Raw genomic sequence first — 72,089 nt, 5'->3', positions numbered from 1 at the left:
TAAAGTCAACCACGCAAGGTAAACGTGCATATATCAGACATCACGTGTCCGATATATCCCTAACTTCTCGGACACGCAGCGCGAACGTGCGGATTCAAACACCCACGACTGGGTTAGGCCGTGCGGCCCATTATCTCCTTACCTATTGATTTGACCACACTTACGTGTCAGGTTTAGGAATTAATCATGAATGTCACATAGTTGACATGATAGGTAAGAAGGTCACGAGATGACCTTCTTACTAACTCCCAGGTGCCTTCTCCTATAAATATGGAGACCTTGGGAGTTACAAAGGGTTGGACTCAACTGTGTAAGAAATACCCTGTAAAAGATTATCCAGCATTTTGCAATAATATTGACTAGTGGAGTAGAAGGATTTTAACCTTTGAACCACTTAAAAAACGTATTTTGTGTCACCATCTCATTTCCCAGATCATTCATCTATTTCGGTTCAACATAAGCACTAATCCCTTTCTCTTCTTTTCTTAATTACCTGTTGGCGAAGAGCCACGTCAACAATTTTAATTATAATAGTAGTTTAAGAAACTATTTATTATAAAGAAAAATAATTATGAATTATTTTTCCCCAAAATTTGAAAATAGTTTTGGAAACTATTAGTTATTAATTAATAATTTATGAAATTATTATTTAATAAATGGTAACCACTTTCCATTAGTTATTAATTAATAATTTATGAAATTATTATTTTAATAACAAAAGTTTACAAACTTTTGATAAAATCCTAATTTTGGAAATTAGGTCATCTCATTTAGAATATAGGGTTAGGTTTTGAGTGTGCAATTCTCAAAGCCCACAACAAAGGACGAAGCCTATGGAGATTACAAAACGTTTTGAAGCTCAATAAATGCCTTGGTGTATTTTTGTAATTTCGTTTAACAAAGAGAACCCGATCAATACCCTAATGTTTAATTATATTGTATGATTGGTAACATGTTGATATGATTGCTTCACATGCCATATAGAATAGGAATCACCCACTCACTGCATCCTTAAAATGGCATGCTATGTATGAATGTTAATTTTATAATTAACTTATCTCCTAGGATAGAAAAGTAGTATAGTTCTTTTTCTACCATAAGACACAAATAATGTGAATTAGATTTAAGTAGTTAAATTTAGTAATGTCATATTAATAGTATGTCTTGATGACCTTAATATGTTTTAAGGTTATTAATGAGTTTAATACCTAGGAAAAATATAGTTTAGAATTAATTTGTAATTGTTAGTAATTATTCTAAATTTGACAATCTTAGAATTTTAAGAGTTAAAATTTGGATATACATAAGTGATTTATAAGATAGTGAGTGGGAGAAGGTTATAAGGCATTATAACCTACGGTCTCTACTATTGGTTGAAAAACATTGGTTCTAGTCAGGGCCTCGAGATGACTTTTCTTTCGTCCTCCCTATCGGAAGGTGTTTTGGCTAGGACTTTAATAGGTGGACCTCTTTCCGATAGATTTTTAAGATGTATTCCATGTTTGACCTATCCTATCGACGACAATCATGAATTAAGTCAAGAAACCTGAAATAGTAGGATACACTCATGAAAAATATATCTACCCTAACTGGATATATTTTTAACCCAAATAACAGTAATTGTTTATTATAAAGATATCATATATTTTGATATAATAACAATTGAGAGTGCCTCATTTTAACTAGCAAGTATTTGACCTATTCTATCGAAGACACTTACTTGTGTTGGTTATCTCATCGGTGTACTTATATGAATAGGTTTTTGTAAGCATGCATCATGTTGATTTATTTTTATTTCATTGTACGAATACTATAATTTATGGTGTATGAGTGTATGATTGTATTTATTATTTTTCTTTTGTTTAATTACAGTAATAAATGATTGTAGGAAACTCACATGTGTCCATTTTTACTAATGACAAATTAACTGGTAATATTAAAAGGTGGAAAAGTAACAAGAATCTATTGCCAATGACAGAGCACACAACTCAGAAGCCTAGTATTAACAAAGGAAAAGGAAAAGAAGTTGCCACTCCAGCTACAATGGGAATTGTTCACACTATCATATAGATGGGTATTGTAAGAGGAACTATTAAAGGAACCACGAGGAGTTAAAGAACAAAAAAGATAGTAAATCTGATTTGTTGGACACTGAGGCTTGTTTAGTGGAAAATAATTTTTATACCTGGATAGTTGATTCAGGAGCCACTAATCATGTTTGTTTTGATTTGCAAATGCTTAGCTCTTGTAAAGATCTCCAAGAAGGGGAGTTCACACTGAGAGTGGGAACAGGAGCTTTTGTTTCAGCAAGAGCAGTGGGAGAAGCAAAAATTTATTTTACTGAAAATAAATTTTATCTCTAAAAGACATCTATTTTATTCTTGATTTTAAAAGGAATTTAATTTCAGTTTCAAAATGTTTAGAACAATGATATTCTATTTACTTTAATAATAAATATGATATTATTTCAAGAAATGGTTCACATGTTTGTAACGGAAACCTAGAGAAAGTCTATATGTGATAAGATCTAAAATGTCTTCACTACTCATTACTGAAATGTTCAAATCTGAACAACCAAAGACAAAACGAAAAAAAAAAGTACCTCAAGAAAATACATATCTTTGGCATTTAAGACTAGGTCATATTAACTTAGATAGGATTCAAAGACTAGTTAAGGACGGGCCTCTAAGTGAGTTAAAGGTCGGAACTCTACCGGTTTACGAATCTTGTTTAGAAGGAAAAATGACCAAAAGACCTTTCTCCTCTAAAGGTGTTAGAGCCAAAGAACCTCTCGAGTTAATTCACTTAGACATTTGCAGTCCAATGAATGTACAAGCTTGAGGTAGTTATGAGTATTATGTCACCTTCATTGATGACTACTCAAGATACGGTTAGGTATACCTGATGCAAGGGAAATCAGAAACTTTTGAAAAGATCAAAGAGTTCCGAGCCAAAGTTGAAAATTAGTTAGGCAAAACCCTTAAAATGCTACGATCAAATCGAGGCGGGGAATACCTTGACATGGAATTCGAAGATTTCTTGATAGAGTATGGAATTGTTTCACATCTCACTGCACCAGGTACTTTGCAACAAAATAATGTTGCAGAAAGGTGGAATAGGACTTTGCTGGATATGATGAGATCAATGTTCAGTTACTCATCGATGCCCCCTGTCATTTTGGGAATATGATTTACAAACAGCTACATACATCTTAAACTTAGTTCCATCTAAGTATGTAGCTAAGACACCCTCAGAAATATGGACAGGTCAAAAACCTAGTCTGAGGCATGTGCGTATATGGGAATGTACTGTACATGTGCTAAAAGGTAAGACAAGGAAGTTGGAACCTATATCTGAAGTATGTTTATTTGTTGGATACCCAAAAGGCACTAAAGGAGGTTACTTCTATAGTCTGACAAAAAAGAAAATATTTGTATCGAAAAATGCTACTTTTCTGGAAGAAGCCTATATGAAGGACTTCAAACCCTGAAGTAAGGTTGTACTCGCGGAGTTACTTGGTGATAAAATCACACCACAACTGACTTTAGAAGTTGGAATAGAAGAGACCACAATGCCAAACCAGGATACTACAGTAGTCCGTCATAGTGGGAGAGTTGTTAGACAACCTGTTTGTTATATAGGATTCGAAGAAGCCAAGTTGCAATATCTGATGACAATGTTGATGACCCATTGACATTCCGTCAAGCGATGAATGATCCTGATAAGGAAGAATGGCTTGAAGCTATGAAGCTTGAGATGGAGTCGATGTACTCCAACTCAGTCTGGGAACTTGTAGATCCACCTCAAGATATGAAACCCATTGGGTGCAAGTGGATATACAAGAGAAATAGTGGAGTTGATGGGAAAGTAGAGACTTTCAAAGCGAGGATAGCAGCTAAAGGCTTGTAGAGTCCAAGAACTTTACTTAGCTAGTTAGATAGTACTATAATAGTAATAGTAGTATTATTGTTATGACTGTGGATTTATTGGTTCAGACCGGGATTTATTTGGACACTCATAGTAACACTTGTAGATTTTCTAAGTTTAACCTATAGTCTAGGAATATTAATTTTAACCTAAGGTTTGATTAATATGACTGATATTGAGGGTAATATTTATTATATTATAAGGTTTAGATAAGACCCAATAAGATAATAGCACATGTCATGTGTATGTTTAATAATGATTAAGTATTTTGAGGATTAAATTTATTAAGGTTAAAATTTGAATATCCTAGGGTCAATCAGCAGCTTTGAAAACGTTAGTGGGCTTAGTCAAGGCTGTTTACTCAATTCAAATTAAGCTAAAAATGTGTAATTTCGTGTTAAATATTCAGCGTATGCCGATATATCGCAGCTATAGGGGGCGATATATCGCAGCACGGAAAAAAAAAAAAAACGTCGCACGTTTGCCTCAGGCATACTAGCCCAGGCGATATATCGCCTAAAAGGGGCGATATATCGCCTCCTTCAGGGCATTTTGAAACTTTTTGAAAATGTTCTCCATTCAAATCTTCAACCTCTTGATAAGTCTAGCATCTTTCTGAACGAGTCTTCAGCCTCTGCTGAACGATAATTCAAATATTTTTCACTTAAAAAGCCATTATTTTTATTCAAGTTAAATGAAGATCTTTTCATTCCTAAACTCTATAAATAGGACCTAGTACCCAGCCATTTATTCATCTATTAAGCTAAGTTCAGAGGCTGCAAGTTGTTAGGTTAGTGTGAGAGTGTAAACACTTGGGTTGGGAATTATAAGCTTACCAAACACTTGGGAAGTAAGGTTTTATAGCATTTCGGTTCAAGGTTTAGATTGGGCATATAAGTCATCAAGGTATTCCAAAAACTCTAGTCCATTTCTGTATTGTTTTCCTTGAAATTCTTATAGTTTTCTACTCAGCCCTAACTTCATTCTTTATTCTTGGATAGGAAATCTAAGTTCTTGAGCACAAGGTTTTTGGTAAGTATATTTTGATAGTATAGTTCCTTCATCACTTTCATCCCTTTTCTTCAATATACTCACCCTATTATAAATGGTTTTTAGGAGTGTTCCAAGGTCCCAAATCAGTTCTCATATCCCGGTTATTTTGGTAAGGAAAATAGGATAAGATTTATGTGTTATATGATTTTATATGTTATCTTATGATTATGTGTTATGAAATATGCTATGTTTGTAGACTTGGGCATATGACCCGTACAACTAACAAGCCCCAAATAGATTATGGGCATATGACTTGCTTAGCTAGCAAGCCCCACTAATCTAATGGGCATATGACTTGTTTAGTTTATGGGACCCCAAGTAATAATGGCCATTATAGTATGTATGCGACATAAGTGTTATGATATGTTTTATGTTACCTTATGAATTTTATGTATATGGTTATGTGTTAGATTTTCCTTGCTGGGCATTAGGCTCACTCCTTTTTGTTTATATGTGCAGGAAAATAGCTTTAGTGGTGGGAAAGGTTCTTGGAAGCTTGGGGAATGTGTATTGAGGCAGAATGGATTCAAATAGTCGTGAGTTTCGATTCGAGGATGAAGTCTTTACTTATGGTTGTATGTGTATTTTTCCGCACTTATTTATGTCATCTCTTTTAATTACAAGTATGTTATGTTTTGATTTTAAAACAATGGGATCCCATATCCTACTTTAAATTTTATGTAAGTTAACATTTATTTTTAAAGTTTTTAATAAAGTTATGATCTTTTCACTTGTAAGTTCTATTAAGGATTAGGGTCTATGTATAGTTTTTATTAATGGTACAAAGTCTAGAGTAGTTGGGTCATTACAAGGCTACACACAGAAAGAAGGTGTGGATTATGAAGAAATATTTTCTCCTGTGCCCATGCTAAAATCCATACAGATCCTCTTATCCATTGCCAATCATTTTGACTGAGATTTGGTAAATGGACGTCAAAACGACTTTTCTGAATGGCCACCTTGGTGAAAGTATATTTATGGTACAACCAGAGGGTTTGATAGATTAAGGAAAAGAGAAAGAGGTTTGCAAACTACAAAGGTCCATTTATGGACTTAAGCAAGCGCCCAGATCAAGGAACATAAGATTTGACCAAGCTGTTAAATCTTATGGTTTTGATCAAAATGTCGATGAGCCTTGTGTATACAAGAAAATTGATAAGGACAAAGTGGTCTTTCTAGTTTTATATGTAGATGATATATTACTCATTGGGAATGATGTGAATAAATTATCTGACGTAAAAGTCTGGCTAGCCAACCAATTCCAAATGAAAGATTTGGGAGAGGCAAGCTGCGTTCTTGGTATACGATTAATTTGTGACTGCAAGAAGAAGTTGTTGGCACTGTCTCAAGTATCTTATATAGATAAAATACTTGCGATGTATGCGATGCATAACTCCAAGAAGGGAAACCTCCCATCTTGTCATGGTGTTCACCTCTCCAAGAACCAATGTCCTAAGACACCCCAAGAGGAAGAGGAAATGAGATGGATACCCTATGCCTCCGCAATAGGAAGCTTAATGTATGCAATGTTATGTACCAGACTTGACATTTGCTATGTTGTGGGTATAGTCAGTAAGTACTAGTAAAATCTAAGATTCGATCACTGGACAATAGTCAAACACATTATCAAGTATCTTAGGAGAACGAAAGACTATATGCTAGTATATTCCGGAGAGAATTTGATTCCAATCGGATATACAGATTATGACTTCCAACCCGACAAAGATTCTAGGAAATCTACGTCTGGATATGTTTTCACACTTGGGGGTGGAACAATTATATGGAGTATAATGCAAGCTTGCATTGCTGAATCCACCATGGAAGCAGAATACGTTGCTGCACGCGAAGCAACTAAGGAGGTTGTATGGCTTAGGAAGTTTTTGGGTGATTTGGAAATTGTTTCAAATATGGATAAACCAATCATACTCTACCGTGACAACAGCGGAGCGATTGCCAACTCAAGAGAACATAGAAGCCATAAGAGAGCCAAGCATATAGAGTGTAAGTACCACCTCATAAGAGAGATAGTACAAAGAGGGGATGTAAATGTTCATACGATTGAATCAGCAAACAACCATGCTGACCCCTTTACAAAGACGCTGCCTTCTACTAGTTTTGATAGTCATTTCTTAGATTTAGGATTACATGACATGTCTCATCTACTTTAGGGAAAGTGGGAGATTATTGGAATTTGTGCCCTTAAAGAGTATTTATGTATGAATGATTACTGTTAATTAAATAAAGTTAATATTTTGCACTCATAATTGTATTTAATTATACATGCCATTTATCATGAAGATCCAATATTATTGATATAGTCTTGAAATAAGTGTATGTATGATGATATATATACAAGATGATTCAATTCAAGATAATAATATAAAAATTGTTCGTAATCGCTAAACAAAGTGGGAGCTTTATTTAATAAAGATTATGAGTACGGTCTATCTTCTGTTTAAGACATAACAATTTATCGAGACTGTTAAGTGTAGGGACACAAAGACATAGAGGTATCGTATACAATATAGATTGTATTAGACTGGGGCACGATGAAAGAAAGAACTTCTGATAATCTACATTAAAATATAGAAAGTCAACATTCATCAATCGATGGTCGTTTGAGACTTGACCTCAATCCTGAAGTGAGTAATGCACTCCAATTTGTGCTTTTATGACTTTTAACTTATCGGGTAAGGTTCAATATTCCTACAACTGAATTCCTGATATCTTGGAGTCATAGAACTACAAGTGGCCGAGAACATACTTCACAGATATGGAATTTGCTCCTTACTTAAATAAAAACAGATTAGTTGTTCCTTTTAGTGTTGATTCAAGACTTGAACATAGAGCGCTCAATTTTTGTTAGAGAACAGAAATTTCATTCTATAATTAAATTTATATAATAATGTTCATTAGAGGATCAATAGAACTAATTGATAAAGACATAATTAGAGAGGTTAATGAATATTAAGAGATATATTTAATTATGAACAAATAGCAAAGGGTCATAACTCATGCAATGACTAAATCAATGGACTGTTAGGAACAAGTTTCCTAATACGCAGCGGAGTGGTGGTGGGTTGGCCCAGTGTACTACAAATTTTTTGTAACATATTTAAACTACTTTTAAATATGCAGATCCATTAATATACATACATCAATCATAAGCAAGAAAAGAATAGAAAACATACCTCTTGATGCCTATCAAGTGTGCTATCTTTTCGTAAAATGAACGAACTTCCTATCCAAGCTGCTCCCAGGTACTCACACCAAGATCTTCCACAACGTTCTCTACACCTCAAGAAGTGTGTGGGCACTTAGAGAATGAATGATGGTATATTTCTGATTCAACTTTATGTACTCAACACATGAGATCAAGAGAATAGCCTGAGATTGGTTCTGTATCTTTTTCAGGGAGAGATAGAAAAGTATCGTTCTTTTCTTAGAGCGAATAAATTCTGTCTTCTTTAGTATATTTTTATTTTCTGATAAGTCTAACTTAAATAGAAAATATTCAAAATTAAAAAAAAAAACCAATTTACAATTTATCTTTTAACTAATTAATTATCTTATTAATGAAAATATAAAAAAACTAACTTTTGAATTTTCCATTAATTAATTAATTAATTAAATAAAAGTGAAAAATCTATCCCTGATTTTTTATACTGCTTATGCCATGGTGTGTGTGTCGTGTGGCACCCTATAAATTAGGGATATTTAATTTTTCCACAATTATTTAGTTATTTATTTAAACTACCTTATCAGATAAAATCCAACAACCTGATAATTAATTCAAATTTGAATCTATTATATTTTTTACTAATTATCGAAAATAATTAATTATTTGAATAAATATCAATCTTTTAAATTCAAATCTAATTTGAACTTATCAGATTATTATCTCCACTCAAATAAAGATATTTAACTAATTCTACCAATTAATTAAAACCAATTTTAATTAATAATAATTTCAAAAATTAAATATTATTTTTTATTATAATTTCAAAAATTATAATAATTTAATTATTTATAAAATTTAAAAAAATTACATAATAATTAATTTTGTTAATTACAACTAATTTGTAATTAATTAATTAATCACTATTATCACATAATTGCATATTTGGCCCGAAGAACAAATTTCTTCTTAAATATGTCTTTTAACCATTTTTCCCTTTATATCAACTCTTGCATTGAACAGTGTCGATAGAGCCGTTGTGGGGATCTATAGACCTATAATTCCAAGCTCCAATAAATTTGAGATTATTAAATAAACTCTTCAATTAAATAATCTTAATTTATTAATCTCATTATTATTCCACTATAAATATGAGACTACACTCATGTAATTATTGACATTTCATTTACTGAGTACTTTATAATAATAAAGTGTCCATTGATATAATCATTACATACAAATTAACTCTCTAATAATGGTTCATAATTGATGGGGAATAAAATTACCGTTTTACCCTTTTAATTATATCTTGTTTCCTTAAGTACAATTGACTTTACTAGTGAAGGTTAATTCATAACTAAATTATGAATTTGAGCTCAATAACCTTTCAGTCCCAAAAGTCAACCCTTAAGAGAACCATTATTCAATCTCTTACGAGAAAGTATAGATTCCATATCTGTATACTATGTTCCCAGCCATTTACATTAATGAGTTCCCAAAACAAAAGTTTCTAACCTGATCATTCTGACAGACCCTAATGAGTGAATCAAAGAACTCATATAACATAAACAAAAGTTCATAGTAACTTCATGATTAATATCTATTTGTATATGATCATCACTTGATATATTTAATTAATCATTCGAAATAGTATTTAACTAAGTATTAATAAACATATCTGGTCAAGTTCTATATATTCTCTAATATATAAAGTACCTCCACTAAAGTGTCCTACTACACTAGTAATCCAGATCTAGATCACATGTGTTGACGCCACTTTTCGTCAACTTAAATAGTAGAGCAATTAAACAATAAAATACTGGAGCAAATGAATATAGAGGAAAACAAGAGGATTTTTACGTGGTTCAGCAGTTAGCTCTACCTAGTCCACGAGTCTATATTATTAAGACTTGGAAGTTTTCTGGAAACTTTTCAAGAATAAGTTACCCAGAGTTTTCTCCCAAGAAATCAGAAATTGGTCCTTTACAAATGGTGATTCCTTCTCTATTTATAGAGAAGGTTGCAGAATTCATTCCCACATATTTCGGGAAGATATTCTGTAAATCAATCAAGATAATGCTATTTAATGCATTATTTCCTTTATACACAGAAATGTCCCATGAAGATCGGGAACAGATAACAGATTAAATGATATCCCTTAAATATTGGGATTGTACAGTAATAAACATGTTAACACATAACTGATTATCCCGAATGATTTATCAAATCTTCGAGATTAGAAATTGGCATTAAACTTGACGAGGCCATGAGTCAACCATGAGCTCGTCACCTACCTTCGCGCTATGCTCGGAACAAGTAGATGCTGGCGAAGCTGTTACATCCGAGCTTGTACTTCCCGAGCTCGATCCATCTCGCCTGAAGCAATCATGGAAAAGTGTATTCATGTGTCATGCCATGACTATTGCGAGCTCAGACCACCCTCGAGGCTACACACCCTCAAGGTTGTTGTTTACTTCAAAGGGGTTCGATGGTGGAATCATATAATGACCGTATATGTTTCGAACTCACACCTGACGAGCCCAACTTTCGGGGTCATAACTTCTTATCTCGAAATCTGGGTGTAACAACATGTATTCATAATACTAGTGGACCATTGTGACAGTCAGAATCCCATGATCCGTAAGGGGAAAGACCGGGTAAGCTGTGCAATCCCACACCGCCTGGGGAAGGTCAAGTGTGATGATTCTAAGACTGTGTAGGTATGGGACTACACAGTTGAAGAGGGCTTAAATGGATTGATGGGTACTACCTATATCAGGAAGGTGCGTCTTCTTTTCGGTAGCCCATCACTTGAGAACTCCATGGTTAAGCGTGCTTGGCCTGGAGTAATCTAGGGATGGGTGACCTCCTGGGAAGTTTTCCCAGGAAGTGTGCGAGTGAGGACAAAGCACGCTGGAAAGACTTGTCTTGGTTTGTAGGGCCAGTCATCATTCCAGAAAGCAGCCATAGTGACGTGGGACGTCACATAATGGTATCAGAGCCTTGACCCAGCCGGAAGTGTGGCTGACGGGGACGTCGGGCCCGTAAGGGGGGGTGATTGTGACAGTCAGAATCCCGTGATCCGTAAGGGGAAAGACCGGGTAAGCTGTGCAATCCCACACCGCCGGGGAAGGTCAAGTGTGATGATTCTAAGACTGTGTAGGTATGGGACTACACAGTTGAAGAGGGCTTAAATGGATTGATGGGTACTACCTATATCAAGAAGGTTCATCTTCTTTTCGGTAGCCCATCACTTGAGAACTCCATGGTTAAGCAGAGTAATCTAGGGATGGGTGACCTCCTGGGAAGTTTTCCCAGGAAGTGTGCGAGTGAGGACAAAGCACGCTGGAAAGACTTGTCTTGGTTTGTAGGGCCAGTCATCATTCTAGAAAGCAGCCATAGTGACGTGGGACGTCACAACCGTACTTGCAGTAATTAATCTAAAGATTCCATAACTTTATTTTACTGCGAACTATTCAAGTTCATTTATCTCAAACACAATCCTCTCGTACCAATACATGGTTGAGATCACATATATGAACTTATGAATTTTCTGATATAAACTTAATATTATCACAGAATAATATAGTCCATAAAATATATGCATAAAAAATTCAACCTATTTATTTATTTCTTAAAACAATGTCTACTACATATGCTTTCAGGGCACAATTCCCAACATAGACGACTTTATAGTTATAGCTTCTAATAATATAAGACTATAGTTTTGAGAGTTCTCCTATGAATTTCTAGTAGAATAATTCATAGTTAATAAATTAATTAATGGAACTAAGAGTTAGTGAAATTAATAAAATTATTGGAGCTTGGAACTATGGGTCCATACAGTCCCCATACTAGCTCGATAACACAAAGGTAGGATTTTGGTATTAAAAGGAAATAATTAAAAATAATAAAGTATTATTTTTAATCTCACAAAATAATATTATTTGTGCAACAATATTTAAAATATTATTTATGAAATAATATTTAATGGCAAATAAAATTATATTGATAATTATGTTAAATCATTTTTTAATGAAAATTAATTTAATCATATTTTATTTTGTGGTATAATTGTATACTATATAAAATAATATGATAAAGGCCCAACATATAGCATTTTATAGAGATAAAATACCACAAGGTCCAAAGCCCTGTAGTTGGTGCCAACCATAGTCCTAATGGACTATGGACCACGCAGAGGTCCATTGTGATTAGAGCTAGGTCTTCTTTTGATTGTTATATTAATATAACATAACATCATCAGAAAGATACATCAGATGCAATTAACGTTATTTGCTAAGAGAGAAAAATGGAGAACTTTGTTCTCTCTGAATTGTGACAAGAACACTCTCTCGTGTGTTGAGAATCAAAAGTGTGTTCTTGTGTATCCTATCAAATAGCATAGACATCCACTTGTCTCCTTCTCTTTGTGCGAGCCATAGTATGAAAGATGGTGGGTTAGAAGGCTAAGACGCTATTTGATCTACACGTGTTCTACATATAGAAAATGTATCATGCGCATGAGAAAGATCTCATTCTAGTTATGGTTCCTAGAGCGATTCATTCTTATGCTTTAATAATTGTTATTATTGCATTGAAATATTATCCCATGCTTCTGCTGCATTGTCAATAACATGATCAAAATCCAACAGTTACCACACACTCCGAAGGGGCACGATGCAATTTGGGTTATCATGTATAGATTGAAAAATTCCGCTCATTTCTTACCCATTAAGACAACAGACAGTGCGGATAAGTTGGCAGACTTGTACATTGCTGAGATAGTGCGATTACATGGGGTTCCCATCTCTATAGTGTCCGACCGTGATGGACGATTTACCTCCGCGTTTTGGAGAAGAATGCAAATGGGGTTGGGAACTAAACTCAAGTTTAGTACTACCTTCCATCCACAGACGGATGGCCAGAGTGAACGAACGATTCAGACCTTGGAAGACTTGTTGAGAGCTTGCGTGTTGGATTTTCAAAGATTGTGGAATGGAAAACTCCCATTAATTGAGTTCGCCTGCAACAACAGTTACCATGAGTCGATCAAGATGGATCCGTACGAGGCACTATACGGAAGTAAGTGTCGATCTCCAATCCATTAGTATGAGACCAGTAAGAGGAAATTCTTGGGATCAGAAGAGGAAGACCAAGCTACTGAAGACATTAGATCAATCCGTGAAAGGTTGCAGACCTCTATAGATCGACAACGCAAATATGCTGATCGTCGTCGAAGACCATTAGAATTTGAAGTTGGGGACAAGGTACTTTTAAAGATAGCTCCATTGAGAGGAGTTATGAGGTTCAGGAAAAAGGGCAAGCTGAGCCCTAGATACATAGGACCATTTAAGGTTCTTGAACGCATTGGAAAGGCAGCTTACCGACTAGCCCTTCTACCCGCGTTCTCTAGAGTTCACGATGTGTTCCATGTGTCAACATTAAGGAAGTATGTGAATGACCCCACTCATGTGCTATGTTATGATGAACTTAGCATAGATCCTCAGCTAAGCTATGAGGAAAAACCGGTCGCGATTTTGGATTGGAGAGACAAGGTGTTACGGAACAAAACAATACCTTTGTTAAAGGTGCAGTGGTGTAACCATGACATTGAAGATGTGACCTGGGAGACAAAAGCAGAGATACAGGAGCGGTACTCCCATTTGTTTTGAGTTTCGAGGACGAAACTTCTATAAATTGTAGGTATTGTAACATACCGTGTTTTGAACACCGTTAGTAGCCGGTTGGAGCCGATGAAGAATTTTGTGAAATATTATTTTAATAAATAATATTATGTGAAATTATGTTATTTTGTGAATTTTATAATCGTTGAGCTAATTTGATAAGGGGTTTAGGCCTATTCAAAGAAAATTGGTCTTGGACCGAGGGGCAAACCCTAATAACGGAAAAATAACAGATTAGGTACAATGAGGAATACTATGGTATAAAAATATTTGGCAACTGGGACTGTATAGTCGAGCCAGTAAATTTAAGCAAAATTGATTGAGGATTTAATTCCAATCTACCAGGCTTAAGAATGGAAATTCTTGCCCGAGCCTCTAAGGGCATTTTGGTCAATTTGAGTAAATTACCAAAATTATGTGTTATGTGACAAAATTAATTTCTGGTCACATTTATTTTATTTTAGCTTGGAGATATTTAAACTAAAGGGTAAAATTTTTGTTAAATTTGCAGAGTGAAATTACCAAAGGGCCCTTTAGTGCATTAGAAGTGAGTTAAAAGGGGCAAGGGCATTTTAGTCATTTCCAAAGAAGGAGAGAGGGTGTGATGGGCAGCTAGGCTATGCCCTAGTGTACTCAAGTGTCTATGACACCTACCCTAGGAAAAGTAAGAGGCTACCTCACCCATTGGCTAAACCTCCAATCATTCCCTCTTACACATCCAATAATAATTTTTTTAATTTCCTTCTTTTTCCTCAAGAAAACAAAAAGGAACTCCCTCCATTTCTCTTCCTGAAACCCAGAGCCCTCTCTCTACCCTCCATGGCTGCCATTTTCTCTCCAAGAGCAAGAGCATTCTCTCCCCATTGAAGAAGGAAGAAAACTCAAGAGATATCTAGGCAAGTGTAAGTTTCGAACCCTAATACACTCTTTTCCTTCTCTTTTTCTTTCAAACCAAAAATCCTAAGGGGTTTTACTATGCATGCATAAGATTCTAATAGCCATGCATGGCATGGATCTTGTGCTCTAGGTCTAAAGGGAAGTTGTTCTAAGAAGATCTCAAATTTTGAAGCTTTTTGGTGATCTAGTGAAAACAAAGGTAAGGGATCTAGATTTTTTATGTTTTTCCACTCATCTCCATCTTCTACCCTAACACTCTTTTTAAAAAAAAAAAAAATAATCTGCAAGTGGAACCTTGTGGCCCGGTTTGAGTGTATAGAACACAAGGAGGAAGTTTGAAAGGCTAAGGGAACCTCATCTCCAAGCTAGAACCATCAAAGGTAGATTTTTGGCTGATTTTTGAGTTGTTTTTGGTTATTGATGTTATATCTGGTTGTACAGGTTGTTTTGTTGGTTTTTAAAGTTTATTTTATGCTCGAGGGTTAGATTGGTTGATTTTTTTGATTTTCATGCATGCATGTGGCTAGGGTTTTTCTAGTTGTGTTTATTTTTGCTAGAATATGTAGAAATGCATGCTACCAAGTTTTCGTGGTCTGACTTCCAACGGATCATATCGTACTGTACTACCACTTTTTGTGGAAATAATTTGTATGGTTGCATATTTATAGATGATTACTTGAGTTTAGGCTTTGTAAAATTGAAAAAAGAAGTGTTTTCAATCCTAAGTTTTGAACTTTTTGGCATCTTGATGTAATCTGGAAAATTTCTTGGCAACATGCACTGCCCAGATTGATTTGAATATTGAACACGTTTTACTAAGCCAAAGGCCATGAAATTTGGTAAAATGTTAGTTTAAATATGTATAAGGATCACAGAAATTTTTTAGAGGAAAATGAAAAATGGTTAAAGATCAATGGTTTTTCAAAGTTTTCCTTAATAATTTGAAAATGAAATTTCTAGGCAGCAAACACTTCCCACATTGTATTACATTTTTTATTAGGTTCCCCTATCCTAAAAATTATGAAATTTTGAGAGAAACTAAATATAATATGATTAAATATATTGGTAAAATTATAGGAAAAAATTGGCTACGGTGTAAGAGAAATAACTTTTCAAAGAACCCTAAACATCTGAGAAAAACTCCTGGGCAGCAGGCACTGCCTAGATTTCTTTAAATTGTTTAATGGGTTTTACCTTCCCAAAAATTATGAATCTTGGTAAGAAATTTTTTGAGATAGGTATTAAGGCTCTGGTAAAATTTAGATTAAAATAGGTCACGGTTTAAGAGTAGTGATTTTTATAAATTACCTAAAAACGGGGAAAAATAGTAATTTTGAACCTTAACAAAAAATGAGTATTGGGAGGTTAGTTCTCCTAACCTAAATCGAATTTTTGATGTGAGATTTTGCCTAGTTCCAATCATTAGGATGCATAATACATGAATGAGATTTTAAAGGTTTGTGTTTAGAGAACCTAATAATGAATATGAGCTTAAAAGCGAGATTTTATCACGTTAAAATGAATAGTGAAAAAGTGAGGTTTGGAATTGGAAATGAAGTTGTTTTAAAGTATAGCTAAAGTTTTGGATATCTAACGAATCCCAAATTAGTTTAAGGTTATTGAGAATTCATTTTTATCATTTTCTAAACACAGGTTCCAATTTCCCTTTCTTTTCGAAAATGACGAAGTAGAGATCCTAGGTTATGGATTAAAGATGGTAAAAATGGGAGTTAGATTTTATAAAACCGTAAATCAAAAAGTATATTCATTAACGGATAATAAATTGTAAAAGGTCAAAACGCAATATTTTTGGGTAAAGAATGGAAAATGGTAAACTACGTACTTGAGTAGAAAGTGGGTGTTTTCTAAGATTAAGTGTCGTTTAAAACTCTTTTTATAAGTAACCAAAATAAGTGTAATACGATTGAGAGAGTCTTCTAGAGATAGAATATTAAAATGCACAGCAAGGAGAGCATGTTGCGGTAAGGACAATTTTTCCAAGGAAACCGTAAATTCATTTAAAGCAGAATCTAGTCTTATACACTGTAAAAGTGTATAAGAGAAATGTCAGTATAGAGTCTCTAAGAGAACTTTATTGAATGTAGCTATCATATAATATTAGCTATACGAGTATGTCATAGTTTAATTCGAGTACACTGTATTAATTGAAGTAATCACAAAAAGGGAAAACGAATAGAGATGTTAAAGATCCAGCTAGGAGCTAAGGACTCCAAGTAAGTCAGCCTTCCTCTTTCTTGGCTACAACATGAATATACTAGTGTGTGCTTGTAGTGGTAGATTACACTAGTTTTGTTTGGGCCGTTAAGACTAGGGTACGCTTAATGCCTGCCTTTGAAATACTTATGCATTTTGTGGCTTAATGGTATGTGAGTTCGGGTAGAAGTAAAAATCTTATTATAATTATAGTCCGGGTTGGAGACAGGATATGGTGCAATGATAGTCCGAGTTGGAGCTAAGACATGGTGAAATTATAGTCCGGGTTGGAGCTAGGACATGGTGAAGTTATAGTCCGGGTTGGAGCTAGTGTTGGGGTTTTATGCCCTAATTAAAACCCAAATTTCTTTGTAATGTCATTTTATTATCAATAAAAGTATAGAAATCATTTTTTGACTTGGTCAATCACTTTGCTCACATGTTTTATTTTCATGATTATTTGTTTAATATAAACTTCTATTAAATCCCGAGCATATAGCTAATCTTATTTATAGTGACGTAATCACAGTGAAATATAAATATAATTAAATGTTCAAAATAAGTTAGTCCTAAGATTAGTCAGTGCATAGGATTTACACTGACTTGCCAATCTACGATATGATCTACTTACACATTATAGTGTTATGTTCTTTCCAGAACATTAACAAAGTAGATAAGAATAGATGTATATGTTACATTGGACTGGACCGATATTGACAGTTGATAAGATAAGTAAACATATCGTTATTATCTATTCTAGTCATAATCATTTAGTTGACATAGGTCAATTCGATCTCAATTCTGAGTGGTTAGTATTACAAGAAAAAATACTTTCAATAAGACCGAAAAATTATTATCAAATATATACCATAACACTTTTTGTTGTGTTAAGGAAAACAGTGTTATAGTAGGTCGGAGCACTTTGTATAACTCTTTTCCATAGTTATAGACATGTGTTATGGTATAGCCTACGATAACACTTTTGTTGTGTTATTTTAATAGTTAGATAAGTATTTCATTATGCTATTTATAAGTAGATTAAATAACACTTTTTGTACATATAAAGTAGTGTTATGATACACTTTATAATAACACACTTTCTGCATTATAGAAAATAGTTTGCATAACATAATTTTATGCTTATAAACCAGTGTTATTGTAAAAGATACAATAACACATTTTTTGTATTATTCTAATATTTGGATAAGCTTGAATTATTATTATATAAACCTATACATTATAATTATTTTTTATTTCTTTAATTCAAACTCGCTTCATTTAATATTCTTAAGACACCCTTAACATTGTACAAATATATTTTTTAGTACCAATTATATGGTTCATAACACATATAACCAAATAATTGTGTCAAAATACATTCAAGATTATCTAAAAAAAATAATCCAAAAGTCTTAAGATATTCAACACTGCCTAATTAACATAAACAAAACATTCTCACAATAGTCAACAAAATAGTCTTAAACAGTTGCATATTAAAAAATAAAGGTAGGATTTCATGATCTTCCAAATGTCAGCACACCAAAGCCTTCCAAATCAGATTTTCATTTGCACTTGACTTGTTGAATCTGGTAAATAAAACATAAAAGAAAAACTAATGATGTCAAGAAATATGATATCATTCATCTAAAATAGTCAATAATGCTATCATAATCTTGGAATGCATATCAGTTAATGTTGAACAAGCATTATATAATCAAATAACCAAATAAATACCTCTTGGAATAACCTTTTGAGCAGGCCATGCAACTGTTGAACCAACAACTTCTCGTATAGTAAGCATCGCATAGTTAGGACGAAATAAATAAGCACTAGGCACAACAACAACATCAACCCATACACGCATTAAATTTGGTCCAAGAGGAATTCCGTGCACCTCTAAGTCTGGATCACTAGAATCCCAACGACCTTTAGCAATAATTGCATCTGACCAATCGAGCAAGTATCAAGCATTCCTTGCTTCTATAAAGTTATGTCCATTTTTAACTCCAACACTCTGCAAAATTAATTTTGAAGACAGTGTATTAATTTTTGTATTTGTTTCCTTAAAAAGAAAGAAAACAATTTGAAGATTTACCTTAGGAGAAGGATTATTGTTGGATTGTGGAATATTGTGGGACTACCCCTCACTTGTTGTTGCTCTACCGCCCTAAATATAAACAACAAGATAAGTTTCATTTCAAAACTACAAATTTTTAGTTATATAAGTGCGAGTAAGAATTGTTACCAAGTGTCCTTTAAGTAGATTCAACATTTCAGCAATTTGAATCTTCATATTTAGCTGCTCTTCCTCCAACAATATCATCTTGTCTTTACATATATTAACAACAGTTAATTTTGACCTTGTTACCCCCCTTCCTTGTCCAATTAAGCGTCCAGATTTTGGATTACCACAAATTATATATGTTAAAAATAACATATATTTTTATATACGTTAAAAATCCAATAATATAATAACCCTAAGCCTCAAATTGTGTTAAATGTGACAATATGAACCTATTTTAACTATTGTTATTGTTGTTGAACACTTTTGTTTATTTGTTTATTCTTAGTTTCAGGATGAAGTGAAGCAGTTAGCAAAGAATGAGAGGTTGGTAGTGAATGCATTAAACATAGCTAACTTAGTTCTTTTTGCAGTGAAAGTTTATGCTTCAATTGAGATCAAATCACTAGTTGTGATTGCCTCAACTTTGGATTCCCTATTGGATCTCTTGTCTGGCTTTATACTGTGGTTCACCACCTATTCCATGAAAAACCCAAATAACTATAACTATCCCATTGGAAAGAATCGTATGCAACCAATGGTATATTTCCACTTCTGCTACTTTTTTTTATTCAGAATTCATGTCTGGGCTACCAAATAGTTTGGAGAACAACACTATATGAACTAAAAGTAACATGTGATTTGGTATGGTTTCCATTCAGAATAAGCATAATAAAATGTTCATTATCTATAACTAAGTTGATGTTCTGCTGCTATTCTGCTAAATGATATTGAATCAACTAATGATGTATATATATATGGTTGCTTTGCAGATGAGAGTGACCTAGGTTAGTGGGGATAGTAAACCTCGGCAAGTACAAACTTCACAAGTTACCAGTTTTACTCAGAATGATATGTGCAGTGAGTTACCACTTTTATGATATGTTTTTTTTGGTTCTGTAGTTTTCTGTTAGTTAATGATATGTTATGTGTGGTTTGCTATGTGAAATCAAACTAGAATCGGATATTCTAGTAAGCCCAGCTAAGGATTTTGGTTGGCATGACCTTGGGTTCATTCATTCAGCAGTAGTCTTCAACCTTTAACCACCTACACCTATAGATATGGAAGGTATGTACAAACAAAAATTCCTTGTTGTTGATTCAATATATTTGTACAGCTCTATGGTTAAGATTTCGATGGTCAACTATTCGCTTTGTGATGGCACAACAAAGAGGAATTCTAGTGGTTGTTTGATCATTCCATTAGTTTGTGAAAATGGTGATGATTTCTATGAGATAAAAGGACTAATGCCGACTTCAATAACCACTCGAAGGGCTATTGCTATTGGTCTAAACGGCTGTGAGCTGCTGTGCATGAACAATTGTTCATGTGTTGCATATGCTTACTCAAATGACAGGGGAGGGAAACCAAGCTATTGTTTTGGGTAATTATATTTATAATGTTTTGGGTAATTTTATTTGACTCAGAACTCATGGAGGCATTATTAGATTATGCGTTTTTCCAATCACAACTCATATGTATAATGTTTTATTATTCAAACCCTAAGATTGGGGATGTGAAAACTACCCTTATTCACACCCCAAGCAAGATATCTATCAATATAATCAAACCAATTCAAGCAAACACAATTTATTTGTAAGAAGATAATACATAATTCTAGATAAAATCTGACATCATTTCCCATATAAAAGCTTACCTAACCATCTATCAATACCAAGTAAAAAAATTTAAACAACACACAATAAGTTTTCTTCCTTATATCACCGCAACACACAAACAAATTTTCCAGAACCTACTTCTCTAAGACACACAAGTTTTAAACCTTCCATTATCACCGCAACACACAATTTTAATCTCAGAACCTACTTCTCTACGAATGAATATTTAAGATATTCAAACTCCTCTAACATTTGTATGATATTAATAAAAGAGTTAAGAGAACATATTTCTGTACCTCTTGCAATTAATAATCAAGTTAATTAACTTTGCAATGCTCCTTGCCAATGCTCCTCGCTCACACTTGTTGAGTCATTTTCTGAAACTTGATACCTTATTGATAACATATATTAGTCTATGCAAATTGAGCAAAAAAAAGCAAAGTAAATATCATATGAATATATATCTTCCTCTTCAAAGAGTTTTACTAAAGCATGTTTGAAATACAAAGTTTTCTTGAATACTTTCTACTCAAGCAAGTACAATATGGAGCTGGGGAAAAAATTAGATAAACTGAACTCTCTAAAATTCTGGTCCAAAATTGCAGCAAGACTTCAGAAGCACTAACCTGTTGAAACTTGCATCAGTGAAGACTTAGCAACTGAAAATTAATAATGAGTAAGTCCACTCTAATGGAGCAATTACTCCAAAACCAATAAGCCTTCGCAAGTACAATTCCTCTTGTATCAACTAAACTCCTTAAAGCTTTCTAATGCAATGAAATTCCAGCCAACAAACTAAACTACCAATCCCCAAGATCAAGTTACTAACAATTGATTAAGACATAAAGTGATGCAACAACTACAGTATATTTTATCTTTTTCATTCTTGCTAAAATAAAATTTTATTTTTGACCAAGGAAAACAAGCTCCAAAAATAAACTAATACCTAACCATAGTTGACTCTATACTACTCTCGTGAGTTTTCCACTTCTATAACCATATATAGGTCACAACTAGCTAATAAGAGAGATTAATTAGTAGTGTAGACAGATTAAATCTCTCCTTAATTAATTTCTCTCAGATCAGTGGGAGAGAAAAGAATAACATAAAGTAAGCTAGAACTCTACACATAGAATATCTGTGTAGATTCACATAATATCCCATAACATATTTCTGAGTAATATCCCCATTGAATTTTAAATATTCTTCCAATAGTTTGATCTCATTACCCCAAAACATGGTAAAGAAATACATTCTTAAATAAATTATGCAATATATCTCTTAGATAACTAAATTTTATTTCCTTCACACAAAAAGCATTAGGATAAATACCTAGGGCACTACGCCTCAATCAAAAAGAACCTAAAGTTTTACACAAAACAAATGATTTTGCTAAAGAGTGAAAATTGCAAGAATATTGATAAACCTATAAATTATAGAAATTTCTCATACCTAAAATCAATTTATTTACACCTATAAATATATGCATAAATTACATATATATATATATAACATAAGCTGTTTTATTAATATATAAACACCAAAAGATGAAAAGAGATCATCTGAAATTACAAGAAGAAAAAGGAATTTCTAAGTCTTAAAACAAACTACCCATAAAGTCTTCAGAATTATCCAATCCAAAAAAAAAAAAAACCCAATCTGTAACCTGTGCCAAATTGAATCTAAGTCCCCCTTCCATATCTTAAAAGATTCTTCTATTCCCTTCCAACGAATGCAAAAGTATATCAAATAATAACTTTTTAACTACTCAATACAAAGTTAAAAGTGTAGCTGTAGCACAGGAATGATGATCAAAACAACCAACACCAAACAGAAGGTTGTACCTTAAACCTTGCCTTCATATACTCCCCAAATATTGCAACCTTCCATCTGGTCAGGTTAACAAATTCACATCCCACCTGCAGGAAGCATCACTACATCAATACACCAACAACCGGAAGGTGGTTTGAAATTATAAGTGAATGATGGGGAAACTAAAAAGGCAATCACAATGGAGGTATCAACATTCTACATTCATCTCATTTACTTGTTTGTTATAAAGTCATGCTCCATTTTAATTTAACAGGCTATATATAAGGGTATGCGTGATAAAGAAGTCTTAAAATACACACCAAAAGGAGATAAAGTCATAACTCTCACCCAAAATATCACCCAAAACCAGCTTAATTTATTATTTTGAAAACAAAAAACAACTACCAACAGATCAAAGAAACAAAATGGCTGAATACTTTCTTATTCCTAACCCACGCAACAACCCAAAACTTCATCTTTTCACACAACGAATCTAAAACTCTATTATTGAAAGTTAAATCATGCTAGCCAACCAAACAGCCCACAAAACAACCAGCAATCCACAATTCCAAAAAAAGTTAACGTTATTGTATCATGACCCCAATAAAAGTTTGAGCCACAAAATCAAAGGAATTTCTTGGCAGCGACCATGCCTACCTGAAGTCTGCCAACAATTTCTAAAAAATAGACAACATAAAATCACCATAAATAAACATGAGCTATCTTTCTTTACACAGACCACACCAACTTATTTAGAGCCTCAATCCAACTTAAACCTTAACCATAGAAGGAGCAACCAACTTCTAAATGAAATTCAATGGTTCACACACAAATTGATGGAAAATTTTAAGTCATTGACAAATTAAAAGAACCAATTATCCAAAATACTAATCAATGAGACAAGCTTTTTGTTAGACAAGCAAAAACATAAAGGAAAAAAAAGGAATCAGAAAACATGAATATGAAGATAAGATCTTTAAGATAAAGGTCACAACATAATAGGAGCATAGTTAACAAGTTAATATACAGACAAGACATCCTTTTTCAAAGTAAAGATTACAATTATTAACAACTAAGACATCCATATATCAAATAAATACTACATCACAACTGAACAAAAGTAAAAATATGAGAATGAAAAAAAAACGTTAACATGATGACATGTTAAAATTAACGAAATAGGAATTTGGTTTCTAGTGCGATGCTGATACCTGTTTTCCAGCAAAGTAGCTACCATTAACAAAATGATGTGCCAGAACAGCAAAGTCCAATGATTTGAAGTGTACATACACATTTCCTCGTAGATGAGATGACCCATTTCTACATACCTGGCACAGATGTTACTTTTGTTAAAACAATGCTTGAAGAGAAACAGTAAAACAGAGCATCAGACAACATCCAGGCAGTCTGCATTGTCACTCTCTTGCATGTCCCCTTTATTTAGTTTTAAAGATTGAAAAGATAAGAAAACTTGCACTTGTTGAAGATAATTAGAAAAACCAATGCATATGGAAAATCTTTTAACCCCTCAAAGGTAACAAAAAACCATTTCAAACCTTTCATTTGCATGTGCAGTTTGTACTTCTTAAAAACAAGATTATCTTTCTATCTCTTACTATAATGTCAGAATCAAACATCTAGTCAGAAACGGGAGAGAGCTCGTAATGAAAAACTTCATGTAAGAAGCAGATGGGATGGATAAAAATTATCATAGTTTCATGGATGTAGATAGTGATGGACCCAAAATGGGTATGTTTTAAAAATTTATACTCGCAAGCCCACGAATCGTATATGGAATATAGTGTTCGTGTAAGCACGAGATCGAACCCAAAGGAGTTTTCTAAAATAAAAAAGAAAACTATTCTGAATCAAAAGTAATAAATTCTAACCTAGCTCTAAAGATTGATGAGTTTTAATGTTAAGAACATAAAATAAAAGAATGAAAAATAAAGCTATTTAAGAGAATAAAAATATACCAATAATGATTTGAAAACAAGTGTTAAAAGACAAGATTATTAAGATACTAGAATCCACAAAATATAAGTTTAATAATATTTATTAGTATATTGATTCCCAAGTTTTAGTGATAGTTAAAATAATTCAAACTATCATTTTCCAAATAGATTTATAATTTTAAGCACAAATTACTTTTAAAAAGATAAGATTTTTCTTCACTTTTCAAAAATTATAATTTCAAAGTATTTAATGTGAATCAACCTAATGAAACAACAAAAAATCAAATAACATTATTTATAAGGCAAAACATAATATTTTTGTTCTAAGCATGGATGTGTAAAATTTAATGACACATCTTACACAAAGAATATTATGTTTTTGCAAAATGAAGAACAAAGTGCATATTATCTAACAATCCAAAATATGAGATATTAAAGATGGAAGACATATATGAAGAAGAAAAATCCATAAACTTTGTTGCATTACAAGGGAAATCAACATACAACATAAATATTACCTAGTTACAAGTTGCTTCATCATGATCTTAATAATCTTATGAAAAAGATTAGAAGCACATAACTAGAGTAGAAATTATAAAATAAATGACATACATACTTGCAAAATGCTCTTGAAAAACCCAAAATGGAAGAGAGAATGGTAGAGAGAAAATGGGAGAAAAGAAGATGGTAACCAAAAATTAAGCACCCCCAAATGGTCTTGAAATACCATATTTATAGCCAAAATAAGATTATTAAAATAATCAATTTAAATTAATTAAATTGATTAGATTAATTAAATAAAATAAATATGGTATGTAGAGGTAAATTATAGAGTGTAATGATGATGTTGTGGTGAAAATGTGTAGAAAAAATGGGTAAAAATTTGGCATTTTGGACATAGGGGAAAAATGGTACACTTAGGCAATTTATGGGCTCAAGAAGTGGTGGCTTGGTGGCTGGTGGCACCTGAGATGGCTGGATTGGGCAGGTGGGCCACGGGTTGGGCCTGGTGTGAATTGGGCTGCTTCAGCAAGGCAGGCGTACGGCTGGGGACTTGTGAAGCCGGCAGGTGGTCGGTTGGAGGCAGGCGTTGGTGCTGACTTCGGCTGGAGGGAAGACATGGTTGGATGTGTGGAGAGCTGAAGCATCAGGGAGCTGGGAGATTGGCAGATGTAGGCCTGGCTTGGGCCGAAGGTGCAGCTGGGAGGGAAACCGTGGGCCTTCGGCTTGGGCTTGGCTGGGCCATTTCATAAATGCCAACTTTCCATTCTTTTCCTTGATAATGTCATTTATTTTTCTTGCTTTTTCTTGCTTTTCAAGATAAAATTGCAGCAAATTATCTAAAAAAATAAGCATAAATTAAATTAAAACTAAATATTTTCAACTATAAAATAAATCAAGTTAATTCTTTGAAAATATTAATTATAACTTAATTTATATTTAACATTTAAGTTCAACAATTGCATCTTTTTATTCCTAACTTAACAATATTAATTTAAAATACAACATATTACAATAAAATATCTATGAAAACATATAGAAATCTAAAAAATCAAAATAAACCAAATAAATTCAAAATTACTTAAAAACTTAATACATCAATTAAAAACTCAAGAATTAAGCATCAATTAACACATAAAAAATGGTAAAATAATTCTATTTTGTAGAGTTATCACACCCCCAAACTTAAAGTTTTGCTAGTCCTCAAGCGAAAGAAAAATTAAAACACACATTTTTTTTATTGGTGATATAAAAATGATTTTCTCAAAAATTGCACAATGAAAATAATTCTAAAAAAATATTATGAATAAAAGTTAAGCTTATGTAATTAATTAAATTGTCAATTTCGCTTTAAAAAAAAAAACAGGTTTTCATTAAAATTATTTTTCACTTAAACTTATAGGAAATAAGAGTGTTCTTATTATGAAAAATGTAATTTTTGTTATAAGCAAAATTGACCCAATAATTAAAGACAAAGCTTAAAAATTATTCATATTTTTAAGAGAATTAAATTCAAACTCAATCAAGATTTTTATCATTGAAAATGAAAAATATCATCAAATTTTTTTTTTTTAATTTTTATGAAAATGAATATTTTTTTTTACAAGACAACAAAACAAATAACTATATATATAAATATTCTTCTTTTTAAACAAACATAAATAAAAACAAAAGTTAACACAAAACATAAAAAATAAAAACAACGCAAAACATAAACACAATAAGCCAAACTCTCCTTAATGATAATAACCATATAAATTCGATACCCCAAAATTAATTGAAGCATTGTCCTCAATGTGTCAAAATATAAATATAAATTAAAATTGACAAGAGTTTAGAGTTTAGAGTTTAGAATGGTCGTACCTTAATATGGTGCATCGCTAAGAGAGTAAAAGATACAACAAACAAAAATTAAATCACACATAAAACAAACAAAGAAAATAAAACACCAGTTATCAAGATCAAATAGGAATCAAAGAGCATGGTAAACAGGGTCCTTAAGGAGGATCTCATCCACTTCATCGGTTTTCCATTCTAAAAATGGTTTTAATTTTTGTCCATTAACTTTAAATATATCACAATTTTTAGGATTTTCAATTTCAATAGCTCCATGTGGAAAAACAATACGAACAATGTAAGGACCAGACCACCTAGAGCACAACTTTCCCGGGAATAAATGCAAACGAGAGTTGTATAAAAGGACTTTTTGACCTGGAGAAAAATCTTTTCTCAAAATATTTTTGTCATGGTAAAATTTCATGCGATCCTTATATTTTTTTTGAATAGTCATATGCATCATTCCTAATTTTGTCTAGTTCATTTAGTTGAAGTTTTCGTTTCTCACCTTCCTTGTCTAAAGAAGAGTTTAACTGCTTAATTACCCAAAAGGCTCTATGTTCTAATTCAACAGGTAAATGACACACCTTCCCATACACAAGTCTGTAGGGTGACATGCCAATGGGTGTTTTGTATGCGGTACGATACGCCCATAATGCATCAGTGAGTCTAAAGTACCAATCTTTCCTAGTTGGATTCATAGTTTTTTCTAAAATGTGCTTAACTTCCCTATTAGACACTTCAACTTAACCACTAGTTTGTGGGTGATATGGTGTTGAGACTTTATGTGTAATGCCATATTGTTTCATCAAATGTTCAAATGGCTTATTACAAAAGTGTGTACAGTTATCACTAATGATAGCACGTGGTGAACCAAATCGGAAAAATATATTTTCTTTTAAAAACCGAAGCAAAATGTTGTGGTCATTAGTGTGGCATGCAATAGCTTCAACCCATTTAGACACATAATCAACTCCAACAAGAATATAAAGATTACCAAAAGAGTTAGGAAATGGTCCCATAAAATCAATACCCCAAACATCAAATATGTCAATAATAAGAATATGATTTAAAGGCATCATTTTTCTTTTAGTTAAACTTCCTAACTTTTGGCAACGTTCACAAGCTTTACAATAAACATATGTATCATGAAAGATAGTAGGCCAATAAAAACCACATTGTAAAACTTTAGCAGCTATTTTATTACCACTAAAATGTCCTCCACGTGCATGATCATGACAAAAAGATATGATTTTAGAGTGGTCACAATTTGGAATGCATCTTCTAATTATTTGATCAGGGCAGTATTTAAACAAGTAAGGATCATCCCAAATAAAAAATTTCACCTCAGAATAAAATTTAGATTTATCATGCTTAGACCAATGAGATGGTATTTCTTTAGTGACCCAATACTTAACAATATAAACATACCAAGGCAAGGAAGAAACATGCATTAATTGTTCATCAGGAAAAGTTTCAGTGATAGGAGTGGAATCATGTATAGTTTCAACAACTAGTCTAGATAAATGATCAGCAACAACATTTTCAGATCTCTTTTTATCACATATTTCTAAGTCGAATTCTTGTAAAAGCAGGATCCAACGGATCAAATGAGACTTAGCCTCTTTTTCGATAAGAGATATTTTAATGCAGCATGATCAGAATAAACAATAATTTTAGACCCTAACAAATAAGATCTAAATTTCCCCAATGCAAAAACTACAGCAAGCAATTCTTTTTCGGTTGTGGAATAATTTGATTGAGCATCATTTAAAGTTTTGCTAGCATAGTGAATTACATGAGGTATTTTTTCAAGTCTTTGTCCTAAGACAACACCTATAACATAATCAGAAGCATCACACATTATTTCAAAAGGTATTTTCCAGTCAGGGGGTCGAATAATGGGTGCTGTAGTCAACAAATTTTTCAAATTTTCAAAGGAAACAAGGCAATCATTATTAAAGACAAAAGCATTTTCTTTTCCAAGTAAATGGCATAAAGGCCGAGAAATTTTGCTAAAGTCTTTTATAAATCGTCTATAGAAATCGGCATGGCCTAAAAATGATCTAATTTCTTTCACAATTTTAGGTGGGGGAAGTTTTGAAATAAGATCAACTTTTGCTTTATCAACTTCTATTCCCTCAGATGAGATTACATGACCTAAAACAATTCCTTTTTCAACCATAAAATGACATTTTTCCCAGTTAAGCACAAGGTTTTTCTCTTTGCAACGAATCGAAACACGTGAAAGATGGTGCAAACATTCATCAAAGGAGGACCCAAACACAAAAAAATCATCCATAAACATTTCAAGAAATCTTTCAACCATGTCAGAAAAAATTGAAATCATACACCTTTGAAAAGTCGCAGGTGCATTGCATAATCCAAAGGGCATGCGACGATACACAAAAATCCCAAAGGGGCATGTAAATGTAGTCTTTTCTTGATCTTTTGGGGCAATGGGGATTTGGTTATATCCCGAATACCCACGAAGAAAGCAATAATATACATGGCCAACTAATCGTTCAAGCATTTGATCAATAAAAGGTAAGGAAAAATTGTCTTTTCTAGTAACATTATTCAGCTTTCTATAGTTTATGAACACTCTCCACCCCGTTTGCACTCTAGTAGGGATTAATTCATTTTTCTCATTTTCAACAACTGTGATCCCAGACTTCTTAGGCATAACTTGAACTGGACTAACCCATTGGCTATCAGAAATAGGGTAAATGATACCTATGTCTAACAATTTTATGACCTCTTCTCTAACTACTTCTTTCATATTTGGATTTAACCTTCTTTGACATTCTCGAGAGGTTTTAACATTCACTTCTAGATGGATTCTATGCATACATATGGATGGGCTAATTCCTTTAATGTCTCCAATTGTCCAACCTATGGCTTCTTTATGTTTTCTAAGGACATCTAACAATTTATCTTCTTGTTCTTTATCTAAAGCGGATGCTATGATAACAGGTAAGGTTTCAGACTCTCCTAGAAAAACATATTTTAAATTTTCTGGCAAAAGTTTAAGGTCTAACTTTGGAGACTCGGAGATTGATTGAACATGATCTAAGGGTGAAAAAGGTTCAACTTTGGTTTCATTTAAGGGTATAGGCTCTAGAAAAGAATTCACATCATCATTAGAGTCATCAACATGCAAGTTTATACCAAAGTATTTTTCACAAAAATCAAGTAAGTCATTTCCATCATCTTCACAAATACTATCTATCATGTTAACTTCATGCACTTCTCCACACTCAATAGATTTAACAACATTAAATACATTCAATTCAACAGTCATATTTCCAAAAGATAATTTCAAAACACCATTACGAAAATTTATGATTGCATTAGATGTAGCTAAGAATGGTCTACCTAAAATGATAGGAATTTGAGCATGCACATTTTCCACGAGTTGAGTATCAAGAACAATGAAGTCAACAGGAAAATAAAATTTATCAACTTTTATCAAAACATCCTCTATAATGCCTCTAGGAATTTTCACAGAACGATCGACTAATTGAAGAGTTATAGAGGTAGGTTTTAGCTCACCAAGACCAAGTTGCTTATAAACAGAATAAGGCAATAAATTCACACTAGCACCCAAATCAAGTAAAGCCTTGTTAATAAAATGATCACCAATAATGCATGAAATTGTGGGACACCCAGGATCTTTATATTTAACAAGACTCTTATTTTGAATAATGGAACTAGCTTGTTCAGTTAAAAATGCTTTTTTAGGAACATTAGTGTTTCTTTTAACAGTACAAAGATCCTTTAAAAATTTAGAGTAGGCAGGAATTTGTTTAATGACATCTAAGAAAGGAATATTGATACTAACTTGTTTAAAAACTTCTAAGATGTCATTATATTGGCCGCCTTTTTTAATTGGAAGTAATCTTCGTGGGAATGGGACTTTTGGAATGAAAGGATGGATTGGAATTTCCTTGTTTGAGGAGTCATTGGCATTAGAACTAGAAGGCTGACTCTTTTCTTTTTCCTTTTCGTTTTCAACCTCGAGTATGTAATAGGGTTTGACAATGTTCTTTCCGGACCTAAGAGTTGAAATTGATTTGACTTCTCCATTATGACTAGACTTTCCTATCTCATATTGACCTTTCGGATTAGGGATAGGTTGACTAGGGAATGTTCCTTTTTCTCTATCAGCTAAAGCAGTGGCGAGTTGTCCTACTTGTGTCTCGAGTTTGGTAATTGATTGAGACTGATTTTGTAGGATTTGTTTAGTGGATTGCATAAATTGTTGTAAAGTATCTTCTAAGGAAGGTTTTCTTTGTTGCGGATATGGTTGATTTTGTGGGGCATGAGCTTGGTTTTGTGTGTTGTATTGGTGCCCTTGATTCATTTGGGGTTGGTTTTGTCTCCATGAAAAGTTCGGATGGTTTCTCCAATTTGGATTGTAGGTGGATGAAAATGGGCTATCATTTGGTTTCCCATAAGCATGAAGAGCATTGGCCTCCTCAGAAAAGGCTTCTTGGTAGGAAAGACATGATTGGGCATTATGGCAAGGACTTGAACATATAGAACACACATCTTTTCTTGGTTGTATTGGAGAGTTTATAGTTTGGCTTATGGCTAAAGCTTATACTTTTCTCGCTAATTTGTCTAAGGATGTTCTTAAGTCTAATTCTTCTTTTACTTCATACCTTCCTCCTCTTTTTGGTGAATTAGTTGACCAAGACCTAGGATCAAAATAATTCCATTGTTGTGAATTGACAGATAAATCTTCGAGGGCGTCCCACGCCTCTTGTCCTTGAAATTTTAAAAAATTTCCAGTATGCATAGATTGAATCATTTGACGATTAGAGGGAGTCAAACCATCATAAAAATATTTTACAAGTCTCCATTTTTCAAAACCATGATGAGGACATTTTAATAATAAATCTTTAAATCTTTCCCAACATTCATAAAACTCTTCATTATCTTTTTGAAAAAACTCGGAGATTTCTCTCCTTAGACTATTAGTTTTAGACATAGGAAAATATTTCAGCAAGAATATATTATAAAGTTGATCCCATGTAGTTATAGACCCTGTTGGAAGGGAATTTAACCAAGCTTTTGATTTGTCTTTTAATGAAAAATGGAATAATCTTAGTTTGATCGACTCATCAGAAAATTTTTGAAATTTAAATGTTGAGCAAATTTCTAAGAAATCTTTTACATGCATGTAAGGATCTTCTCTATCTAACCCATAAAAGGATGGAAACAATTGAATGATTGCTGGTTTAAGCTCAAAATGAGTAGTAGAAGTTGTAGGTAAAACAATGCATGAAGGAGCATTAGATGAAATAGGTGCAAAATATTCAAGCAAAGTTTTTTCAGGCACAACATTTTCATCAACAGGATTAGCAATTGGTTCCATGATGCTCAAATTTTTACTAACACTTTCAATTTGAAACAGAGATAAACGACTTTTTACTAATCGATTTTTAGAGTTACGTTCCCAATGATGCATACAATTTTAATAAACAAAATAGAAAATATAATCTCAAACAAACAATTTTCTGATGTGGAAGATCAGTTAAAACCGCAACCACAGAGCATACTTATAATTTTTAGAGATTTCACAACAATATAATTCTTATGGTTTACTTGTCCCCAGGCCTATTTGATTCCACTTACTCGCGCACTACTAACAACTCCCCGAGGTTAATTAGTAGAGGCGAGTTGGGAATTTTGTTCAAATTTCCTTTAAGCAAAAATTGCTTATGGTGAAAGGACAAGATTTAGGTTTTCCCTTTTTTTTTCACAATTACAGAATAATATGATAAAAGGTAAAGAAAAAATAAGGCAAAATTAAATAAGACTAAATTTTAGGCAAGAGTAGGGAAGCATAGCATGCCATCAACCATAACAAAAATAAGGTAAAAATTAGGAGGCACAAGTGCCATCAACTAAAACATAAGATAAAAGACTAGGAGGCAAAATTGACATCAACTAGTATCTTGCGGAAATTAAATAAAATAAAAATTACAACAAGATAAATAAAGAAAATTATAACAATGGTTAGGAGGCACAAGTGCCGTCAACTAACAAAGAAATACAAGAAATAAAAATTACAACAAAATTAGGAGGCACAAGTTCCATCGACTAAAAAAAAAGATAGATAGGAGGCACAAGTGTCGTCAACTAAAAAAAACAATAAATATAAATATATATATAAGTAAGTTTTTTTTTTATGGGTGGTAATTTTCTTTTTATCTTTTTTTTTTGTTTAGTTTTTATAGATATATATATTTTTTAGTTTTTTTAAGTGCAAAAATTAAAATAGCTAGTAGAAGAATTCACTAACCTTGAGATAAATTTCGTTTCTTTTCTCTTGCAACTCCCTGGCAACGGCGCCAAAAACTTGATGGACCCAAAACGGGTATGTTTTAAAAATTTATACTCGCAAGCGCACGAATCGTATATGGAATATAGTGTTCGTGTAAGCACGAGATCGAACCCAAAAGAGTTGTCTAAAATCAAAAAGAAAATTATTTTAAATCAAAAGTGATAAATTCTAACCTAGCTCCAAAGATTGATGAGTTTTAATGTTATGAACATAAAATAAAAGATTGAAAAATAAAGCTATTTGAGATAATAAAAATAAACCAATAATGATTTGAAAATAAGTGTTAAAAGAAAAGATTATTAAGATACTAGAATCCACAAAATGTAAGTTTAATAATATTTATTAGTATATTGATTCCCAAGTTTTAGTGATAGTTAAAATAATTCAAACTATCATTTTCCAAATAGATTTATAATTTTAAGCACAAATTACTTCTAAAAAGATAAGAGGTTTTTCTTCACTTTTCAAAAATTATAATTTCAAAGTATTTAATGTGAATCAACCTAATGAAACAACAAAAAATCAAATAACATTATTTATAAGGAAAAACATAATATTTTTGTTCTAAGCATGGATGTGTACAATTTAATGACACATCTTACACAAAGAATATTATGTTTTTGCAAAATGAAGAACAAAGTGCATATTATCTAACAATCCAAAATATGAGATATTAAAGATGAAAGACATATATGAAGAAGAGAAATCCATAAACTTTGTCGCATTACAAGGGAAATCAACATACGACATAAATATTACCTAGTTACAAGTTGCTTCATCATGATCTTAATAATCTTATGAAAAAGATTAGAAGCACATAACTAGAGTAGAAATTATAAAATAAATGACATACATACTTGCAAAATGCTCTTGAAAAACCCAAAATGGAAGAGAGAATGGTAGAGAGAAAATGGGAGAAAAGAAGATGGTAACAAAAAATTAAGCACCCCCAAATGGTCTTGAAATACCATATTTATAGCCAAAATAAGATTGTTAAAATAATCAATTTAAATTAATTAAATTGATTAGATTAATTAAATAAAATAAATATGGTATGTAGAAGTAAATTATAGGGTGTAATGATGATGTTGTGGTGAAAATGTGTAGAAAAAATGGGTAAAAAGTTGGCATTTTGGACATAGGGGACAAATGGTACACTTAGGCAATTTTATGTAATGCACCAAAAAATTTTTTAGATTATTTAAATTTTTGCGATTTATTTTATTTAAATGTTAAGTGTGATGAATTGTTTTATTTAAGTGTTGTTATTTTATTTAGTTGATTGTTTGTTTTATTTGATTGTTTATTATTTTATTTAATTGTTAGAATTGTTTGGTATAATCTTTTGAATTTAAATTTGTTAATTGTTTGTTTGGTTAATTAATTTAATAAGTGAATAGTGTGTAACATGTGTTATTTTACTATTAGTGTTACATTTTAAATAAATGTGACAATTGAGGTAATTATGTGAGTTATGATTGAATGCACTAAGGTGCATGGTAGATAGTGATGCACTCTAGTGTTTTAGTGTGTGCTAGTACATGGTAATAACGTGCACATGTGTGGATTTTCTACACATTTTATAATTGCCATTTATGATATTTTTTGGGTAGTTTATTTTAATAAGTAGGGAATTAAAGAAAAATAAAATAAAAATAAAGGAAATGGCATGTAGTGTGGACGTGTATGTGTAGTGGGAAAAGAATGGTTTATTCCATTTATTTTCTTGATTCAATTAAATTAAAATTAGAAGACCATGGTTATTTTAGGTAAGGATGTGATCATCTTTTTATTCCTTGCCATTTAAAGATAAAAAAAACAATTATACAAAAATTAAGAGAAAATATGGAGAGAATAGGAAACTTACCTTTTCTTTTTATTAAGCCATTATGAGAGAATAAGGATAAAGGGGAAAGGAAAGAGGGGAAGAGCCATTTGCTCTTGTGGCTGCCGAAATTAGAGAGAGAGAGAGAGAGAGAGAGAGAGAGAGAGAGAGAGAGAGAGAGAGAGAGAGAGAGAGAGAGAGAGTGGCGTGTAGAGAGAGAGGGAGAAGAAGAAAGAAAGAAAGAAGAAGAAGGTGAAGAGGAACCCATCTTAGAGTATGTTATCTTGTTTTTCTTGTTTGTCTAATCTCTTTTTATTGATTATATGTTATTGACTTGTTTATTTGTTGTGTGTGTTTGGGTTCTTTCTCCTCCTCATGGTGGTTTTCAAATAAAAAACCCTAGGCTTGAACAAGGGTGTGAAGTTTGGGTATTGATCTTATTGTGTTCTTGATTTTACAATCAAGAGAGATAATGGTCTTTCTTAGCCTATATATTGGTTTTGATGGGTTTGTCTTTGAGGTTTTTGATGGTGATGCTAATGGTTGATTATTGTAGGATTGATGATTATGATTTGTATATTTTGAGAATATGAATTGTTTAAAAAGGGTTCATGGGTATGATTGAGGGAATGGATTTGATAGGGTTTATAATGAGGAGATATGTTATGTTTATGTTGCTATGGTTATCTTTTTAATCTTTGATTTATGTAAATGGTAAATGATGATTTTAGAAATATGATAAGAATTATGTTAGGGTTTTTGTAAAGGCATGTTCATGAGATATGGTGTTATGAATTTATGTATGCTATTGCCATGGTTATTGTTGTTGGATTTCATGTGTAGATTCAATGGAATAGAAAATTGGTTTTATAAGACTTCATGTGAATATGTTAGTAATATTAGAATCATGTATATAATAAGAGTATGATGGGATTTTGGACATGTATGATTTTATGTGAAATTTTTGGGATAAAAGATGAGTTTCATGAGAAATTAAGCTTGCTGATTTTTACAAATAATTGGGTAAAAGTTTGATTTAAAAATGATTTGCATGCATAAGTAATGTCCTTGATGTTATGTAAATTTTATGGAATTAAAAGGGGATTTTAAATCTCATTAAAATGATATTTTTACTCAAATAATTACATACAGAATTTTTATTGATTTTTGAGAAAATATGAGCTTTTAAATTGAATATGGTGATTTTTAATGATAAAAATAGTTGCTGGAATTTTTGTAAGAAAATATGAAGTGAGTTTCACTAAAATGAATTTGATGAGTTTTTGGAATAAATTATTTTTCCTAAGTTATGGTAATATTGAAAAATGGTATTTTTAATGGTATGAATGCATATTTTGATAAGTTATGATTTTTCCTTTGTTTTGATTGAGAAAAAAATATTTAGATTCTATTTATTTGTGATTTTTGAAGAAAATAAATGGTGGCTGAAAGTTTGTTTTAAAAAGGTTAAAAAATTGTTATTTAATTGTCACATATGGATTTTTGTTACATAAAACTAAGTCTTAAATAATTTAAATCAAAATGTATTTTCCACACTTAAAAATAAATTTTTCTCACCTCATTTATGTAACACAATGATAAAATTTATTTTTCTAAAGAAACATATTAAAAATAGGCATTTTAATTAAATCCAAGCTTTTTGGTTAATTCTTTGTAATTTGAGATTAATGAATGAAATTTGTCACATATTTTATTTTTGAGCTAAAATAAAATAATGTTTTGAGAAATTTAATCAACTTAGAAATTTTAAGAAAAATAAAGCATGTAATAAGTCTATTGATTTTAAAACAATAAAAGTAAGAAGTGTAGAATTATCCTTTTTGAAAACATCTCTATTACGCAATGTTCCCATGTATGCATGTTACATGCAACTCCACTTTTACGTCCAAAATTATGTTTATTATTCAACTATGTGGTTTTTATAAAACGATCATGCTAGTAAAATGGGTCAAACGAGCATTATTCTTTTATGGTGATAATTGCATGTTTTGTGTAACTGTTATTACGTGTGCATGGCCCATGCACACATGAGTTGTGTGGAAGGGCAAAATAGTAATTTTATGAACCTAAGAAATGTTATTTTGATTATGATATAGGCTCGTTGAAAGATTGTGAAATTTCTTAGCTTGGACCTAAGGTAAGGAAGTTAGATAGATTCTATGATTTTATGCTATGAATGGTAAGACTATTGTATGAATGAATTGTTATGAATTATGAATGCCATAACGTGATGATATGTTGAATGTGATATGTGTATGGATGTTAGATACATCAAACCAGTTACGATGTTAGATACATCAAACAGAATACGATGTTAGATACATCAAGCAGATTACGATGTCAGATACATCGAACGAGTTACTAAGGACATTGAGACGTAACTCTTAGGGCGGACACGCCGAGGTTATTCAAGGACCAGTGATCTCCTGTTTACCTCATAGGGTGACATGGACAACTAGCGATCCATGCTCATCATGTATGCTGTATGTTTGTGATATGATGATATGTTACGATTATGTTATGATATGATGATATGTTACGATTGTGTTATGATATGATGATATGTTACGATTATGTTATGTTATACCATGATGTTTTAGATGAACGTTAGTGTTTGTTTTTGTTGTATTCTTACTTGCTTATTTGTTTGTACTTCCTTACTGGGCTTTTAGCTTACCCCCTTACTTTCCTTCCAGGTAGCAAATAGGATTTCTTTATGGCACGCGTGGGGACGTGAGGAGTTCTTTCATCATGGGGTGTATGGCGTGGGGTAATCCTATGGACGGAAAAACGATCAACGTAGAACGCCATTTAAATTATGTTTTGTTTTTAAGAGACTTTCCTAAATTATCAGTGGGACTCTGTTATTTAATTTTTGGTTTCTTTGAACTTTGCATAAAAAAATCTATGTTTTATTTTAAAACTTATGGCCCCAACTTGCATGGTTTTAAACAAGTCCCCCAGAGACTTTGATAATGAATGGTATTATTTTATAAACTATGTTATGCGAATGTTTTGTAAGTATTAGTCTAGGGCGTTCTTTACAATTTATGGGCTCAAGAAGTGGTGGCTTGGTGGCTGGTGGCACCTGGGATGGCTGGATTGGGCAGGTGGGCCACGGGTTGGGCCTGGTGTGAATTGGGCTGCTTCAGCAAGGCAGGCGTACGGATGGGGACTTGTGAAGCTGGCAGGTGGTCGGTTGGAGGCAGGCGTTGGTGTGACTTCGGCTAGAGTGAAAACACGGTTGGATGTGTGGAGAGCTGAAGCATCAGGGAGCTGGGAGATTGGCAGATGTGGGCCTGGCTTGGGCCGAAGGTGCAGCTGGGAGGGAAACCGTGGGCCTTCAGATGGGGCTTGGCTGGGCCATTTCATAAATTCCAAATTTTCCATTCTTTTCCTTGATAATGTCATTTATTTTTCTTCCTTTTTCTTGCTTTTCAAGATAAAATTGCAACAAATTATCTAAAAAAATAAGCATAAATTAAACTAAAACTAAATATTTTCAACTATAAAATAAATCAAGTTAATTATTTGAAAATATTAATTATAACTTAATTTATATTTAACATTTAAGTTCAACAATTGCATCTTTTTACTCCTAACTTAACAATATTAATTTAAAATACAACATATTATAATAAAATATCTATGAAAACATACAGTAATCTAAAAAGTCAAAATAAACCAAATAGATTCAAAATTACTTAAAAACTTAATACATTAATTAAAAACTCAAGAATTAAGCAACAATTAGCACATAAAAAGTGGTAAAATAATTCCATTTTGTAGAGTTATCAGATACTTTATCTCCTTTCATCTTTTAGAGGTCCTTTGTTTTTCACTGTGATTTCTCCTCTCTTATTTTTTTTTCTAATTGAGAAAATAAAATGAAAAAAGCTAGCAAAAACATTAATAAATCAAAAGGCACAAAAAGCAGTTTGAAACCTTGAAATTCACAATTTCCACAAATTTCAAGAACTCCGTATGGACATCCTCATAAAATTCTTTATAACAGTGTTCAACCTCCTCATCAGTATACTGAAAAGCCAAAAACAAACACAAAAATTACTGATATACAGATCACTATACAGACCAAAGAGAGAATAAGTAAGGAACATTACAAATGTTTGTAAAAATGCAAAGCAAATGAATGAGATGTACGTCCCCCATTAAATCATGCTGACCATCAGCTTTGGTACAGCTCAAAGGTCAAAGCACACTTTTTTTGAAGAAATGAATAGATACTAAAAAAATAAAAGGAAAATACTAAAATTTGTAAAGTACTCGAGTGAATATCATGCAAGAGTTCTAATCGATCAAACAAAATCACACAATTAACTAACTGCATTAGACACCAAGGCATTCATAAGTTTGTGCATACAAAATACAAAGAATAGAAAAACATAAATGAGCAAAAGTTTCTTGGTACATTAATTTAACAGTTCTGACCATTAAATATATCAACATAATCATAAAACTGAAGCCATTGAAATTACTGAAAGCCAATCAGATATGTGTATCATTGTAGTCTGTAAAGAGTATGTAAAGGCTATAAAAGTCCAATCAACAATGCTACTTGCACTCTTAAAATTTTAAAACTACATGTGGTCCACTTTTAAGTCTAACTAAAGGCTACATAAAAGAGAGTATTGTCCATTTCTCACAAAAACCCATTTAGCCTTTGAGTTTTTTCTGTTGCTGATCTGCTCCACTATGAGTGGTTTTCCAGTGTAAGCGTAATATGAGTATCTTTTTGAGGAAAACATCTACTAAAATTATATTTTTTTTAACGTGTTTAAATTAAAGTTCAAGCTAGGTGCATTTTTTTATAAAATTCTGTAGAAAATCACAAACCTCTAGAAGTTATCATCACCATCCAAACAGCTCCACTTAGGATAATAAACCCAACAAACTCTCAATTGTTAAGGAGAAATAATTGGTTGCTCCAAAAACTCATGCAGTTAAGGGTTCAAACATAATAAATGTCAAATTTAAACACACTGGACGATTATGAACCATAGTTGGAATGTTTTCTATAACCAATTTTACAATACCAAAGTAATGAAAATGTGAGGTAAGAAATACATACATATTATTTTCATAATTACAATACTATAAAGTTTGTAGTAAGGTAATAGGAGTTAGATTAATTAAAGCCTACAGTATGATACATATAGAACCCTTTGTATTCCAATACAAAAATGAGATAGAACATAACATGATTAGGTAATAAAATAATTAAAGCATTAGATAATAACCACTCTTTACTCTTCTATGGGGAAGAAGAATACATGACTGCATAAATATTTTAGTCCAACTGAACTAAGAAACGCAATCAAAATGAATCTTGCACATGAACCTATCGCTTAAATTAAGGCAAAGAATAAGAACTGAACAAAAATACATTTCCGAAGTTAAATATAGAATCACATATACAGTAAGAACAATAGAAGAAAAGCTTCAGACAAGACATAGTATGGAACTAAAGAACTTCTACATGTTAGCATTCAGAGTGAAGAAAAGAAAAAAAATCAAAGAAGGTATAAGTTAAAAGGATTGACTCACTCAAACCATTACTATCAGGAACTTAATAAATGCTTTCTCTCGTCAAACAACTATACGAAGTGAGATGAGATTAAAAAAAGTTTAATCTTTATGCAATGAAATATAGAAGAATTGTATAGCCATTAGCAGGATACGAGAATCACAAAACTATCGCTAACAGACCTCAAGCCCCTCATCCTACTCCCAAGCAAGGCCAAGTCCACTATACATATTCTTGATAAGCAAAGTGCAAGATTTATCAGGATAGAAATGGACTCTACTACAACACTGACCAAACCGACAAGCTCCAGTTTTTAAGTGGAAAGGACAATGAGCTTTATCCTGTCATACATATTGTTATCCCCATAATTTCAGTTTGATGATGTGGCAATCAAAAGTGACAAGTGGCAATGCATGGTCAGTAAAATGACCCATTAATAGTCAATAAATGTGTTGGCTCTTCGGAGTTGTGATAAAGTGATCTCACCGATCTAATAGAATTTATGGCCGACCGGTGGAGAGCATGGCCGACCAGTTAGGTGTTTGGTCGACCGATGGAGTGCATGGCTGACCAGTGAAGTTTTTGGCCGACCGATGGAGTGCATGGCCGACCAGTGAAGTATTTGGCCAACCGGTGGAGTGCATGGCCGACCAGTGAGGTGTTTGGCCGACCGGTGGAGTGCATGGCTGACCGGTGAAGTATTTGGCCGACCGGTGGAGTGCATGGCCGACCAGTAAAGTGTTTTGCTAGACCAGAGATGTGTCATGCTTGACCAGAGTTGTGCTAGAGGAGTGCTTTGCCGACGAGAGGTGCTTGCCTATGTCCTTAGTAACATCTTCAACCCGAATAATTCTCAACTGCTGCGGGAATCTCTCAAATATCCCAGAATAATAGCTATATTGTTGTTATTTAAATTTATTTATATTTTTATTAATTAAATTCTATTGGAAGAACCAATGACCCGGTCAAAGGGAATATATTATGTACGATCCATGAGCCTATAAATAAATGGCTCATGGCATCATTTTGAGGATCTGATCTTTTTAGACTGAGAAAAACTCTCTAGTTTGGAGACTTTGGGACTGTTACTTGGGGTATTCTTGGGGCATTTTCTAAGAAAGTTTAGAGAGAGAAAATATGTATTTTTCTACTTATACTTAAGAAACTCAGTTGGCTCAAGTTCATCTGAACTTAAGTGTAGGATATATATCATAACTCCAAGTGGATTAGGCTATTACCAATAAATTGGGGCTGAACCACTATAAAATTATCTGTGTCGTATTTTTCTCTTGACGGTTCATTGTAGTTTTGACATTTACTCGTCGTTGGCCAAAATCGTGGTCAACATTTTGGTGCTTTCATTGAGAGCCTGAAGAGAAGAAACACACGACTATCATATCAAGATGGCGCCCAAGAATACCAGTGTGGCATCCAGAAAGTCAGGCACGTCAAAAGAGCCTGCTAGATCAGAAGGTCCTGGACTGTACAACCTAGAGACTGAGCCCAGGGTCTTTCTCGAGGAGACCACTCCAGAAGTTAAACAACCCCAGGAAGAAATAGGTGATTTCCAAGAGGAGATGGTGCAATTTAATGCTCGGCAGAAGTCTTTTGCTGAAGGGATGGCTAGGCAGAGAGCTGCGTTAGAGCAGCAGAGGCGCGATATGGAGGCCAGAAGCAAAGAGCTCAGACAGCGACAAGAGGAATTCGACCGGAGACATCGTGAAGTAGCACTTGCTCTAGAAGTGGCTACCCAGTTGGCCCAAGCCAATGCTCAAGCCACAACACAAGCAGCCACCCAGGGAGCAAGAAATAATAATGCTGATCGGAGGACCACTGACAGAGCCAATTCTCGGGGATCGGACAGAAGCAGGAGTAACCCCTGGTCAGGAAGATGATGGGGACCGATCTAGAACTGCCTCGACGCAAAGGGGGCACTCTAGAACCCCCTCCAGGAGCCACCGATCAGAAACTTCTAGATCAGGGAGTCACCGATCGGGCAGTAAAAAGACTCCGCCCAGACAGGAACATACCAGAACTCCTCGAGATAAGAGGACTTCAAAATTCAAAGATGGGCATGGTCGTGATGAGGCTGATAGTCATCACACCGACCAGTCAAAGGAAAAGGAGGGCAACGACCAACAAGGAGGAAAAGACTGCCCGGGACGTACCGAAAAGCCTCCACTGCACCCCGGCCAGCAACGTAGTAGGAGAGAGCAAGTCCCGCGTAGTAAGCCCTCTGGAAAATTGAAGAGTATGGTGTTTGATCGGGCAGGAGAGCATGCTTCCTGGAAGGATCTAAGGGATGTTATCACCAACAAGAGGAGGACTGTCCCGGTCGAAGGGAAAAATCTGAACCGCCCTGCCAGTCAAGTAGAAATACTTGACGACAGTGCACCAGATGGTAATGCCCGACCAGGCGGTCAAGACCCTGGAACTTTTTCAGTTGCACCAGCCATCCAAGCTCAGCTTGACGTGCTAACAAATGCAGTGCAAGGTTTGTCAAAACGACCTTCCGGGATGGATACGATAGACCACCGGAGTGGCAGCCCATTTTGTGCCCGGATTAGAGCAGCCCAGCCGCCGGCAAAATATAAAGCACCGGTTCTGCCAGTATATACAGAAAAGGTAGATCCCATTAGACATGTTGGGAAATTTGAGGACCAGATGGAATTGCTCAGAGTAAGTGACGATTATCGGTGTAGATTTTTCCCGACTACTTTGTTAGATACCGCCCAGGAATGGTATTTGAAGTTTAAACCGAACTCCATTACCTCTTGGAAAGCATTCAGGAAAGAGTTTTGTAGACAATTCAACACTACCCGGACCCCACCAGTTTATGCCAACCACTTGGCAGTTATCAAACAAGTAAAAGATGAGTCTTTAAAGAATTATATATAGAGATTCATGAGAGAAGCCAATAGAGCAACTGCTGTAGGAGACGAGGGGAAGATGGTTTCCCTATCTGCTGGGATAAATTATCGGAGCCTTTGTGGGATAGTATACATAGAAATCCAATTTTGACACTTCAACAATTTCTTGACCGAGCAGACAAGTATATGAAATTGGATGATGCAATCGAAAGAGAGGAGAATGGCATAAACAATCCGAGCGGATCGACTGACCCTCCTAAGAATGGTGGAAATAGTCATAATGGTGGAAAGAAACGTGGGAATAACGAGTCTGACCACCATGAAGAAAAGAGAACAAAGTTGAGTTCAAACGAAAATCCAACCAATTATGAGCCTCAGTTCACTAATTACACCACTCTCTCGGCCAGCCGAGTGAAAATATATCTTGTTAGTCATGAAGAGGTTCCCTACAAGAAACCTCCACCCATCAAGAAAGAGATGAGGAAGAGAGACATGAATAAGTTTTGTCGTTTCCATGGAGATTATGGTCATGATACAAATGAATGCAATCACCTCAAGGATGAGATAGAGTTTCTTCTCCATTCGGGCAAGTTGAGAAAGTACCGGGCAGAGACACCCCAAGGAGAAGGAGGTAGTAGCAATCTTGGGTTCAAACGACAAAGATCTTCACCCTTGCAGCCCGGGCCTGTGGACTTTACCTTAGACACTATATGTGGAGGTCCACACTTGCCTGAGGATAGCAACAAAGCAAGGGAGAGGTATGCTGAGACACTTCGACATGAGCGGGAGTGCTAGGGATCAGAAACCACTAGAGCGGCGAGCATCGGAGGATATATTATCACTAAGTATCGCTTTCAGAGTGGTAGTTTAATTTCAAGTTGGTTTATGAAATGGTTATTTGTTGACCAGTCAGCTATTTTTGAACAATTTCTGTTGTTTAAGATTCGTTATTAGACATGTATTGTCCTTTTTTAATTTACGAGTAATAAAAGAGATTACGCGCAGCGTGGTCGATTCTTTCAACAAATGTGCATGTGTGTTAATTATCTGAATAGTGTTCAACTGGTCGGTAAAATCAGACAGTGTTCAACTGGTCGATACATTCAAGCAGTGTTCAACTGCTCGAATATTTTCCATTTATTCTATGTGTTTCACAAGTAATTAACTACTCGAACAGATTCGGTCAAGTAGCAAGTGACTAAGGATCTTTCAACGCTCGATCACTTGGGGGGCACATGGGGTATACTGGTATATAATTTAACATAGGAAATAAGAGCACGAATTAAGATATCTATTTTTAGGCTGACTTGTAAATTTTCGAAGTCCAAAAAGGCCATTAAGCTAACTTGTTTGACAAAGCTTAAGTAACTTGGAATTTTTTTAAATTTCAAGTTAGAAGCAGATATTCATGTGACAATAAACATTATGCTCATAAAATGTTAGAGCAATAAGAGTGTGAGAAAGTATATTTAGTATGGACTTATGAAATGTCTAGAATTTCTAAGTTAGAAAACTAAGTACTCATGCGAAAATATAAGGCATACATCAGAGTGACCTTACTATTGACAAAAACTTATAACTTTTTAAGTGTAAAAAGACTTAGAATGTTTCAAGTTAACAAAGAAAAGTAAAGTATAAATGCATGAACCATAAAAATTTTGTGCAAACCCGAGGACATAAGGGCATTCATCCAAGCGGTTAGGCACTGGTGTTCGAGTAGCCAAGCGCGCAGCAAAGCGACTATGCGTGTTCGAGTGGCTAGGGCTTGTCCAAGCGGTGAGGGGGCGTGTCCGAGTGGCTGCGTTGTGTGTCCGAGGATCTAGGCATTAGAGGAGCTGTGGGCTAGGCATCCAAGGAGCTGCGTCCGAGGCTGCATGTGTTCGCGTGGAAATAGCATGTATCCGAGCGGATGGTGCTGCATCCGAGCGGATGCTGGGGCGTGTCCGAGTAGACTACGTGACATCCGAGCAGGTGTGGAGTGGTGCCGATTGGATGGCGCGCACGTGTCTGGGCAGCTAGCGTATCGTCCGAGCGGATGTATGAAGTCACCCGAGCGGCTAGGCGCGCATCCAAGGACTTGTTGCAGGTGCGTCCGAGGAGCTGTTGTTGTGCATTCGAGGAGCTAGTAGGTGCACATCCGAGCGGCTGTGCCGCGCGTCCGAGAAGCCAGGTGCACCAAGGGAGGCGCGCATCCAAGGGGCTCTGCCCTAGTGTCGAGGAGCCAACATGCCAAAGGCTGCTATCCAAGGAGGTTATGTGCCCCAAACGGAGAGGGCATTCCCAACCCACAAGGCGGACGTCCAACTAGCAGGAAACAAAGCACCCTAGGGTTAGCAGTTAAGAAATTATTTGGGTCCTCGAGGACCAAATAGGCATTCCCAATCAGCTAAGCAAGCACAAGTTTACTAAAAAACATGGAGCAAACATGTTTTCCTACTCATGGGGTACTACATAAGATCAAAAAATGGAATTTGAAGAATACAAAAGTGAAAGTTACTGACCGGATGGAAGCTTTTGGATGACCTCAAAAACATTTTGCTATAGAAAATTTTTATCATACAAGTAAATCATATAATAAACTTGGGGGACAAATATTATCCCCATAATTTCAGTTTGATGACGTGGCAATCAAAAGTGACAAGTGGCAATGCATGGTGAGTAAAATGGCCCATTAATAGTCAATAAATGTGTTGGCTCTTCGGAGTTGTGATAAAGTGATCTGACCGATCTGATAGAATTTATGGTCGGCCGGTGAAGTATTTGGCCGACCGGTGGAGTGCATGGCCGACCAGTTAGGTGTTTGGCCGACCGGTGGAGTGCATGGCCGACTAGTTAGGTGTTTGGCCAACCGGTGGAGTGCATGGTCGGCCAGTGAAGTATTTGGCCGATCGGTGGAGTGCATGGTCGACCAGTGAAGTATTTGGCCAACCGGTGGAGTGCATGGCCGACCAGTGAGGTGTTTGGCTGACCGGTGGAGTGCATGGACGACTGATGGAGTGCATGGCCAACTAGTTAGGTGTTTGGCCGACCAGTGGTGTGAATGGCCGACCAGTGAAGTATTTGGCCGATCGGTGGAGTGCATGGCCAACAAGTAAAGTGTTTTGCTAGACCAGAGATGTGTCATGCTAGACCAGAGGTGTGCTAGAGGAGTGCTTTGCTGACAAGAGGTGCTTGCCTATGTCCTTAGTAACAGCTTCAACCCGAATAATTCTCAACTGCCGCGGGAATCTCTCAGATATCCCAGAATAATAGCTATATTGTTGTTATTTAAATTTATTTATATTTTTATTAATTAAATTCTGTTGGAAGGACCAATGACCCGGTCAAAGGGAATATCTGATGTACGATCCATGAGCCTATAAATAAATGGCTCATGGCATCATTTTGAGGATATGATCTTTTTAGACTAAGAAAAACTCTCTAGTTTGGAGACTTTGGGACTGTTACTTAGGGTGTTCTTGGGGCATTTTCTAAGAAAGTTTAGAGAGAGAAAATATGTATTTTTCTACTTATACTTAAGATCTCAGCTGGCTCAAGTTCATCTGATCTTAAGTGTAGGATATATATCACAACTCCAAGTGGATTAGGCTATTACCAATAAATTGGGGCTGAACCACTATAAAATTTTCTGTGTCGCATTTTTCTCTTGAAGGTTCATTGTAGTTTTGACGTCTACTCATCGTTGGCCAAAATCGTGGTCAACACATACAAAAAAAAAATACTTAGAGACTATGTTCCTCTTAATCATACCAGCAAACAAAAAATGAGTTAAACACATAGACAAAAAATATAAGTGAGACTAATAACAGATCCCACTCTCGAATTAATGTAGTTGGAAGAGACTAAACCTTTTTTCATGGATCCTAATGGACGAGAACTTGATAACAGATAGTGTTGGAGACACATGATACACAATATAGGAGAAATACCAATTCAGTTCTGAAATTTGGTACTTTTTCGGCAACACTCTCAATCAATTGTTGTCCTGACATCAATGTGTTTCTATACTTAGCAAAAGTTTCAGATTCTGGTGCAAGAGGATTAGACGTGGGCCTATCAACATCCTGCAAAATGAAAATAATAAGATTGAGTGTTTAAATCTTGGCTGAACCACATGAGAAAGCACTTCACAGGGCGATATATACACAAATGAAACCCAAACTTGATATTCATATCCATACCTCTTTTCTACTTTAGTCATCTAGCTTACTTTTTTCTTCGAGGCCCTGATCATTTTCTTCTTGAAAATGATCTCATTTCCTTGCCCGATAATTTCAGTAGGCCCTTCTTCATATTCCCCTTCATCACTCATTTGCAGTCTCAGCCTGTCATAAATTTAACAAAGTAAATATAACTTCCTTGCTAGAATTACATATTCTCTCTGCCAATCAGCAAAAACTCAAAACATTCTATAACAAGACAAAAAAAGTTCTTCTTTCCATATCAATATCTCAAACCTTTAGGTATATTATATTAATTTGGTTAGTTTTTCATTCTTTTCCAGCAACCAAACAGCCGTTAAAACCAAAATACTCCGAGAAAGTAAGGAAAAGAAGAAAGTACATGCTGTTTCCGAGACTCTTCATCCAGTGCCTTCTTTCGTTGTTCCTCATATTCTTCTTCTTCTTCCATCTTCTTCCTTTTCATCTCAATGGCCTCGAGCCAGGCCTTCCCCCTCTCCTCGAACTCCTTCCTCTCCCTCTCGGACCTCTCCGCATCTTCCTTCTCCATCAGGTGTACCTGACTCGTCAAATCGACCACGCCATTCTCCGATTCACCATCGCCACTGCCACGTTTGTTGAGCTCTACATTAATTAGAATCTAGACATAAGAGAAAATGAACGTGATAAAGATGAGAGAAGCTATCAGAGGGAGAGTGATTTGGGCGAGATAGAGGAGAACACGAGAGAGAGAGAGAAGTAGAAAAAAAATAAAGATAAATGTTTTCAGTTTCCCTCTAAATAAATTCACTGACCCGCCAATTTTACACTATAGCATTTTATGTCCCATTTTTTTAACTAGCTTTTATAATACTTTTTCAATAGTCTTATAACCATGTGTTGTGAAAAGTGGTTTTCCTTGTAGTGATTCTAACTGATTGTATTATTTGAGTTCTTTGACTTGTTCGTTACCAGCTTACCCTACGGACTAGCTCATATTTATATCTTGAGAACTCGAGAGTATAATTTAGTGGGAGTGTTAATCATAGATATGAACATCTAGAACTTCTGATGAAGAAGTGAAACGATGGTTTCCTTTTAGTTTGGTTCAAGGTGTTAAATGATAGAGATCTCATTTCAGTAATTAATATTAGTTTACTGAAATATCATTTACAAGGAACTAAGTGTTCTAAGGATAAAATACAATGAGGGGTAAAACGATATTTTAGTCTCATTTCATTGTAGACCGTCTATAGAGGATTGAGTGACAATTATGGTTGTAACAATGGATAATTAATAGCGTATCTATATTTGTTATAGAGCATTCTATGAATTCAAGAGTGCAATTTCGAGTCTTTAGTGGAGTCAAGAGGAATTAATAAGTTAGTAAATTTATTTGTTAGATTTATGATAACTTATTGGAGCTTGATTTCATAGGCCCATGGTCCTCATTGTACCTTGGATAAAATCATCTAGATAGTCTCAATTAATTGATTTAATTATCAATTAGAATTATCAAAGTTGACCAGGTCAAGTTTGGATAGTTTCACAGAGTTATGTAATTTTGAGAAGAAAAGAAAAATTAGGGCAGATTTATTAATTAAGATAAATTGGTATCTAAATTAATAAATAATTTTAAATCAAGGTTCAAATTATAAATAATTAATTTGATAAAGGATTTAAATAATTATTTAATTAATTAAATCAATAGAAAATAATACAAGCCTTGATTTTAAGTCCAATAGGCTTATAATCAAATGGAAAATTTCATGGGCCTAAAGTCCATGATAATTTCGACCTAGGCTTCTAATTGGCTATTATTTTATTGATTTTTTAATTAAATTAAATGGCCTAATTGAGTCTATAAAAGGAGTGCTTAGAGAGAAGTCAAGACAGATGATAGAGAAGTCAAAAGTCAGATTTTCTGATAGTGTTTAGATTCTCTCTAAACACAAGTCCTTTTCTAAGCCTCTTTGTTATTTTCTCTTCTTCTCTCTGTATCTATCTCATGTGTTGAGAATTTCCCACTCTAGTCCAGGTGATTCTAAGGATACTTTGGAAGACTGTGAAGATAATGGAAGATCGGTTCAGTTTCTTGATTATACTCTGTGACAGAAAGGATACAAGGGATAGAGAAACTGAAGGAATGACTCATTCATTCCGTTGCGTATACTGTAAGTATTCTTATCGTTGTTTCTCTTTGAATTCAATTTTAGAAACATGTTCTAGGTTGTCTCATATTAATTTGTTTAATATTAGATCTACATGAAAATAAGTAAAGATCCGGTATAAAGTTTCCCAACAGCTAGGACATGGTAAAATTTTAGTCCGGGTTGGAGCCAGGACATGGTGAGATTATAGTTCGGGTTGGAGCCAAGACATGGTGAGATTATAGTCTGGGTTGGACCCAGGACATGGTGAAATTATAGTCCGGGTTGGAGTTAGGACATGGTAAAATTTTAGTCCGGGTTGGAGCCAGAACATGGTAAGATAAAGTCCAGGATGGAGCCAGGACATGGTAATATAGTCCAGGTTGGAGCCAGGATCTTTTGTGTTTGTTTGAATAGATTTAAATTGTATAATTATATATCTTGAATGTTCTGAGATTTTTTTGAGTGCAAGTTGATATGATATGTATGAAATGGGATGTTGGGCGCAACCAATGTGCTTTATTTCTGTATGGATATTATTAAGAATTGTATGATAGGGTTTGAATTTTATCCAATACCCTAGTGATCTGTAGTGATATCTACCTTAGGGCAACCCATTACTGGGTTTAGTATATTTGTGTGCAAGACTATTCTTACTAAGCGTTTTCGCTTACCTAGTTGTTTCATGTTGTAGGTAAGTGCAAAAGCAAAGTGGAGCAGTGAGCGCCGGAGTCTGCTTGTGGATATGTATGTGTGGCCCGACATCGGGAGGTTTTTGATGGAACACCATTTTGAAAAGAAACGTTGGGAGCATGTTATTTCTTTTATGACATTTATTTTTCTTTAACTTTGAAAAAGAGAAGTTTTAATTCTGTTTGCTAAAACTAAAAGTGTGCGCACACGATCTTTTTAAAAGTTTTTTTATATGGATTTTCAGTACAATGAATTAAAGTAAAAATTTAGATTTTCGCATGTTTTGAGGGTCGTTATGGTTATTTATTTATTTCAACAATTATGTCTAGCTCAAACCTTGTTACAGATTTACTTGCGAACGAGAAACTTGCTGGTGATAATTATATGAATTGAAATCAATCATGAACATTGTGTGTATTTGTGAGAACACAAGTTTGTCGTTACTGAGAAATTTCCTGAGGTCCTTACTGCCACAGCTTCCAAAACTGCTAGGGAGAAGTATGATGCTTGGATATTATCCAACAACAAGACTAATGGCTACATGCTTGCTAGTATGAGTGATGTACTCAAAAAGAACCATGAAGACATGGAAACTGCATATGAGATATGGGAGTCTCTACAAGCGATGTTTTGACAGCAATTCGACCAATGAAGACATGAGGCTACTAGAGCCTATATGAACATGAAAATCAAGAAAGGTGTTTCTGTCGTAGAACATGTTCTAAAAATCATCAATACAATGCATGATGATGAAGTTCATTGAGCAACCATTGATGAGAGGACTCAAGTTAGTCTAATACTTGAATCATTCACACCACATTTTTCCACATTTACTACCAACTATGTTATGAAAAAGTTGGAGTATAATATGACTTAGTTGTTAAATGAGTTGTAGATTTTTGAATCACTCAATAAGAGTAATATATAACTAGAAGAAGCAAATATTGTTGATTCTAAACCTTATTCTTCTAAAGGGAAAAATAAGAAGAGAAAGAAATCTAATGAAAATGACAATGAAAAATAGGGAAATAAGCCTAAATAGTCATCTAAAGGGACGGAAAACAACGAGAATAAGGATAAAAAAAAACTTCCAATAAAAAGCAGCTCAAGGGGACGTGATTTCATTGTGGAGTTGATGGCCATTGGAAGAGAAACTACCCCAAATATCTCTTAGACCTAAAAGATAAGAACAAATGTAAATTTGATTTATTTGTTTTAGAAGACTGTTTAGTGAAAGATGATGCATTATCTTGGATTATTGATTCTGGTGCCACTAACCATGTTTATTTTTCTTTACAGATTCTTAGTTCTTCGAGGGAGCTTGCTGATGAGGAGGTGACTAGGAGGGTTGGCAGTAGTCAGGTCGTCTCAACCAAAGTATTTGGAATAGCTCGTTTTCAATTTGATAAAAATAAATTTCTTGTTTTAAACAATGTTTATTTTATTCCTATATTTACTATAAACTTAATTTATATTTCTATGTTGCATGAACAAGGTTTTAATATTTATTTTAATAATTATTCAATTGTTATTTCAAGATCTGGCATTGAAATTTGTTATGAAAAATCATTAACGGGATGTATAAACTAAATGCTAAAGAACGATCAATCTATAACTCTGAAATGTTAAGTTGCTAATCCTAGATCTATTAAACGTCAAAAGACTGGTTTCAATAGTGATACATATCTTTGGCACTTGAGATTGGGACATATTGGTTTGGATAAGATACACAAGTTAGTAAAGGAAGGACCTTTAAGAGAATTAAATGTTGGTTCTCTTCTAGTTTGTGAATTCTGTCTAGAAAGCAAAATGACCAAAAGACGTTTCTCCGCTAAAGGTTCAAGAGCCAAGAACCACTCCTACTTGTACACACTGACGTTTGCAATCCACTTAATGTACAAGCAAGATGAGGGTATGAACATTTCATCACTTTTATTGATGATTATTCGATATATGGTTATTTATACTAAATGCAAAGGAAATATGAAACTTTTGGGAAGTTTAAAGAATTCCAAGCAGAAGCTGAAAAGCAGTTAGGTAAATCACTAAAAGCTCTTCGATCTGATCGAGGAGGAGACTACTTGGATTATGAATTTGAGTACCATTTGCGTGAGCATGGAATTCAATCGCAACTTATAGCACCTGGAATGCCATAGAAAAATTGTGTTTCAGAAAGAAGGAACATGACGTTACTAGATATGGTTAGATCAAAGATGAGTTATTCATTATTACCAATGTCATCTTGGGGCTATGAAATTCAATGTACATATTGAATGTTGTTTCATCTAAGACATTCCAGAAGACACCATTAGAACTATGGAATGTTAGTAAACCTAGTGATGACGCAGTTTTTTGCCAACAAGGGATTAAGAAATTTGATTAGAGAGATTAAGCTTGCTAATAAACTGTAAATATAAACTCACAAAATTTTTACGTGGTTCATTGGTTAAAATCCACCTAGTCCACATTTCCCATAGAGGAATGTTCTAGCTCGAGGGAATGATAGGAGAAATCCTCTTCCCTCAGAAGACATCTATATCCCATGAACTCGCGCTAATAATCCAAGTCCTTGATCCCAGCCAAGAGCTGTAAGCTTTGCTAATGGAAGCTACTGGACAGAGAGCCAACGCGGAGCCAGGAATGAGAGTGGCCTAAGGATTCACTTGAGCTCTGCACAAAGTCTTCGTTCCAACCCAAATCCCGACCTGCATAATCATTTGAACTCATAAAGGATATCCAGTTTGCCATGATGATATGAGTTATGCTCAACCCAGGGAAGATTTGTCTATCGTATGCAACAATGGGAATGTCCAACCTAATTGAGCTCAAGCTTGGGGGGAAAACAACCCATATAATGCATACAATAGGATGGGGGCTGATAATCAGCTCCTAAATAATCTAGATGTCAAGGATCCAGCCCTTGAGCATCTGGCCTTAATGGAAGAAAAGATGAAGAGACTCCTATCTGGAAAAGGAGTCGATGAGTGTGATTCTGATGAGGAGCTCGAGCCTTTTGTTCCTAAAATTGTGGCAACTCCGTACCCTATTGGCTTCAGGATGCCAACCATGCCCACGTATGGTGGAAACACTGACCCGTACAATCACCTCGGGACGTTCAACACATTAATAATGGGCCACAACGTCTAGTTTGACTTAAGATGTATCTTGCTCATTGCTAGAAATATAGGTTTTTACTTCAGTTTTAAATTTGGCGCTAAAAAAATATTAGATACTACTTCGCTTTCTTAAAAAACGAAGTTAAAAATTACATTGAAAGAGGGCCATGTTTGGTTGCACAGGCCCGTGACTTCGGTTTGGAGAGAATAAGGATGTAAAAAAAGGGCCAAGCCAAACGCGTCCCTTATTAGTTTTTGGTAACTTTCTACTGCAGTTTTTATCTAAGAGCCGAAGTGGAAAGTACGCTTTCTACTTCGATTTTTACATAAAAACCACAGTAGAAAGTGTTCAGCCACGCGAGGCCGAGTACCCTTAAGACCTTTCTATTGCGATTTTTATATAAAAACCGCAATATAAGGGTTTTAAAACCCTTTCTTCCACCCTAACAGCCCATAACCCTTCTCTTCTCCTATGTGCAAACCCCAAAAACTCCATTGACGCAACCATACGGCATAACCATTTTCTTGAATCAAAACTTTTTTTTGTTTTTTCATTGTTTCTTACAACTTTCCTTCATTATAAACCGAAATATAGCCTAAAAATCCTTCCTTTTTGTTCTTTAGATAAAAAATACATTTGACCATGGGTATTATTTCTCATGGGTTCTTGGTGTTTCTTGCCGGATTTTGACCAGATTATTGTCATTGTAAGGCGTTTTTGAGCTTCAAAACAGGTATGGATTACTAAATCATTGTTTTGATGATAATATTTTATTTTTCTATGTTTTTTTCAATTCTTTTGTTCTCATATTTTGTGTTGAATGTGTATAGGTGTTTGAGATTCAAAATTGTGATAGAAGATATTTCAATCATCAATGAATAGGTTTGATCCTACAAACTTTGTTTGAGTTATTTTTTTTTATATTATTCCGAATTTTATAATTAGATTTAGTAATATTTTGTTAACTTTTCTAATAATTTGTTTACTTGTTATTTTAAATAATGTGATAAAAATTTGGTTTATTATAAATATATATATGTGTATATAAGTAAATTTTAGAAATTGTAACAAGATGAATTTGCTTTTTAAATATTTGAAAAAATAAATAGCTTGAAGATGATCAAAGTGTTGTTCATTAGTTTCTATAACTAGTTTGATTTTTTTTTATTTAGTGGTTTAATAATTAATTATGTAGTTTACTAATTATGTAAGTAATGTTTTAGTAGGGTCATTGATTGAGTGGTGACTTTGTTGTTCATTTCGGGTGAATTGAAGATTAGTAATTTTTTTAATTTTATTTATATTACTACAAGATTTGTGTATAAAGATAAGGTTAATTAAATCATGCATATTGAATTTAGTGACAGTTATGTGTTGAAAATTAGTGAAGTAGGCTCTGGGAAATTTGCGTGTTGTGGTGATATAAGGATGCATTCATTTATGCTTGATTATTGTGTTTTTTTGTATTGTTTTTATAGGAAATTATGAAATTGCGGTATGCTATAGAAACAGAGGATACTCTGCCAAATTTTTAAAAAAATTTATAAGACTAGAACCTAATAATGATGGATTCATCTATGCTTGATTATTGTGTTTGTTTGTATTCATTTTATAGGTAATTATGAATTACAGTATGCTATTGAAATAGAGGAAACTCTATTGAATTTTTTAAAAATTTTATAAGACTAGAACATAATAATGATGGATTCATCTATACTTGACTAATGTGTTTGTTTGTATTGATTTTATAGGTAATTATGAAATTACGGTATGCTATAGAAACAGAGGAAACTCTGCTGATTTTTTTTTTTAATTTTATAAGACTAGAGCCTAATAACATGGTTAAAGTTATCATGCATATAGTATAACTCTTTACATGATTGAATTGTTTTTTAAACTTATATAATTTTTTTTATATAACTTATTAGGAATTTAATATCGTTATTAGTATGGATAAATCATGGATGCTTGAGAGGAGAGAAACACCACACTTTCAAGATGGATTCAACAATTTTTTAGAGTTTTGCCTAAAGAACTGTAGTGATCCACAAAGAATTCGTTGTCCTTGTATCGATTGTGGTAATGGAGTAAAGGGGAATATTACTATGATAAAGGATCATGCATTTTGTCGGGGATTTGATATAAGTTGTACTAGATGGTATTGGCATGGAGAATTATTAAATGACAACCCATATCCATTAGGTAGGTGAGGTGTAGATGATTTTGAGAGTAATGATTTTGATGATCATCCTATAGAATTGCTTGATGAAGAACAAGAAGAGTTTGTTCATAATCCAGAAAAATTCGATAGTGTGGTTAAAGATGCAGATAGACAATTCTTCAGTGGTTGCAATAAACTAAGATTGCCAACAATGGTAAAATTTTATAACATGAAAGCAGAAAATGGAGTTAGTGATAAGTGTTTTAGTCAATTTTTAGCTGCTTTCAAGGAGATTTTACCGCTAGTAAATTGTTTTCCGGAGTCTACATATGAAGTAAAGAAAACATTAAGTTTGACAGGGTTAAAGTATGAGAAGATTCATGCATGTCCAAATGATTGTGTTTTATATCGTAAAGAGTATGCAGACATGGACACTTGCCCAGAATGTGGTTTACCATGGTACAAACCTAACAAAAGTAAGGAGATTAGGAAATTTATTCCTCAAAAAGTGTTATGGTACTTACCTTTGATTTCGCGGCTGAAGTGATTATATCGAAGCGCATACACTCTAAGAACTTAATATGGCACGAGACTGGACGAGTGAAAGATGGTAAACTCTGGCATCCTTCAGATTCACAGGCCTGGAAGAAAGTAAATTATTTCAATCCTGAATTCAAAAATGAACTAAGACATCTTCGTCTTGGTTTAGCTGCTAATAGAGCAAACCCGCATAGATCTCTGAGTAGTAGGCATAGTTCATGGCCTATCTTCCTGGTTATGTACAATCTTCCTCCTTGGTTGGTCATGAAAAGAAAGTTTATGATGCTTTCATTAATGATTTCAGGCCCAAAACAACTAGGACACGATATTGATGTTTATTTGGCACCATTAATTGATGATTTGGAAGAGTTGTACGAAAATGGTGTTGAGACATATGATGGTTTTAAAAAAGAAGTATTAAATTTGAAAGCAGTGTTGTTATGGACTGTAAATGATTTTCCAGCATATGGTAACCTATCAGGGTTGAGTACAAAAGGTTACCAAGCTTGTCCAATTTGTTGCACCAACACAAGGGCCCGTCATCCTGACAGAATGTGTTATATGGGTCAAAGATGATATTTGCATTTAAGTCATCCTGAAAGAAATAAAGAAAAATCATTTGACGGTACTGTGGAACGAGACCTTGTTCCTTTGCCATTGTCAGGTGAGCAAATTCTTAAGGAAGTAGAAATAGTTGACTTTAGGTATGGGAAGAAGAATAAAAACAAAAAAGTCAATGGATGTTTTCAAAGAAAATCAATTTTCTTTCAACTTCCTTACTGGAAAGATTTACTAGTTAGACATTGCTTGGATGTCATGCACATTGAGAAAAATGTGTGTGAAAGTATAATTGGTACATTACTTGATATCCCAAGTAAAACCAACGATGGTTTGTCTAGTTGGTTAGATCTTGTTGAGATGGATATAAGACACCGCTTGGCACCTGAAGAAAAAGGTAAACACGCATATTTGCCTCCTGCTTGTTTTACATTGTCTAAAGAAGAGAAGCAAGCCGTATGTAAATCACTGGCAGAGATGAAAGTGCCTGATGGTTATTCATCGAATGTTCGAAACTTGGTGTCTATGCAAGATTTGAAGTTAATTGTAATGAAATCACATGGTTGTCATATATTAATGCAACAATTACTTCCAATTTCCATTCGGTCGGTTTTACCAAAAAGAGTTCGAGATAGTGTTACAAGTGTGTGCATCTTCTTTAATCAATTATGCGGAAAAGAATTGGAAATGAAGAAGTTGAATGCATTGCATGATGAAATAGTTGAAACTTTATGCAAGCTTGAAAAATATTTTCTACCATCTTTTTTTGACATCATGATACATTTGATGGTCCATTTAGTAAGAGAAGCTAAGTTGTGTGGGCTAGTTTGGGCGAGATGGATGTATCCATTTGAAAGGAATATGAAGGTGTTGAAATGATATGTACGTAATCACCATCGCCCTGAAGCTTATATGGTTGAGTGTTATTTAGCAGAAGAAGCTGTGGAATTTTGTTCAGAGTACATGGTTGGAGTCGACACAATCAGAATTAACAAACCATGAAATAACTCAGATGGAGTTGATAGAGGATTACGAGGGAAAGGAACATTAGTGACCATATCTCATGCAGAATTAGATCAAGCTCATTTAGTTGTGTTGGAAAAAAACCCTGAGGTTCAACCATATATAATGTAAGTTATAAATTTAATAAACATTATGCTCATTTTTATGTATAATTGAAATTATAATGTTGTAGTTTGTATTTGCAGTGAGCACATGGAGTTATTACAATCAATGATTCCAAACAAGGTTAAAAATAAACAAAAATGGATTATAGATGAGCATCATAAAAAATTTAGTCGATGGTTGAAAAATACTATTCTAGCAAGGTTAGGAGAAGAAAACCATGGAGTGTCGACAGAGTTAAATCGCATATCATTTGGAGCAAGTGTTCATGTAATAAAGCACCATGCTTACATTGTTGGAGGAGAAAGATTTCACACAAATTCAAGAGATGATGCTAAAATGGTTCAAAATAGTGAAGTAAGTATTGTTGCAGAAGCAATGCATTTTGCTAGTGTAAAAGACAATAATCCGGTAGCTGGTACTATGACATATTATGGGGTTGTTGATGAAATATGGGAGCTTGATTATTCCTTATTTCAAATTCCCCTTCTCAGGTGTTCTTGGGTGGACAACAATGTTGGGGTTAGAATTGATGAACTTGGATTCACTTTGGTTTATTTAAGTAAGAAAGATCACAAGAATGATCCTTTCATCATGGCTACCTAAGCAAAACAAGTGTTTTAGATAACTGATCCCACTGATGATAAATGGTCAGTTGTTTTACGAACCCCCGAGAGGCAGTTTATAGAAGATGAAAATGACGAAGAAAATGACGAAGAAAATGATGATTTGTTTCATGATAATTTTATTGTTGGACAACCAATACATGAGCAAGTTGAGCAAATCCATGATTTCAATGAAGATGATGGTGATGGGGAATACATTAGAAATGATATTAGAGACCGAATATGGGTAGATTGTGAATCAACCAAAAAAAGAAAAAAGAAAAGAAAATGTGTCCAGTGAGTAATGTATTAATTTTTATGTTAAATATGTATTTATTTATGTCATAATTGTAACATTAATTCTTGTTTATGTGCAGATGACAAATTTTGAAGAGGAGAATACACCAAATAGGCGAGGCCCAACAAATAAGAACAATATAAATAATAAAAAAGCTAAGGGAATAAGGAGAAATATTAAGTTTAATGATAAGGGTCAACCTATAGGGAAAACATATGGCGAGATGCAATCGTACCTTGGAGTTAAAACTAGGAGAACCGTCTCTCTCAATTATAAGGATTGGAGACAACTCCCACAAGAATTCAAGAATAAAATATGGGAGGATGTATATGTAAGAAAATATCTTAATTATTTTAATATATTGATCATTTTCATGAATTACTTTGTATTTCATTAATCATTTTCTTTCTATTTCAGGGTGGCTTTAACATTCTAGAAAGTTGGAAACCATAATTAATTAAATGTGCGGGAAGAATGATGAGAGATTTTAAGACCAACATCACTAGTGACTACATCTACCCTTTGGCAAAAGTGGGTTTGATATATGAACTCCAATTCCTTCCTAAGAAATATCCAGAACTTGACCTAGAAGATTGGAGGACCTTTGTTAGCCACCGTCTATCTCCTGAGTTTATGGTACTATTACGTATATGATTTATTAGTTCTGAAGCATTAATAATTGCTTAAAAACTTACCTTTACTTATTTTATGTAGGCTTTGCGGGAAGCACAACGTGAAAGAGCTCTAAAATAAACTTCGAGGCATCGCACATCTCGTAGAGGGCTTGCCAATGTTAGAGAGGACTTGGTAAGTAATTCACATTACTTTTTTACAACTGTCAACCTGTTATGAAGAATATTTCACTCACCAACTTTAATTAATGGTTGTATGTTGTAGAAAAATGAACTAGGTGTGGAAGATGTAGAACGATACCAAGTTTGGATAAGAGCACGAGAAAAGAAAAAGGTTCTTGTCACAGATTTGGACAAACAAATTGAAGCAAGAATTGTAAGTGTTTTAAAGTAATGTAAGAAGTTACTAATATAATCGATCACTAGTTTGTTTCACATAATGAGCTGAAAGAAAAAGTTAGTAGTTGAGAAATCATTGCAAAGGGTCGGAATGACATATTAACGCAAGCTTTAGGGACACCTGAGCACCCAAACCGTGTTAGAGCAGTTGGGTATGATATTGTTCTTTATTTGTTGCATTTAACTTTATTATTCAATATTTTAGTTTTTAAATAATTGGGTTGATTATTGTAGGTCATTTGCGAAGATTTCTGTCGTCTTTGGAAGAAAACCAAAAAACGCAAAAGAAACGGCTGATCTTATTAGTCAGAAAGATGCAAAAATTGCGAGGCTCGGAGCAGAAATTAAAGCATTAGAGAAGGAAAGAGCTAAACAAGCAGGTGGGATAGATGATATGGAAGAACAAGACAACGATGACGAGTAGAATGACGAAGAATATCACACACCGTGCATGTAGGATGACATGCCTCCACATTTACAACTGATGTGATACTTTGTTCAGATAATATTCATAATGTGGTGGCAGAGGGTGTTATCATTGATGGGGTGGGTCCACTGACTATTCATGGTGTTCAACTGATAGACGAATACACGAGGGTGCAAGTCACCAAAATGTTACAATAGGATGTTGAAATCCCATGTTCTGTTGGGGAGATACGCTATGTTCGAGATACCGATGACGTATTCATTCATTCGCCAAAAGATTTAATTATGACTGATCAGGTATAAAATAATTCTTTAATTTGTTACCTATTAAAATATTTTTTGGTATGTTATTTTAATATTCATTTTACTTGATGTTGTGCAGGGTCCTCTAAAAAAGAGATCTCCTATGTCAACAAGCCCATCCAAGGATAAGACGAACTGTAATTCTACATCTAGCCCACATCTGTCATCGTCTGGATCTCACGTCAATCCAGGAAACACTCTGATAGAAGGCCAACCATTTGGCGATCACATCATGAATTGCATCCATGTTAGCCTTCAGTTTATGGTGAGAGAATTTTGCAGAGTTAAAGGAATAAACAAAGTAGTCCCAGTTCTCGTGGACCCATCATTCATGAATAGTGAGTCAATCTTTATAACTTCAGAAGATGTAGAACAAGATTCTACGTTGCATATGATTGGAGGCTCGGCAATGGTATTCGAACTAAGGTATCCCTTCAACTAATTCTTTGGAATGATATGAAATTTAGAATGGTTATGAGTATTGCTCTGTGATCTGTTGCATATTTTCATAGTAAATTGAATGTTTATAGGTTTGGGTAGTCCTATTTATAGGGGAAACTCTGCCGAAAATTTTCAAAAATATTTAACACTTAAGAAAATTTTGCAGATGCATTTGGGAGTCCCTATTTCCAAATCAGCTTGTCTTTTACAAGTTTTTTGACACTGAGCATCTTAGCATTAATAATGCTAAAGATGTAGAACGATCAACCATTGACTTAGCAAATTGGTTGATGACCATGAATATAGTTGGTCAACTATACTTTATACCTTGGAAAATACAGTAAGAAATACTATAAACTTTTCTCATTTGACTATTCATATTAAAAATTTAATTATTTTATTTAACATGCTTATTATTTTAGGGAACATTGGATGTTGGTGATTGCTATGCCAAAAGGAAAAATCGTGTTCTTGGATCCATTGAAAGCACACAAGCGTCCTGAAGAAATTGATTCAATGTAATGAGGTAAGTTTTAAAATTTTAAAAATCTTTCTTAATACACAACAACTATTACATGTTACTACATTTTAATAACTTTTATAATTTTTCTTTCTACATAGTGCATATTATAAGGCTTCTTCCAATGAATTACTCGACAATCCTACAAAGATATTCAATGTTGCATGTCCAAAACAACCCCAAAGTCATGAATGTGGTTTTTATGTGTTGAAGTACATTAGAGATCTTGTACGGGCATCAAATGCAATAGAAACCCCAAAAGAAAAAGTAAATTTATTTTTTATAACTTATTTTGGTATCGATAACCTATAAAATAATCAATGTTGTTATTAATTAATTTATATTTATTAATTTTACAGTTTGATGGGAAGATGGAATATTGTGAGATTGCAGATCTCTTGCCAATCCAACACGAATGGTTAGGTCTATTGATGACATATATTTATTAGTAAGCTTATTTTGTTTATTAGTTCGTTTAGTTCTAAGTTTACTTTTATGTAAATGTATTAATGTTAAGGGTAGCTATCTTACTGAAGTACTTGTTTTTATGCTTATGTATGACATTTCTAATTAATGAAAGTTAGCATATTTTCATTCAAAAAAATTCATAACTAATTCCAATTGTAAAAATATATATAACTATAAATTCATATAATTAGACCATTTAAAAAAAAATCAGTGCAAAATATATATATATATAAATAGAATTGGGCCATTTTAAAATAATAAGAAATAATTATTCCAAAAAAAAGGGGGTGGCTTTCTACTTCTGTTATTATGTAAAAACCGAGGTATAAATTGGGGATTCTACTTCAATTTTTACATAATAATCAAAGTAGAAAGTGCCCAACAAGGAAGTGTACAAAACTTTCTACTTCAGTTATTATGTAAAAATTGAAGTAGAATCCCCACTTTCCACTTCGGTTATTATGTAAAAACCGAAGTAGAATTCCCACTTTCTACTTCAATTTTTACATAATAACCGAAGTTGAAAGTTTATTTTTCACTTCAGCTTTTATCTACTTTTTACTTCCCCCTGAACTACTGCGGTTGCGAATTTAAGCAAAAACCGAAGTAAATCCAGCATAAAAACCGAAGTAAAAGCCTTTTCTTCTTGTAGTGGTTCCCTGCAACACTAACTAGACCAGCCAGATTGTGGTTCAACAAGTACAAGAAACATTCATTCTCCTCATGGAAGAAATTGTTTTCCAAGTTTAAGAGACAGTTTCGAGCTGCGAAGGATTCTCGTGTTGAAGCCGATTCGCTGGCTAACATTAAACAACAACCTGGTAAGTCCCTGAAGGCATAACTGAACTGGTTCACCAATGTGGCAGCATGAGCTGGGGATGTTGATGACAACTCCAAACTCATGGCTATGAGGACAAGGATCACAGTAGAAGGTGATTTATGGAAAGAACTCCAGCGGAAAGGAGTAAAGAGTGTAGATGAATTCCTGGCTCAGGCTCAAGAATGGAAAATTTTGGAGGAGGCACAATCTGTTGTTGCAGGAACCAGCCAAACCCCTATCCAGCCCATTGGAGTGGTGGTGGATGTTGCAGCTACGACTCAACCTGCTACCCAAAATAACCAGACGGGGAGCAATAAGTGGAAAGTGAATGGTGAGGGAAACTAGAATAGAACCAAAAAGAAGAAGCCTGGTGAAAAGTACAAGTTTGTCTACACCGCCTATGCTGACCTGACAAATACGCGAGAACGTATTTTCCTAGAAAACTCTAATTACCTTCCGTGGAAGAAACTGGACCCCTTGAGGCACCAGAGGGCGAAGAGAGACCCAGAAAATTTTGTCGATATCACAACGACATCGACAATAATACTGATAATTGTCATCAGCTAAAGGATGAGATCGAGGCTCTCATCCAGGGTGGACCGTTAGCCCAATATGCTTGAAACTGAGTAGTTCCCAATCAACCAACTGGGCAAAATATTCATCCAGTTCTGGAAAATTCGATTAGCCAACCCCAGGCTCAACCAGATCAGAGGAACCAAATCGTCCCCCCTCTAGTAGAAGAGGGGATATAACCACTATCGTTAGAGGACCTCACTTGGCAGGCACGAGTAATGGTCCCTAGAAAAGGTACATACAAGAGTTAAAAACCCACAATGTCACTGAGTTCATTCCAGAGCAAAGGTTATCAAAACAACAGCGGATGGAAAAACAACCTGTCATTTTCACGGAAGAGGACACGAGCCAATTCCAATTCCTGCATAATGAATCGCTGGTGAGAATCATTTAGGTCACTAACCGAAGGTACATAGGATATTGATTAATAATGGGAGCTCTGTATACGTGCTATCCAGGTCCACCCTAGAAAAGATGGGGTTGTCTATAGTCGATCTTAAGGCAACCTCGATGACCCTATATGGATTCTCAGGAGAAGGAACATCAGTCATAGGGATGATCAGGCTCGTAGTGACACTAGGAGATGATGCGCGAGTTATTGCTAAAATGATCGAGTTCGTCGTAATCGATTGTGAGGCCGCATACAACGCAATTTTAGGACTACCCACACTGATGACTTTTGAGGCTATCACCTCAATTTGACATCTAGTAAGAAAGTTCCCCTCGACTCAAGTATATGTACTATAAGAGGAGATCAGCTCGCTTCCAGAGAATGCTATAACATTGCTATGAAGGGAAAATCACAACCGGGTAGCAAGCCATGGTCATCATTGAGGGGGATGAGCAGCCTCGGGTAAGGGAAATTGCCCATGGGGCGAAAGAACCTCGGGAAGGAGGTAACGAGGTCACCCAACAGGATGACATTGATCCAAGATTAGGCGAAGACAGGTCTAAGCTCCAAGCATTGGAGGAGCTCAAGGAAAGAAGTATCGACCCAGAAGTACCTTCAAGGGTGGTAAAGGTTGGAAAGAATCTTGGAGCTGAAAGGAAGAAGGAGCTGGTCAAATTTTTGAGAAATAACATGGACGTCTTTGCTTGGTCACATAAAGATATGGTGGGAATCAATCTGAACGTTATAATGCGTACTCTGAATCTAAACAGGAATATGCCTGCAAAGGTACGATAACGAAGGCTATTGGGGAAGGAGAGACCAGAAGAGTTAGAGGAAGAAGTAGCTCGCTTACTTAAGTGTGGATTCATAAGGGAAGCAAAATATCCGACCTAGATTGCTAACCCTATTTTGGTCCCAAAGCCCAGTGGAAAGTGGAGAACTTGTATTGACTTCTCCGATCTCAATAAGGCATATCCTAAGGATTGTTTTCCACCACCACGAATCGATTAGTTGGTATACGCAACAACTGATCAAGAGGTCATGTCTTTCATGGACGCATATTCTGGATATAATGTATACTGCTACAACGTTATGCCATTTAGGCTGAAGAATACTGGTGCAACATACTAGCAGTTTGTCAACAAAATGTTCGTTAACTAGATCGGGAAAAACATGTAAGTGCATGTCGATGATATGCTCGTTAAATCAAAGACTACCAACAACCATTTATCTGACCTGTAAGAATGTTTTGGCATGCTAAGGAAATATGACATGAAGCTAAACTCTCAGAAGTGCACCTTTGGTGTTTTGTCAAGAAATTTTTTGGGCTTCATAGTCAACATAATGGGGATAGAGGAAAACCAAGAGAAGATCAAGTCGTTAGTAGAAATGCCTTTGCCTAGGTCGCATAAAAAAGTACAGAGCTTGACTGGAAAAGTGGCGGCCCTAAACCGCTTCATTTCGAAATCGACTGACAAGTGTCTCCCATTCTACAACTTGCTCAGAGGAAACAAAAAGTTTGAGTGGACCGAAGAATGTGAGCAGGTGTTTCAGAATTTGAAAACTCACTTGGCTAAACCTCCCATATTGCCAAAACCAGCAGCTGGAGAATATTTGTTCTTATACCTAGCCGTGACAGAAAATGTGGTCATCACCGTATTAGTTCGAGAAAAAAATTGGGCACAGAAGCCGGTGTACTATGTGAGTAAAAGGCTTCTGGGAGCCAAATCCAGATACCCTATAATAGAAAAACTTGTGTTCTGCTTAATCTTGTTCTCGAGAAAACTCAGGTCGTATTTCCAGTCCCACACCATCCACGTCTTAACTGATCAAGCTTTAGGTCAGGTCTTGCAAAAACCTGAAACATCGGGAAGTTTGCTTAAGTGGGCCATCAAACTCAGTCAGTTTGAGATACTATATAAGCCACGTACAACAATCAAAAGTCACGTGTTTGCTGATTTTGTGGTAGAATGCACATGTTTTCAGAATGAGCCAATGAGAGAACCGATGCAAGAGTTGTGGAAACTCTTCAATGATGGATCATATAACGAAAATGGATCTGGACCTGGGATAATTATGATCTCACTTGAGGGACATCGATTCCATACAGCCCTGAGGTTCGAATTTGAAGCATCCAACAATGAAGCAGAGTACGAAGCTCTATTGGCAGGAATATGGATGGAAAAAGAATTGAAAGCAAAGGCGATCCAATGTTATAGTGATTCTCAGGTCATTGTTAATTAGATATTGTGGGAGTATCAAGCTCGAGGTATCAAAATGGCAGCTTATCTAGCTAAGGTTAAAGCTGAGTTGTCCGAGTTTGAGTTCTGCTCCATTGAGGAGGTACCCCGCGAGCAGAATTCAAATGCTGATGCTTTAGCTCGACTTGCCACCACAAAAGAGGTGGATACATTAAACGTGGTCCTAGTGAATTTCTTAGAACAACCAAGCATAATGAAAGAACTGGTTGAGGTCAGAGTGAATGATACAAAACCGATCTGGATAACCCCCATAATGGAATATCTCACAGTAGGTAAACTACCAAAAGATCAGAAGGACGCAATAAAATTGTTATATCAAGTCCCATGGTATGTTATGGTTGAGGGGATTCTATACCGATGAGGGCATTCGCTGCCCCTTCTGCGGTGTATTCTGCTTGAGGAAGCACAAACTATCCTACATGAGATACATGAAGGATTCTGCGGAGATCATGCTGGGGGGCAAAACCTCGCTCTGAAGATATTGAGACGAGGCTATTTTTGGCCTACGCTCAAATAGGACTCGACCTCATATGTACAAAAATGTGATAAGTGCCAATGCTTTGTCACAGTTTCTCGGGCAGCACCCATGGAGCTAACAATGATTTCATTGCTCTGGCCTTTCACAGTATGGGTGATCGACCTGATTGATTCACTACCAACAGGAAAAGGAGGATTTTGCTATGCAGTTGTCACCGTCGACTACTTTACAAAGTGGGTCGAGGTCGAGCCTCTGACGACCATAACATCGAAGAGAGTCCTGGATTTTATCGTAAAGAATATCATATGTCATTTTGGGCTCCCAAAGAAGATCGTGTCTAACAATGGAACTCAATTTGATAGTGATCTTTTCATGAACTTTTGTGAGAAGTACGGCATAACCAAGAGTTTTTCTTCAGTGGCGTATCTGCAAGCTAATTGGCAGGTCGAGGCTGTAAATAAAACCCTAAAGAGGAGTTTAAAGAAACGACTAGATTAATCCAAGGGACTATGGCCTGAGCAGCTCCCACGATTACTTTGGGCCTATAGGACCTCACGTCGCACCTCCACTGGGCACACTTCCTTCTCTTTAACCTTTGGAAGTGAGGCTATGCTACCAATTGAAGCACTAATGACGTCACATAGATAGAAAACCTTTGTTCAAGATCGAAACCACGACTTGCTCAATGCATCTCTGGTTCTGATCAAGGAATAATGAGAGGAGTCACAATTATAGCTCACCCATTATCAGCAGAGAATTACTCATTACTTTAACTTGAAGTTAAAAGGACACATACTCGGACTAGGTAACTTAATGCTTCGAAGGGTGTTTTTGGCAAGTAAAGATCCTAAAGATGGTGTATTGGGATTGAAATGGAAAGGACCATACCATATCGTGGAAATCTTACATGAAGGAACATTCAAACTAGCTTGGTTAAGTGGAGAGTTGGTCCCACGGACCTAGAATGCTCTACATATAAAAAAATATTATCACTAATAGGACGACTTTGATAATTTTTAATGTTTTAGTGTTTTTTTTTTTTTGTAAGGCTTATTTATAAAAGCCATTCTAGTTCAATAGCATTGGATTGCTACGTAATTTAAATGTAGAACCAATATTCTTATCTTAGTCTTGCGATGTACCATGTGCTCATTTTGTAAAAGCAACCTAGAATATTCATAAATTCTGATCGCATGGGGGGCATATAACCCTCGAAAAGTCTTTAAAATTATTTAGCACATTTGGATAAAATTTGGAACTTAGAATTTGGAAAATTGATTATTCAACAAATTTTTAAAGCTCGAATTTGCAAAAAACCCAAAATACGAAGTAAGTTAAGAAAATTCAAAGAAATAAAAACTAGAATTTTATTACGCGAGAAAAATCCTGGATATAACCAGGTCCAAGGCCTAATTCCTAATAGGTATAATGCTATTAGGCGAGCAAACTCCTAGATATAACCAGGTCTGACGCCTGATTCCTAACAAGTATAACACTATTAGGTGAGAAATCTCCTAGATAGGGGTGAACATTTTACCCACAAAACCCGCCCAAACTGAACCCCGAGAACTCGAATTTTCAGAAAACCCGTTCATTTCGGGCTTAATCTGATCCGAACACGAAATATGTCGGGTCAAGTTCGGGTTTAAAATTCAGCAAACCCGAACCCGACCGAAATGTAAAAAAAAAAATCTGAAAAATAAGATTATAAACCTAAATCTGAAAAATATTTATTTCTCTTCTCTTTCACTCTCACTCACGCATGACCCCCTTTCTTCTCAGCAGAGCTACCTCCACCACCACCAGCTCAGCTCTTCTTCTCGCCTTGCCTCCCTCACTCACACCACCAGCCCTCTTCTCTCTCACGCGCGGTCAAGAGAAGAAAGACCCCCCCACCCACCACATCCTCGGAGCATGCCAGCCGCGCAAGGAGCACGCCAGCCACCACAGCGCCACCACCATCTAGCCTCATCTCCTCTCATATATATATATATATGTATATTTCTCTCTCTCTCTCTCTCTCTCTCTCTCTCTCTCTCTCTCTCTCTCTCTCTATTACAGAAGCTGTTGTCAAAGCTCTTAAGGCTTATAATGAAAATTCTCATGTTATACTGTTAATGACCAGATTAGCTATGAGATCTGTTTTAGACTGTGCATTATTTTCTTCAGGTGCTAATACAATTTATGCTATTAGGTTGATGATTTGTTTAATTATTCATTTTTTTTTATAATTATATGTATTTATAGATATACACTCACACACATGATTTATAGGAGCATGTATCTTTTCAGATTTGGAATCCTCTTAAATTTTAAGCTTATTGCATTAACAAGATCAGTAAGAATTGTTATCTTATGCAATGGTATTCGATCCTCTAATAAATATAAACAATTTCATTGATGTATACAAAGACATTTACTGTTTTCGTGTGAAATAGATAGTCTATGATTGCATAAGATAGGAATCTTTTGTCTATGGCTTTGTGTGGAAATGAATAGTTTTCACATTTGCAGACTTCCCATTTTGTTGTCTTAATATGACAGTGGGCCTTTGTTTTTTGTCTCACAATGGTAATCTTAATATCCACATGAAAATAGTCCATAGGCCATGGCCATGGACAATTCCTCCTATCATCTTAATAACTAGTACAATTTTTTAATCATTCGACATATATTTTTGAAGGACAAAAAATTTCTTTTACAGGTCATAAGTGTTTCAAAATTGTTCTATTAGTGAATAAAACAAAGAGAAAGGAATCTCCTTCCTTAGGTCTATTAATTGATATATTTTTTTAGCCCTTTACTGCTCTGAACTTTCTATTTTATTTTTTTAGGTTTGTTATGCAATATCTAATTAAGACAACAACCTTTACTAAAGTTTATGCATTATGCTTATGGCTATATAATGGTATATCTTTTTGGATCTTCTCATCTCATCTCATCTCTGCCCCTTAAACTTTAGAGAATTGAATAAAATAATAGCTAGTTCATAGCTCATAATTGGCCATTCTACAATGACTAGTAGTACAAAACTTGTGACCTTTGTATACATAGTTAGGTAACAAAAATAAAAATAAAAAGTGGGACAAGATTCTTCCAAACATCACCCAAAAAAACAAAGTACCCCACCATTATAAGCAAAACGCACCAACCAGTTGGTTTCTTGGTTCTTTGGTTCTCAATAATAATAGTATTTTGATGCATATGAATGTGGGGTAGCTAAGTCATAAAAGTGTAAAAACAAACTATAAAAATTAAAAAAATGTAAAAAAAAAATGGTATTTTTGCAAAATTGGGCTTTTCGGCCCAAAACCCAGTAGGCCCAACTCAACCCGAACCAAACCCAAAACCCAACCCGAAAATTTCGGATTGGTTTCGGTACCATTTTTCTCCACACGAAACCTGCAAAACTCGTACCCGATGAACCCGAAAATCCGACCCGTGTGCACCCCTACTCCTTGATATAACCAGGTCTAAGGCCTGATTCCTAACATGTATAACACTATTAGGCGGGCAAATTTCTGGATATAACGAAGTCATCGACCAGAATTAATTGGCCAAGCCATCATCATGCGTTTATCTCGCTATAAAGATAACCCATTTGATTTTGAATGTACAAGGACTTACAATTCATAAGCATAACAAGATAATAGGTGAAGGGGAACAAAAATAGATTATAATGTAATGAACATGTACTAACAAGTATATGAATAACTCGATGAGAAATAACCTCGAACTAAGACTGAAGGTGTTTGTTTCAGCTTTTGAAAGCTTAATTACAAGGGATTTAAAAAAGTCGAAATAAAACACAAATAAAAAAATAAAAATAAAAAGATGAGGGCACCCTAAATATCACTAAGCTCCAACAAGTTTCCATTGTGATGTCTTCTCATCTTCACCCCCTTCAACAGCTCCAGAAGCCTCCACAATCTTGAAGGGCTCTTGCGAGAGTCGACTCTTGATCTTGGTAAGATAACACCCCCAAAGCTCAGCATCCAAAAATGAGAAATCTCCTTCCTGGTTGTATGCCCAGCATCGATATAACATCTCCTCCAGAGCGTTTGTTTCCTCAACAACTTCAAGTTTCGCCTGCTCTGCATCCTGCTTCACCTTTTCAGCATCCTCCTTAGATTTCTCATCGACTTTGGAAATTTTATTTTTAGCACATTGACTTCCTAAAGTTTCTTGTTGAGGCTATCGACCTCGATGTGCAGTTGGTCTTGGCGTTGGCTCACTTCAATGACCTACTCCTTGGCGATTCGCTCATTGTCTCGGGATGCCGTCAGGGTAGCCCTGACCTCATCTCTATGAGCTAAGAATTGGGAGATGTCTTAGATTTGTGCTGAACAAGACTACAAAAGAAAAATACATGGCAAGATTAGCTCACAAAAAAAAAGGGAAATGTAGTAGGGAGGAAGATAACTCAGAGTCAAATTCATTCCCAAGTCCTTGACATTCATCTAGTAGGCATGACCCACCATGTGATTTTCCATGTCGTGAAAGGGTCCAAAAAGTGCTTCTTGGATCCTTGTGACCTCGAGCGACATGACTGGGAGCTACAGGTCTGGGAGTTACATGTTTGGGAGTTGAGCGGATGGGGCCTTGCCCTGAACAACTTGAGGAATAGGTCCAGGTTCACGAGGAGGAGCCTCATGAATGGTAACTGTAGCTACCTAAGCTGGTAGTTGCTTTTGTTGCTATTATTTTTTAGTGGAGCTGGCACCTCAATCCTTTACAGGGAATCCAGTGACAACTTTGGCTCTGGAGGGTCTTTTCTTTGATATTCTCGCCTTTTTTACGACGGGTCCAGTTTTGGCCCCACCAAATTTAAAGGCACTCTTCAAGTCCATATCTTCGCCTACAAAAGGGGGAATAGAAAAGTCAGATCCAGGCAATGATTAATCAGGATAACACAAGGCAAAGAATAGAACAAGAACCCTACCCTCTGAGCTAGAAGAGAAAACTATTATGATCGGTGTCGGATTATGAATCGGGCTGGGTGAAACCCTCTTGGACTATCGGAAGAATGGGAGAATTTAGTATTATTACATTTTGGGACATATGGGGTTCAGGCTCCTCATCTGGACTAGACTCATGCTTGGCCTGCCTAATACTCGGGGTAAAATCACCATGACAAAGGAAGGGCCACGACAAAAGATTTGTACTATATTCCTACAAAATAATGGACCTAAAGTGAAGGGTATTATCTACCACTACAATACATCTAGGGTAGCTATGGTTGTATCGTATGACCAAGTGATCCACACATTGAAGGAGGGTCACGTTCAGGTTCGGATCAACCGGGTGTCGACTCACAAGCTACCTTGGGTTGAATTAGACTAGCCTAAAACTAGCAGCAGCTCGGTTCATTTCTCTATAAGGGTTACCTTGGT

The 72,089-nt window shown here is 34.7% G+C and overlaps 1 non-coding gene and 1 pseudogene across 1 annotated transcript; one reads left to right on the top strand and one right to left on the bottom strand.

The window, feature by feature from the left end:
- Positions 1-22,317: 22,317 nt before the first annotated feature.
- On the bottom strand, positions 22,318-48,447 carry LOC133816490 (zinc finger CCCH domain-containing protein 5-like; annotated as a pseudogene).
- On the top strand, positions 31,836-31,942 carry LOC133820508 (small nucleolar RNA R71). Its single transcript, XR_009886916.1, has one exon. It is a non-coding gene; the product is annotated as a small nucleolar RNA R71 (small nucleolar RNA).
- Positions 48,448-72,089: the final 23,642 nt, after the last annotated feature.

Source organism: Humulus lupulus, chromosome 2 (genome assembly GCF_963169125.1).
Source record: "Humulus lupulus chromosome 2, drHumLupu1.1, whole genome shotgun sequence".
Classification (NCBI taxonomy): domain Eukaryota; kingdom Viridiplantae; phylum Streptophyta; class Magnoliopsida; order Rosales; family Cannabaceae; genus Humulus; species Humulus lupulus.
The sequence above is the reverse complement of the archived record's forward strand: the minus strand, read 5'-3'. Positions and strand labels throughout refer to the sequence as shown.